We start from the raw sequence: 72,089 nt of genomic DNA on the forward strand, positions 1-72,089 counted from the left end.
AGGAGAGGAAGTGTGGATGCATTGCATCACTTGCAATCACCCCCTAAAGGCCAGTATAGTGTGATAGGGCTTGTGGGGAGAGTAACCATTCACCCATTCTCAGCCATTGTTCAGTGGTATGTTCTTATACCACATTTCCATATTATTCCAGCTTGTTAACTACTTCTGAACCATGTAGACTACACTGATCAAATTCAGGCTACCGGTATACATTAAAAACCCCTACAGAAATGTTGGGACTCACAGTGTGATTCTTCAATTATTTTTTTTTTTAAACAGAGAATGCAATTTACAAGTTTGGATGGTGGGGAGGGGTGTTATTTGTTAGGTTTTAGACTTTTACAGAAAACAGTGGATGGTTCTATCTGCAGTTCAGAAGACCATAACCCCATCCTTACACCAGCCTCTGGGACAGGGCCAAGCAGAAGCATATTTGTTATATACATCACATTCAAATAGGGTTATTGGGAAACAACCCTGATAGCCCACTGCACGTGGACAGATCACATGTTCATCATCAGTAACTAGTCATGTGCAAGCAGGCATAGAAGTTTGGTTCACTTTAGAGGCCTGTCATCTTTATCTGAAACCAATCTTTAGACTTCTCTTCCTCCTCCATCTCTGACATACCTGACCAACCCCCTGTCCACCACTGAGTCTTATTTCTAGACCTAGTATTTCATTCTCCTTCATCCCTTCTCACCAACTACTTCTTCAGCTCCTTTCTATGACACCTTTGGCAGCCTGTCAGCAACCTTCTGCTCGCTGATCTACCCAAACATGTTGAATGAAACACCCCCTTAGCTGCCCAGCTTTCCAGAAGCACCTGTGACCCAACAGACAGTTCTGTAGTTGTTGTACCCTGCAGCTTTATCAGCAAACGTACTGGAGCTTTTAAAACATATTGGGCCAAATTCTGCTTTCAGCTCATCAATGTAAATGTGGGGTGGAGTTATTCTGGGATAATTTAGTGCAGAAATTTGACCAACTTAACTTTTCTGAAACTATCTATGCTACATTTCAGCTTGATTTCACACATGAGAACATGGACTAAGCTTTGAGATTATTGATTCTTATTTTCCCCAAGCAAGTTTGTCCAGCGTTACAGTGAATTCAATGATAACTCACTAGCATTATTGTTAGCTCTTTCCCCGCATTAACAGCAAGGTACCAGGAGAACAAAAAACAGCTAATAAGAGACATCATTCCCATTGTTCCATGCATCAGAACTCCCCTTTCTCCAACATTGTGCTGATGGAAAACACGTCTCTGCACTGAAAATGCACTGAATTGACCGGTTTGCGTCACCATCATTTATCACTTCAAGTAGTTTTGGATTAAAACAGCATATTTCCCACTGCTGTTTTCAGTGTTTTTAGTTTTTAGTTTCTATTGCAAATTCACTTTTAAAAATTAACTCCAAACCAAAATGTGACCTCATCTAAAGTCTCACTCTGGGAAGGATTTTTCATTTTCCCTTTTTACTTCATTTCAAAATGTACATTTAATTATTTTTGAGATATGTTTAATTTTTTTTAAAAAAACCTAGTTTCATCATTGTCAAGTGTCCAATATTCATGAGTCAACTTCCCCAAAATCACAAGATGGGTTTAAAAATCATGAGATTTAAAAGATGATAAATGTGGGGGATATTTTTTTGCATTCTGTTTTGTGTGTGTGTGCCTTTACTGTTCATGGTTTCTTTTCTCTGTAACTAGAAACAACTTCTTCCTTTGTTGTTTTGTTTTAAATGAAAGCTGAGCGTTTCACCTAATCACATGACTCCAGGAATGCGTCTTGAAGAAAAACACCAAATATTAAAGACTCATTATAAAATCATGAGAGTTGACAATGCTGTAAGTTTTAGAATGCCTTATAATCAGTCAGCGTAATAAGGCCCACATTGTATACAACGGGGCTTCCGCCTGCTTAGAGCTTTGTGGTTAGAACTCAGAACTCATGGTCTTGGGTACATGCTCCTCCTGCTGAACAGTCTGGGTTTGTTATGCTTCCCGTTCTACAGGCAGTTTCTCCTTGCCGCAGGGCTTTAGGAACTTTGGATCAAGCACTTTTCCAAACTGAAACAAAATCTAAAAGTTACATTTCAGGGACAAATAGGCTATAAATTGACCTGATTGGTGTCCAACCTCCTGAAACTAACTTTTGGGACTGAGCTACTTGATTCTTGCCTTCCTTTTCTTCCCGAGGTCCTATATGAGCACATGTCCTGGTTGATCTGAGCGTGGTGGGCAAACAAGCAGAGGGGAAGCTTAAAGGGAACACTTGTTTCTCCTGCCAATGTTGTGACCAAGGGAAAATCCCCCATTAAACACCTTAGCTCAGTCCAAAAGTGGGTCAGCCAGGGCTTCTTCCCCAGGGACGAGTGAAAGCCAGCCTGTGCTGGAGAAGCAGGGAACCCCAGCTGTGAAATGCAATGTAGAGTCCACCTGTGGGGAGAAGGGGAAGTAATGTTCTAAGAATAGCTCCTCCACAACAAAAATCAATATTGCCTTATCAACCATTGCTGGTGACTGAGGCTCCCATAGCAGGCCTCTTCTCTGTTTCCCATAGAGGAAAAAGATCAGTGTGAAAGGGCCTTTGCGCCCAGTTGCCAAATGCCCACATTTGAAATTACAACCATAAAGCCCCTCAACATCATTTGAATGTTCCTTCAATTTTTTTTGACCAGCTCTACTTATAAGGTGTGCTTGCCCCATCAGGAAAGTTAAATGAAGACAGGTAGCCTATGTCAGAGCTAAGTAAGACAGCTGGAGCAGCAGGCTGCTAGTGAAATGCATTTAAAATACATCTGATCATTTTGAACACCAAATACATTTGGAAACTAGTATTCTGCTCTGGGGCTTTCTGCGAATTCCGTTGATAAATTCTTTGTTATCAGTTGGTCACTCTGCACTAGAAACCGGGCTGTGAATCTCATGAGAACCATCTCTCTTGTGTGATGTAGTTTCACTCAGGTCAGCGTTACTTGTAGTATTTCAGCAGGCAGCAGTGTGCAAAAATAAACTTCAAGCAGTTCAAAATGCACGGCTTGGTTCAAATCTTGTACAAAGATTTATTTCACCTTTTTTGGGAGACATCCAATGGGGCATGGCTGGAGGGATGGTGGTGCCAAAGAGGCCACAACTGGGTGTCTCCATGCCAGGCCGGAATAGGTCATCAGTTATGAAGGTATCAAGGCAGGGCTACTAGATAGGTAATTAGATAGATCCACTCTATGCAGCATGGAGTGTAAAGTGTCAATCACCTCCATTCCATGGTAATTCCAGCAGTCACTGTTGTGGCCCACCCACAAATTGTGGGGTAAATGTCTTCCCACACAATTCCTGCAGAAAGACCAATTACTCATGCATTTTGGGCTCAGGATGTCAAAGAAAGTTGAATTCCACCCATTTTATCCAAATACATTCCAGGGCTGTCAAGCTGTGATCATTTGAATGAGGAGATTGTTCATACCTCTCACTGTGATATATTTCAAAATCCTTCACCACAGAAATGAGAGGCTTTCAAAGCTGACTAGAAGTTATTCCAAAATGAGGGCTTCTTCCTCCAAGAGCCTGGAACAAAGCCCATTGGCAGGCTTTCCACTGACTTCAGTGGGCTTTGGGATCAGGCTCCAAATGATTGAGACTTGTTCATTCTCTACTTCATCCAGGCAAGCTCAAAAACCAGCTTTGATTCTCTTGCTTGCTGCATACACAAGAGCCTTTTGGAACCCACAAAAACAAATTTAAAAGATCTAGATATTGCCATTTAATAATCACCTTCTGCTGAGGAGTAGCAAACTTTGTTGTTTTTTTCCCCATTAACTCTCACGTGAATTTATTTTTTTCAGTACAGACAGCAAACATAATTACACAACAGATCAGAACAGCTTACATAATGCCCTTTATAAAAACCTGCCTTACCTCAGAGGCATATTAGCATTTCTTATGGGCTTAGAGGGTGAGGGATTAATTACAGATTTTCAAAATATGTCTAATTACATATTTACTGGAGAAATAAATAATTCATGTTTCATAACTTGCCATGAAATGACTATTTTCTTTTGAAGATTCAAAAATCTAGGCTTAAATAATGCTAAAATTCAAACCTAAAAATGTCTCTTAATCCTTTATCAACCAGCATTTTATTTCTATTAGAAATAGAGTGGAAACTTGCTCTTTCGCCCGAATGACTGGGAGACCCACTGGAATTCCTCAGCATGGCAAATTATCAAACAAAATGAGCAAACATTAAAAATGTAATTTGTCCATTTATTTTGGCACTTGGTGACTGGGTGGGGGGAGTTCAGAAGCACCTAAGTGACTTAAGACCATGAATCCCATTGACTGTTAGGTTTTGTGGAAGGAACTAAGCAGGCATAAAGTGAATGGCTGGTACTCCAATCTCAGGGCTGGAGCAGTGGCTGCTGCTATATTGTGCATGCTAGTGCCAGTCCAGCAAAATATTTAAGCATGTGAGTGTGCCAATTGTTTTTGATGCGACTACCTTGTGCTTTAAAAACATGCCTTTAAGTGCTTCACTGGACTGGGGTCAGAATGCAGAGGTTCCAGGTCATGTAAGAATGAATCCAGTTGTCCCTTTCCTGCCCTATTATTAACCCACCACCAATGCTTCCCACTGTCATACCCTATTCCATACAGAGATGGCATGGAGAATCCATAACTGGCATTTAGGGAATATAGATCTGCATTAAAATTGTTATAACGGAACAGGGAATAGCCCCCAGAATTGAAATATCTCCATTTGAGTGTTTTATTAAAGAAAAAAGAGAATCCTTTAAAAATGTTTTAATTTTCTTTATAAATAACAATTTACAAAGGAAAATGAAAATGTAAAGGTCTAATTTTGCAGTCCTTTACACCAGCTCCATTGATTTCATTTCCAAATCCAATGAATTTGCACCAATGTGAAACTGGTGTCATGGCGTGGAGAAATTCTTGTATGCAAATATCCATTAGTTAAGTCACTATCCTGCCTTCTTCCACACTGGCGCACTATGGGAGACGGGGACGGGAGGAAGGAAGAGTTGCTAGGGAAAAAAATATCAGGGCAGGATTTTTTATTGCAAGAAAATGAACTGGATATCTGGCCTGCCAGTGTTCCTCCACCACAAGACGGCTGGATAGGTGAATGTTGATCACCCTCTGCCAGCTGGCTTATACAATGCTATCGTCCACTCCTATGCTCTTCTGCTTTGTGTGGCAATTTAAGATAAAGGCAGTAAGTTGTCTGCAGTGTACAATTTTCAAATGTATATGCAAAAGAAATAGGTTGACAATATTTTCTCTAAGCACCATACATACAACAACAAAATCCCTGTACTTATTTTTATGTGATACATTTTTCAAATATATTAATAACAATACTAGAAAACAACAGAATAAAGCTAAAAAATAGACTAACAATACTTGTGTATTAACTCAAAGGATCTAATATGCCCACGTGCTTACGGCATGTTTATGAAACCTAGCACCCATTAATTCATTAATGAATGAATAATACCGTTCTTAATTATGCTATATTCATGTATGATAATGCAAACTAAAATAAATAAATGATGCTTAGACACAGACTAGTCATTTTAGGTGGTAGATATTCAACCAAGTGGGACAGTCACAGGATGTATGCTAGGATTTTCAAGGAGCCGAAGAGAGTTAGGTAGCGAAGTATTAGGCTTCTTTGAAATTCCCATCCTTAAAAGACAAAGATCAAGTATTGGGATTAGGGAAGCTGAAATGTCCCAGACAGCCCACAAGCATCTCCTTTATCTCACCTGTATCCTTATATGTGGAAAGAAACATCCTCATGTGTAATTCATAATGAAAGCTAAAAATGGTCCCATACAGCATCCTATATTATTACACTGGGACTTGTCATCTTGCATTCTGTATGTAAGATTCTTATTGGCTTCTGCCACAGGGTAAGGAATCAGAAGACCTGTCCTGGTCTTGCTGTCTGACGTTGGGACAGTGACTTAACTTTTCTGCACTGCACTTTTCCCTTCCATAAAGTGAGGCTAATGATACACCTGCCCTATTCTAAAGTGCTTGGAGTTCTATGAATGAAAGTGATTATAGAAGTGCTAATTATTGTTATTAATTGACACTGGTTGAAAAATGAAAACCTATTTTCATAAAAAAATTAGGAACACGTGTTATTTTCATGGGAAGTGTTCAAAGGGGGATCTTTTTCTCCTTTTTTTAAAATCAAAATCATTATTGAAAATGTTATCCAAAGTTTTTTATGCCAACACCCCACTTTTTAGTAAATGAAAAAAAATCTGATAATGTTTTCAATAATACTTTTGATAATTATTCACATTGCTGACAATGCTGAAATTTTTTTTTTGTCACAAAATCCCATTTTTTGACAAGAAACCCTTTTCAGTTGAAAAATGTCAACTGGTTCCATTACTAATATTATATCAGCATCTTAATTTTTTTTTAAATCTCTGTTAAGTGTTCTAGTTTAGCTCTACAGATATTTAAGCAGGTAAAAATCTACTGCGATGTTGCCATAAAATGGGAAAAGTTAATCAGGGGGTATGAGACTGTACATCAAGGTGAAGCGAAGTGCCCTTGGTTATAACTACAAGGGATGAGCATTATAGGAGAGATTTGTAAATGAAACTGCAAGTCATTTAAAAGTCCTCTCCCTCCCTCGCCCACACCATATTAATTACATAGATTGGGCCTGTGCCAATACCTTTTCCTTACATCTTAATAAATGAAGCTGGTATTCAAGATAAACAGTCTGATACAATGTAGAGGAGCTGCAGATACTTTGAAATTGTATTTTCTAAAAACACTTATAAGTTATGCTTCAAACACAGTTCCATTCACTGAGTCGTGTAAATAAATATCAGGCCAGTGAGTTCCCATCCCACAGCTTCAGTGCAGTAACTCTAATTACCCATCTATAAACAATACTGACAAGCCATAATTTAAAACTCTGTGCTGCGTCTCATGGCCATGTTGTTTGCATTCAATATAGGTAAATATTAAAATGAATATAATCTACCATATTTTAAAGAGAAAATTATCTGCTAAAACAGTGTTTCATGAGCCCTCGGTATGTATATAAAGTGCATTAAATGAAAGCACCTCCTAAGGGCCTGCTCCAGTCATGCTGCCCAAGCTCTAGACTATAGAGCAGAAAGGTCATTCAGCCACTAAAGCCCAATCCATCACTCCCACTGAAAAAAACCACGTATCAGAACTCAGCTCCAAGGCTGCAGTTTGTGAATCTGATAGGGCGATGGTGAAGATCAGCAAAGCTGAGCTTTCCAATGCACCCCAGTGCAGAGAGCCAGCAAAAGGTCTAGGCAGCACTTACATCCTATTTTGAGGTCTTAAGAAGGATGTAAGTGGTGCAGAGGACTTGTGCAGCACAGGGGCAAATTTCACCCCAGATACATTCCTTCTTTGCTGACCTGTTCTCTTAAAGTCCCCAATCAAAGCTGCAAAGCGAGGTTTCTATGCTGGATTAGATTTTCTGGATGGCCCCAGCAGGAGTTGGCGGACTGGCGGGATTGGTGGCCTGTCCCTGTAGAATCTAGTTTTAATTTATTTTATAGAACAAATAAATTAACATGGACTGCTGGGTCTGGGAGAGTGCTCACAACCCTTAGCTGCAAAATATAGCACGGGAGAGGGTCTCCTTCTTCAAGATTGCCAGGCTGAAAATCTTCAGGCCATGCATGGCCCACTTCACTGCTCTAACCCTGGCTGACAAGTCCATTCAGGAGGTCAGGCTGGGAGACATCCACTGGTCTCCCCGCCATCAATACTAGGAGAGGTAGGGGTCAATGGCTGGCAAACACAGCTGTCACTGGCTGGCTGCAGAAAGAGGCTGGTCAGCCAGGGAAGAGTATATCAGAGCGTTGCCCCTTTAAGATGTATACACAAAGCTGTAAAAGAACCCAATGTCTAGGGAAATCCTTGTGTACAATATGCTCAGTGGGTGACTTCAGTGTTATTAAGCTAGGGCAATTGGGGCAGAAGCAGTCTCTGCAGGGGGCAGCTGGGAAAGCCCAATGAGGCATTCTATGGCAAATAAGGATGAGGCATTTTCACTGAACAGAACACAGGCCGCTTGCAGGCTTCCATGGATCAGCAGCAGAAGAAGCGCATTATTTCTTGGATAGAGCCCAGTGTCATTGCGCAAGTGAGCTAGCTTCCTTCCCGAAGTGGGTGAGCATTCACAAAAGCCTGAGCGAGGAATAACCGAGTGGCCTGAGAATGTACAGCCACTATAGTCCACCTGCAAGCGGCGGATCCTTGCACAATTGTTTGCGAGAAATATTTTAAACATACATTTCTTGGGTCCCATTAACCAGCCTTGTCATTGTACAGGGGTGTTTTAAAAAGGAAAACAGAAAAATCTCCTTTTGGAACCAATCTTTTAAATTTGGATTTGAACCACCAGAAGCCTGACCAAATAAAATGTCAAATTTTTCCTTGTTCATTAACCTTTGATGCTTATTGTACAGTCAATTTCACTGCTCACTGGGGACGTGGCAGAATCAAATCACCGTATTCATTTTACTTAGGGCTTTAGGTAGAACTTGAACTGCAGTCCACAAAGCCGGGGGTGGGGTGGGGGACAGAAAGCAAAGCTATTAGACCAATCCTGCCTCTTCAGCAGTTTATATGTTTAATAAAGATTGAATTCAGAGAGAGCGAGAGAGAGACAAAACCCCAATTTAGTAATAATTCCCTTCACAAGTTCTTTTATAATTAAAAAAATTGAGTCAAGGTCATGATGAGTGCTATTGAAAATAACAGACAGACCTGTAATTATAGCAGGGCCAGCTAAACCAAGGGTTAAGGGTCTCTTAATACTCTGTCAGCATTTCCACTATAACCCCTCAGTTTCAGAGGTTTACATCTTGGACATAAATATTTGCTGCAGGCCAAAAATGGCCCTTCGAAGGGTCAGCAGGAGAGGTAAATTTAATTTACATATTTTTTTTTAAAATGGCCTAGCTCTTTAGGAGTCGCATGGCTCTTCACAAATACAAGAGGCATATTTCATTCGAAAAGCGAGAGATCACAGTCTGGAACGTAAGAAGGCATCAATGAGGAATCTGCCTGCATGGAGTATATTGCAGGGCCAGGGCTTTGCATTTAAGGCCACATTCCTACCACGTGTGCTTAACTTTACGTGGCCTCCCTGGCATTCCTCTACTCATGGTGTGTAAAATTAAGCACATGCATGACCCTTTGAAAAATCAGGGCCTAAGGCCTTATCAACATGAGAAAGTTGCTCAGTATTAATTTAAATCGATCTTTAAACAGATTTAGTTAAACCACTGCAAACCCCTGTGTGGATATCCTTATTTTGGTCTGAGAGTGTCTTATTTGGGGTTTCTAATCATCTTAAGCTAAACCAGAAAGTTACCAACACTCATGATTTTATCATTAGTCTGGTAATATCGGGTGCTTTTCTTAAAGCCCCAGCTGCTGGAATCAAGAGGCTGCGTGTCAATCTTAGCAGTCATTGTTTAAAAAGTAAGTTTTTAACTCTCATAGGTGTAGAGAAAAACTTGAAAACTAGAAGTGAGTGCACCCTGAAGGCCCAGAAAACAGAAGACAAATAAAAAATAACCCAAATTTATTATTTAAACAAAAAAAAATCTCATGATTTTTGGCACCTGCCTCACAATTTTTGAACGCTGGAAGTAGGCAGTACTGAAATCAAAATAAACATGGGTTAAAGTGAAATAACAGCTTCCCCGCAGCCTGTTGCACTGGTTTAACTAAATCAGTTTACAACCAGCTCTTTAGTTAAACTGGTGCAACTTTCTCGTGTAGATAAGCCCTACGTCAGTAATGTTCTCCTCCATCATGGCTTTAGTGCTCATTTAAAGGGTGCTGAGATGGAAAAACATGATTATCTTGATTGTACTGTACAGCTTAGTTTTCAAATCTTTCTGATGAGCAAAATGGTCCAGAAGTGAAAACCCGTCTAAAATGATTAAGCAGGTAAAAACCCTTTGGCCACTCCTTTTTGCCCATCTCTATAAAAGTTATCACAATATAATACTCAGAATGCCTACTGTATTTCTGCCTCACTTCAGCATCTCTCTCAATACGATCCTAGAGGGGTTTGGATTTTTTTAAGCCAAATTATATTGAGGATATATAACTTTTTTTTTAGTTTCTAAAAACATATTTATTGTGTAAGACCCAGAAGATAAAAAGGATGCAACTGTTATTCTTGGTTTGTTTTGTGGTTATTTACTTAGGACTAAGCACCTCATTTTTCTTGTGTACAAAAAGTAATTATGCAGTCAGAAGAATTATAGCCTGCATACTTCAAAACATATGAAAAATGTAAAACTTTATTACACACATTAATTTCTAACAAAGGACGTCTACAGCTTCGAAGTAACTGGGATAAGCCAGATAACTGATGTATGGTATATATACTGATGTTCCTCCCAAATGGGCTTTATAAAGGCAAACAAACAAATAAACAATTTCTTCCGTTATGTCTCTCCTTCTCTTATAAATTTCATCTCCCTAGTACAGGAGACTGTAGATTTAGAGTTTTTTATTAAGCTAAAATATTCTGCTCAAGCAATTTCTTTTGCTGTCCTTTGAAATTTTCCCCTCACCTTCTCATCCTAAACTATTCAAATGAAATGACTCCTGCTTGTGTCACTGACCTGACTGACTGTGGCACCCTGGGCAAGTTACTTAATTTCTCTACCTCGGTTTCCCAATTTGTAAAATGGAGACTGTCCACTTGATTCACCCCAGCTAGGCAGGACATCTCAGTTGGCATAGGCCTGTGCCTGCACTAGTGTGTGCATTTGCCCCCAGAGGACAGGCGGTGCTTGTACCTTCAGCAAAGGGTTACATCAGGGCAGGATAGCTTTTAAGTGTGGCCAGAGCATTGGTGCAGCATGTTGAATCAGTACATCCCTCAGTGACCTGGCCACACCCTTTCCCAGCCAGCATTGCTACACTGGAATGGAGATGCAGGCACTCCTGCAATTCCCCCCTGTGGCTAACTTTTGGTTACCAAAGGCTCTCTGTTAAGTGAATCAAGCCTATTAATACTTAAGCACGTTGTCTGGGAGGCACAATGAAAAGCTAAAAGCTGTAAAACTGCATTCCACAGCTCCCTCATCGCTAGATGTATTATTTTACCTTTTCAAGAACACTTTCAAATACAGTGTCCAACAGAAAGGAGAAAAATATGAAATTTCAAAATAACTGAAATCATTTTTTCAGTGCTTCTTTTTTTAAAAAAAAAATGAAGCTGAAAAATGGCTTCGGGGTAGTTTTTTTTATTTTTAAAAGTGAATCCTTAGTGTTTGCTACTATGATAGTGATGAATCAAATTGTCTGTGCCTCTCACACATGGATTTATTTGTACCTGTGATTTTCAATTTAATATGTGTAGAATTACGTAGGCTTCAGCAGTAGCACATTTAGCACACATAACATACTGTTCTGTAACGCTAACTGGTTGCTGCCTAACAAATAACATATAATAAATAAAGAACTAACATTTGAGTGTTATTTTTCAGTTCTTCTTTGTGTTCATTCCATCAAATGGGATCTACTCTACAACTCCTCTCCTCCCAAAGTGTTCTGTTCAATGCCATATTCTGTCACACCATATATCAACATGTTGTCTTTATGACATCCCACTACTACTTCTTGGGTTGGCCCCTCTGTCTTTTTCCTTCACTTTTGATCTGGTGGGCTCTTACATAGTTGTCAGGATTCTGCTATAGCCAGTCCCAAGCCAGGTTGAAAAAGGAGGAGGCTTGGCATCAGGTTGGCAGCTGACCGTAAAATTTGTCCTAAACGGAAACTTTAATTTTCAGTTATTTTTCACTAAACTCTGGCACAGATTCAGCAAAAAACTTAAGCACCTGCTTCACTTTAAGCATGTGCTTAACTCTCATTGAAGTTAAGCACATTCGTAATGGTTGCTGAATTGGGTCTAGTCCAGTTTTGCATAATTGCTGGTATTTGTTCAGCTATCTAAAGCACAATTCAAAGAAGCAGTTTTCAGTAGCTTGCAAATGAACGGAGTGTACAATCATAAATGTTCTGACCTCTGGACTGATGTGTTCAGACACCTTGGCATTGAACAGACTAGCTTGTCACTCCCCTTGATGGCATATGTGAATTCTAGATGGAGTACCGAAAACTACATAAACTCTTGTGGCCTACATCCAGAAAGGTATTTAAGTACCTAACTCCTATTCATTTCAATTTGAGGATCCAGGCATTGTGCGCAAATATTATTATTATTAATTTGTATTGTGTTAGTGCCAAGGAGCCCCAGGCCTGGGACCCTAGTGTGCAAGACACCGTATACAGCACATTTAAAAAGAGAGAAAAACCCAAACCAAAGCTCCAGCGTTGACCCTCTCAGATTTGGAGGAAGTTTGGTTGCAAACATCAGGCTTAGGCCCATCTTTAATTAAAATGTAGTTTTGAGGGTGAAAACCCAAAACCTGTATACAATTTAACTCAGCCATCACTAAAAAAAAATACTCTAGAACATAGACAGGTTTAGAGCCTTTGAATTACTCTACTATTCCCTCCTCCACTTACTCTAAAGTCTAAATACCTGACTCTCTGCTGCCTGGTGCATTGCGTAGCCATTTACCCCTGAGCAAAGTGAGTGCAGGTTGTCAGTGTTTTACACCCACTTTCCAAAAGTACAAATGGCAACTGAGCAAGTGAAGCTGTAGGTCCCCATTTTCTTTTTTTTATTTACTTTGGGCTGTAATCTATCCACATGGTTCCAGTCATTCATCCTGCAAACCACCAATTTGTGATATGCCCTGCAGTTAGAAATCAGAGGGTTTTCTGTTAAAAACAATGGAATTCATTTTATTGCATGGATATTATTCATTCTTAGAAAGGTTCAAAAGTACACACATACGCTAATGCTGTAAACTCAGGGTCACACAAAGTGGCATGCAGAATCATAGCCAGATTGCCTGTGTGGGTAGGTGTGGGGGCAGCAGCAGGACAGGGGCAGGAAGGAAAAGGGGAAATGTTTGGTGACTTTGAAATCTCTTCTATCATTTCATAATTAGAATAAAAGGCATACGCTGATATCATTGGAGGACTTTGCCTAGAGCTGTTTAATCTGAAGTCAAATTGGGCTGCTACAAGCTTTGATAAGAATGCTGTTTCTTCTTGTGAAGTGAAATGCCTGTGGATAGGATCCCCAATGACCCTGTCTTCTGAATCATCAGAAAGGTACCTCCAAAACATGCCAGCATGATCCACAAATACATACTAGCTAGCAAAATAATAGCATTACATGCAGTTTATAGACTTTTAACCTTATTGCTTTTCAATGGAAGCAATGCTATTATCCCTTAAACCTAGTCTCAGCACCATTTAAACATCTCCCTTGTCTACCCACTTTAAAAGAGCAGCTGAATAGCTGCATATATAGGGACCAAGCCCCTCCCCTCTCCAGGTGTCTGTACTTTACTTAGGGCCCCAAGCTTGATTCAGCTCATGCCCTTTCTGACAAGCTTCAGCTGGCCCTCCTCACCAGACAGGCAGATCAATTAACAGAGGGATTTTTCTTTCCTAGCTCCCTTCCTGGACCTTTAACCCTTTGTTTGCTCTGCTAACAGAGGGAGGACCGGGGCATAGCTGGAAGCACATGAAAATTTTCATTCAAAACCTAGTTCAACCAACAAATGGCTATTTTCCCCCCAAACTGAAAACTTTTTGTAAAAAGCTTTTGTTTTTGTTTTTTCAAAATTTTCTGGTTTTTTGTCAAAACTGAAACTTTTGAAATTTTGAAGGATCATTTTCCTCACTTTCTCCTTTTAGCGACTGAACCAATTTAATGAATAATGTCTAGAATTCTGTTTGGTTTTCACTTTTTCATCTTTCTTTCTTTGTAACTCTTCCAAATCCTCCTCTTTGAAAAAGTTACAGTATAGAAAAAGAAATACATGAAATTCCATAACTCTGCTATTTGTTAACTTTTCAAAAGTTGGCTTTGAACAATTATCAGATAATCAAAATGGGAAAAAAAACCCTAAAAAAATCTTAGGACGTGGTTCATTTTATTGCACTCAGTGCAAAAATAGGGGGAGGGAGAAAAGGGAAGAATGGGGGGAAACATTTTAAGTTTTTGAATATATAAAATGTCAAAACCTCAAAAATGTTAAAAAAAATGTTCTGAACAGAATTTCAAAAAAATTAAAAATGATCCATTATGAACCTTGTGAAATGTAAACAACTAAACTATTTTAATTTTTTTTTATACCAACCAGCTCTACCCGGAAATGTAACACACAACACCTCACTGACATGGAAAGCCCTAACTCTCTTGCTCCAGCAAAGACATACATACCAATAACATTGCTAATGATAATAATTAGATGCTCCTGAGAAAACAGGTTTCCCAGAGCTACTGAATAACTTTGAAAAAAATACAAAAATATCAGTGCATGATACACAAAATCTAATTCAAATGTATTCATAGTGAATATTTAATATATTTTTTAGGCAGCATCTCATCATTGTCAGCATCTTTGGCTATAAGAGGCTATTCTTAAGATGGACCCAGAAAGACCTTGCACTGCTGATTTTTTATGATCCATACTGGTAAGGGTTGTTTTTTCCCACCTTCCTGAATTAATACACAAAAGCTCTTTGGGGCAGGGACTGTCTCTTTGTTCTGTGTCTGTTTGTCCCCTAGCACAATTGGGCCCTGATCCATGACCGGGGCTCTTCAGCAATACTACAATACAAATAATAAATAAATAAAACCAATAATAAATACACTGCAGTGTATTAGAGAGACAAGGTGGGTGAGGTATTATCTTTTATTGGATCAATTTCTGTTGGTGAGAGAGACCTGAAGAAGACCTGTGTGTAAGCTCAAAAGTTTGTGTCTCTCACCAACAGAAGTTGGTCCAGTAAAAGGTATCACCTCACCCATCTTGTCTCTCTAATATCCTGGGACCGAAACAGCTACAACAATACTGCATACTGCAGTGTGCATCAGTTAAGGTTGTTGTACCACCATTATTTGTAACAAAAAGACTAGAAAGTGAGGAAATGAAAAGTTAAGGCTACCAACACTACATATCCTCTTTTCCCCCATTCAAAGAGAGAGAGACACACAGATACACACACACAGTATTAGAGATATCTTCTTCACTAGCTAAATCTGGCATCCATGAAAGTATGATTTTTGTATGATACAAATGCATAGGATAGCTGTACTTTTTTTGCTTCCTTCTTGATCAACTCAGTCATACAGTTTTTGGACTGAAAAGAATGATCCTAATATGTACAATTATTCTAAAGCAATAATGGAGTGTTAACATGAAGTTTCATTTCTATGCCTTTGGTCAGTTAATACCACAACTTTTATTTTGAATTTAAGGATAGATTTCTGCATGCAATTAATATTCTTCTTCTGTAGTGCCGCCAAAGGAAACTAAGCCATTCATTAGCATGGGGTTTTTAAAGCTCCAAAGAGTAGAAAATGAGTTTGAGATGTTGTAAGAACTTTGTAAATGTGTTACCAGACACACCAAAGTGAACTACCTAAGTACAGGATGGTATTATTGGAGCTGATAAATCCTCAGACACACCATCCAACTAGTTATATAACACATTAGAACTAACTATACGAGCAAAATTAGAACATTCCTCTAATAGGGCTAAAGTTCAGACAACATTCTGCAGGACGAATCTCTCATTTTTAATTCCTTATTTATCCACATAACACTGACCACACACAATCAAGTACTGCAAATTGTTTTTTTGTTGGATCAACATAGTTTGAAGATGGTGTCTCTTTGTAACTTAGAGGTAAGATGAACAATGCAATACACGGATCAATCTTATGATCCTGAACATTTGTCAAGTGAGATTTAATGAAAGAGGAGTGTCCTCGCTAACATGCTAAATCCTGCCTGTAATCCCCAGTATAACAAGAAAACAAAGGGGTCCTCCATCCCCTGCTATATCAGGAATAAAGATTGGATCATAGGATGATGTGAACATAAAATAATTGTACACAGAGGCTTATGCAAAAAGGCTTTGTTCATAAATACTGGAAAGCCACTCACCCTGAAACAATGGGGCAAATTAGCATGCATCCAGCCCTAGGGTGTAAGCAGCACACACACGCACTCCTAGTGACGGATGCTTAGCTCTTGCTGGGAGGTCACCACTAAGAATCTTTCTTGAGAAGGCAGCATGTCAGATTTCAGACACTTTCTCTACAAATGGGCTTTTGCAGCTCAAAAGGGGGGCTTTTCGATCCACATAATAAAGTCCATTTACATGAAAAGATGCCGCTTTCAATGACATGATTAATTTAGGAAATACCTGGCATCTGAATGAAGCAAAGACTTCAAGAGATGAGTGATGATGAGAAAAGATAATTAGGCAAATGTCAAGAGTCAGTGTTTTGATTGGTGACTGAGAGGCTGGCCTGACTAGGTTATCGTATACCCATTCCAGATGGAAATGAAAGGTCTTTGTAGAGAGTTCAGGATGATCATCTTATGGCTAAATATAAACTCTATTTAAGCCTAGATTTTTCCTGAGATTTCTTCCACTGCAACCAGAAGTGAAGCCTTCTTAGCCCATGAAAGGCCTCACTCACATCAATGGCTATTCTGATGGTACTAGAGAAAGTTTGGCCTGTTTGTGTCTTGAGATGTCTAACATATGAACATTTTTCTTGCATTTTGTTGAGGACTAGAGCACTCTCAGACTTTTCAAAGCTTCCAATGATGTCTTCTCCCAACTCTCCAAAGGTGAAAGAAAATGTAATAACTTTGCACAGAGGACCTGAGGACAACGGTAAATGACAACTCCGTTCTTAAATACAAAAAACCAAACCCCTTTTCTTCCCAAATTTCAACCAAATGCCCACTTCAGTGACATGGCACTGAATACTGGTGCCCTCCACAGGACAAAACCAAAATCAACAGGATATTGCAGATCACTGTGCAGCATGCTCTGACAGCACTTCTCTGTTTAGATTGATGAATTGTCTCCCCTAAGTAAAAGGAGAAAGCACAATGCATTCTTTCTAATCCATCATGACATTTTGGATCAAGATTACCATTGGTCCCACAATTATGTATATGAGATTTAATTTGTGGAATATGCTGGGTTTATACAGCATATTGGGTCCTGGGAAATATGGATTTGTGCAATAGAATTTTAGGCATTAGAGGCTTTATGGGGTTTATGAAGCAGTTGTTAGATAAGCTTGAGGCGTCACTGACTTTTTCACTTCTGTCTTGACCTGGTGCAGATTGAAAGCTAGGCCTGGTTACTAATTCTGTTGTATCCTCTGCTGGCCAGGAACTGCTCCAAGAAGACAGGGTAAAAAGTACAGTAGAGGAAGCATCAGCCTAATCAGTCAAGCCTAATTTGGCTAACCATCCAATGCTGCAACTGCTATTAGTTAATCTTCAAATAATTTGTTATAGTAGGCTTTATGAAGGACCAGAAATAATTGTCTTTTTTCTGAATTCGATAGCTGTGGGCAGTTATGGGTATAATAGCAGAGTGTATCGTGCAGTTAGAAATGGTGCAGGTTTTATAGCCCTGCATTAGCCAGAGGTGGATAACCTATCTTTGAAAGGCTTGATTGACTGAAAACACATTTTTAGCCTGCTTAAAACGGCTTAGAGAGTGTCACAGAGGTCCCCAAAAATAAAATGTTTAGTGTATTTAATGAAACTCTACACTCTAACTACATGTAAGGGCACTGTAAGATACTAATTAGATTGTACCATAAAACACCATAAAAAGCAAAGGCATGACATTAAAGAAAAAAAAAGTCTAAGCTCTGGCCAGCTTTTTTATGTTAGAGAAATACTTTAAAAATATATTCATAGCAAATATCGGAGGGCTTTGAATAAGTCTGTTTCTAATAGTGGCTTAAAGCTGGAAAGAATTGGAATAGCTTTTTGTGTAGTAATTTCTACTTAAATCCCAAAGAAAACAAAGAAACAAACAAAAACCTGAAACAAACAAAGCCAAGAGAAAATAAGAACAATTTTCAGTATCTGAAGACAATTTTATAAACGACCATGAGTAATGGCGAAGTCTGATTATTATCATGACATTAGCTAAAAGATGCATGGTTTGTCACTGTACTTTTCTTTTTTTCTTCTAGGAAAGATTAGGAAAATTAGGACGTTGGGGAAATTAATTGCTCTAAAGCAGGGCATGAAAAAATTCCTTCAGAGTAAAATAAAGAAATAAATAAAAGCTACTGCCCTTCATTTAAATATGGCAATGTAAACATACTTCCAGAAACCTTCTTCCTGGAATTTATAGTACAAAGCATCTTTCCTTGAAACATACTGAGAAAGGTTTTCAACAGGGAAATGTTGCGTGGTTCTGGGACTATAATATCACATGGAAGGGACTAGAGTGCTATAATCCAAACAGAATATGATAGTGTTGTCCTATTTGCTTTTAATTATCTGTAAATCCTGAGATGCTTAGCATTTTATGTTTAAATATTACTTTGTAGGAACCAAGATTTTCTCTATTTCAGCTAATCTCTTGTCTCCCAATTATAATGCATTGAACACATTAGAAATATTTTGCCTCCTTAATAGTGTAGGAATTAGTGTACGTTTTTTTGAATTAGTGTAATTTTTAAACACTCAAGAATGTAAGTATTTACATGCTCCAGAAATTTTAAACAGTAACATAAAACATATGTAACACACTGAAAAAACATAGCAGTTACAACTGTCGACAACACAATTAGTGTGATCAAGCTAGATGTAAATGATCTCCTCCCCCTAAAATATTTTTGGTGGAAAATATCTCAGTGTGTATAATACATACACCTCTGTGCTTTATAAATTAAAATGCATTTGTAACATAAAACATAACAAAATGGATAGATATGAATGTTATGTATATACCTCCAATGAAGTTACTTTTTAAAAGCCTAGACATTGTTATACACGATTGAAAGGAATTAAGTGTTAATTTAATAAATCTGTTGTTGGCTGTGTTTAAACTAAACCCAATTAACATATGTTTATTGTTGTATGTGTAGAAAGTTGTAGATTTCTAAACCCTTTACTATGAAATGTGCTTTGTTTTATAAATGAAGTTACATGTCTTGGAGATTTTATTGCTTTGCTTTCGTATGTACAGTCAGTCACTTTTCTTCCTTTGTTCAGAAAAGTACAGTTTCTAGTTCTTCCTAGACTGATTATTTTTCTGGAAGATTTTGTGATTAAAAATATCATATTTGTATTAAGTTATTTCGCACGCAAACAGCTAGCTCAAGGGGTATTCTAGATTTACAAGATTTTACTAACAAATGTGCTCCCCTCAGCATTAAAGCTGCTAATTAGTGCTTTTAAACAGCTCACCATTTAATTCTTTGAAAGCACCATATCAAGGACTAATATAAAACTGTTTATGTAGAAGGATACATAAAATAAGGTGTTAAACCCAACACAAATTGAGTGGCAGGGGGTTCCCTACAGTGCTAATTTTATGTTTGTTTTCGTCTCATTTGAAGTTAAGATGTCTGCATTATAACAGTGATGTGTAACATGCTCAACATACAGATTAACCAAAATGTGTCAATTTATGAGCCTTATTTGACTAGAAAGGTAGTCAGCTAGTACTTTCATCTGTGTGTATAGTCTGTTATAGAAAACTCGAAATATGACTTTTTTGTTTTAATGTGATTCACTATCGATACAGAAGATTATTTATAGATTAGTTTTAATGAGGGATTGTTAAATTAAAAATGTTAAACATTCCATTTCACATAGGGCATATGAAGAGATTTTAGGGTCAGTTCTTCAGCTGGTGTAAATCAGCAGCACTCCATTGATTTCACTTGCACCACCTGAGGAGCTGGCCCTCAGACAGATATTTGTAGTAGAGAAATAAATCACTTGCAGTCCTCTGAGCTTTGACATTTTTATTGTGGTACAAAATTTTTATATAAACCCAGATCAGTACGACAGAAGGTCCCCTGAAGGAGGACAAACTGTCAGAGCTGTTTGAAAGTTTGTTTTCTAAACCTCTTTTTCAATGAAAAAAAAAGACTTTTTTTGTGGATAAAACAGAAGTTTTCATGGAAAATTTTTCTTTTCGTTGATTTTTTTTTGAGTTTTCATTGGAAAAAGCCAACTCCAAACCCTAAAGATTTTCAGTTGCTGAAAATATTTTTTTCATTGAAACCCCCCCCCCCCCCCCCCGCCCCGCCAACCCTCCAAGGAACAAAAGTTTTGACAAAAAGCAAAAATTTGCATTTTATCAATTTTTTGTGTGGAAAGACAACTCATTTTCCAACCAGCTGTATTGCAACCAACCCACAGCCCCTAACCTCCTCCTTCCTTGAGAAGTGTACTGAGAAGATGATAGAGGTCAACTCTAGCAGCATCTGAAATCCTCAGATTTCTGGGTTCTCCATCAATCATGCTTCAGACCAAGGCATGGGACAGGAATGGGTGTTTTGTCACAGAGACTGCTGTTCTCAGGCCTATGAGCAAAGACTCCGTAATCCTTGCTGATACTGCTTGTTCTTTTGGTTGTTTTTGAAACATATGAACTTCAGGTGCTGTTGACACAACTGTGAATGCTAGCAGTGGTGGAGACAATCTGTGTACATGGTTCCACTCATTCCTAGAGATTGGTGCTGGGTGATGTCCTTCTCCTCACATGGAAAATCCTACAGGACTCAGTCATGTGAGAGACATTTTGAGACAATATGGATTATATTGTCATAAATATGCTGATGATTTTCAGCTGTATCTCCCTTTCTTCTGACCCAGGCATAGCAGCTCTATGCTCTCCCAAAATCTGGAAGAGATTGAGATCTGGATTAAAACCATCTGGTGTAAAATCAGCCCTGAGAAGACAAAAATAATGCAGATTGGCAGGGGAAAGCTTTCTGAGGGTCTGGAATAGCCTAGAACTGCTCTTTTAAGCAAGGGTCTTTGCCTTATTATTGTCAAAGTGGTTCATGATCTTTGGATCTTTCTAGGTCCTGATCACTGCATCGAGATTCCTAAATTAGAATAGTGGCCAGAAACATTTTTTTTCCCATCTGTGGCCTGCCACAAGATTACACCCTTTCCTCCTGGATTTGGTCTTCACCAAGCTTTTCCACACCTTTGCCTCAAGACTATTCTACTGCATTACACTGTATCTGACACTAATTTCAGCTAGTACAAAAGGTGGCTGCTTGCGTTCAAGATGGGGAAGACTGGATTGAATGTATTATACATGTGTTCTGCATTCTACACTGGTTGTCAATCCACTTCTGGGTAAAATCCAGCAGATCACATAAAAGCATTCAGCAAACTTCTGTTCTTTATATTACATTAGCATCCAGATCATGATCCTGCATCCTGGGCAATGTACAAACATATATTAAAAAACAGACTCTGCCCCAAAGAAGTTACAGTCTAAATAAATTGTCTGTTCATTGATGGTAGTTTGGGAAACACAAATGATATAAAGATAAGCAGAACCCCTAAGAAAGATGACTATAAAAAGACTTGCTTTATAATTTATTTGCAGTAATTTCCTTTCAAAGGTAGTTTGTTCAAGAAGGTTGCTGCACCAGTGTGCTATGTTCAGTTGGAAAAGCTTATGTACGCTGACTCATTTACTTTACAATTAACTAATTATCTGGAGCAAAAGGTTTTTGTTTGTTTGTTTGATATTTATTTTTTCATGTGAATTGGCTAACGCCAAGTTCTGGAATAAAATCTAGGGGTGTATGTGTGTGGTGGGTTTTTTTTAAGTCTATTTCAGGCTATGCTGAGCCTATTACCTCATCCCCAAAGTATCTGAGTGGCCGTTCCTGAATATCTGAGTAGTAATGCACCATTTGCTGTCCCAGCATTTCCAGCAGCCAGCACTGATATTTAAACTTCCTTTTCACCTCTCACTGGGGGCTAGTATATCTAGAAAAGCATTTTTTCTTAAAGTAGTTTTTAACTTCAAATTCTAGGGTGGAATTCCATCTATGCCAGCACTAGTAGGTCTCACATTTCAGCATCAGAACCTACAATATTCTCATCTCCCTTTTGCATGCTGTTCTTTGATTCTCCATCCATAAGTCAGTTTCAGAGATCCACCTGAAGGTGTAGGCGGGGTGGGGTGGGGAGGGCTCTCTGATTATCAAGCTATCCTAGCCCTGGCCCTGGTGTAAGTTAGAGCAGCCATGGGGCAGATCTAGCTAATGACCAAGGGACCAAACTCCATTTGTGAATTGAATTGGTGGAGCAAAGCTGTGCTCAGACCTGGCCTCCCCCATCCTTTCCAATATGTCCCCTCCTGCTTCCTACACACATCCGAAGCTGGAGTAGTGGCGTGGGCAGATGATGTAGGAGCTGGGTTTGCCAAGTTTGTGCTATTGGAGAGTACCACTCGACAGGCAATGCTCAGATTGGAAGCTGTGGCCAGATTCCAGCCCCTTTGTGTTGCCCAGGGAACTAAATGCAGCTGTGCATAATGCCAACCTTTTTGTTTTCATACGGTTTAGAGGTGGTAGCTCTTCCAGAATATCATTCACCTTACACTGTGGTTTTGGTGTATTATGTGGCTCAGCTGGACGTACTTCAGGCATTGAGATCTACCCAACAGAGAAGTGTACATGACATGAATATCCCACCACAATATAAATTACTCATTACACTTTAATCTGTGTAACAATGTTCTTGGAATTCCTTTCTACTTATTCATCTCTAAAAAATTGTGGATTGCAACTAATTGCAGCAGCTGTTGGTTCATAGTTGGATCAAGAGGAGAGGTATCTCTAGGATTATCTCTTTTCTAATTTAGGAAACCTGGAAATTAATCCATTTGAACATTAGTTATTTTGCCAGAAGCTTGGAATGGGCGACAGCGGATGGATCACTTGATGATTACCTGTTCTGTTCATTCCCTATGAAGCACTTGGCACTGGCCACTGTTGGAAGACAGGATACTGGGCTAGATGGACCTTTGGTCTGACCCAGTACGGCTGTTCTTATTATCTTATATACAAGCCCCTTCCTTACTGTACAGAAGGTTCAATCCATCTGCAGAATGTTGCTCCCAGCGCACATTTTTGGAAAGTGAAAATCAGACATTTCTCATCTACATGGTCTAAACCATTTACAGAATCTAGTGATTGACTGTCATGAGTTCTCCTCCACTTCTATACAGGTTTATCATATTTAATAGTTGGTTCTCCTTATTGCATGACAGTCTAATTCTTAATTAATCCCAACCCAAGTGAAATGAATTAGGTCTGGGAATATATGTTCAGACTATTAGCCAGTACCTTTGCAAGTAACTTACAGTCTGCATTTATTAAAGATATTGGTGATAATTAGTGCAGTGTCTAGATCCCCTCCTGGTTTAAGAATTATGATAATTAGTGCTGTTCTTAAACTCACCGGTAGGATGTCATTCTACATGCTCATGTGTTCCTCCAGGGACAGATACCAGTATCGCTTTACATTATTTTTAATACTGAGACAGATGACTATTTAGGGCTATTACTATTTTTCACAGATTGGATTCCCTTTAAATGTAAGGCAGAGTGGTCTAGTGGGCAAGGTACAGGGCTGGGATTCAGGAGACCTGCAGTCTATTCATGGCTCTGCCACTGACCTGCTGTGACCTTGGGCACCCCACTTCATCTATCTGTACTGCAATTCCCCGATCTGTGAAATGAGGATAATGATACTTGGGGTATGGCTACACTGAAATTAAAACCCATGGCTGGTCGGGGCTGGCTGATGTAGGCTCAAGGGGCTGTTTAATTGTGATGTCGACTTTTCAGAGGTGGGAGAGTCCCAGAGCTCAGGCTCCAGCATGAACTGGGACATCGACACTGTTATTTAGGGTTTTTTCAATTTAAAGCAGTGGTAATTTAATTGGGTTTTTTTAGGCAGTGTCAGGAATATATCACACACTTGTTTCTACGGTGCCACTCTTTGTGCTGCCTGAATCAGGGTGATAGCCCGAAGGGTGCCTGATTCTGCTTTCAGGCTATTTCCTTTTCTTTTTTTACCCTAGCCTTCTCTAAGACCTTCCCTCTTGCCTTTAGCTGATCTATCTCTGCTTACTACCATTGCTACCCTCTGCTTAGAGAACTGCAGGAATGTCCAAGGACCAGTGAAGTTCCAGGCTTCCAGGGTCCATTACGATATTCCTCTACAAAATCTCTCAAGCTGTTACCCAAAACCACTTTTATTTTTCCAGATATTTCCTTTCCTTCAGACATATCCTCTCACTTGACCAAGCTATCAGCCTGACCCCGGAGTCTCGGTAATGGAATGTATCCATAAATCAACTCGCGGACTAGAACACGCACATTTATAGGTTGCAACCCTGTTCCGCCGTCTGCCCTGTATTGCACAGCAAACTGTTTGTACCAATCATCCCCTCCTCTCCACCACTCCTCGCTACTGGCTCACCAAATCTGTTACTCAGGGTTTTTTGAACACAAAGCAGTGGTAACTTAAGTATTTGTTTTTTAGGTGGTGCTAGGAATAAATCAATGGGAACATCTAAATATTTTTAGCTTTAATAAATTGCTTATTATTTTTTATTAGCAAAGCATTTTTAGTATTTTTAGTTATAACAACAATAAAACTTATATGTTAAGGGCATTTTTAGTCTGCAGAATTGAAGAATGAGGGGGGATTTGATAGCTGCTTTCAACTACCTGAAAGGAGGTTCCAAAGAGGATGGATCTAGACTGTTCTCAGTGGTAGCAGATGACAGAACAAGGAATAATGGTCTCAAGTTGCACTGGAGGAGGTTTAGGTTGGATATTTCACTAGGAGGGTGGTGAAGCACTGAAATGGGTTACCTAAGGAGGCGGTGGAATCTCCTTCCTTAGAGGTTTTTAAGGTCAGGCTTGACAAAGCCCTGGCTGGGATGATTTAGTTGGGGATTGGTCCTGCTTTGAGCAGGGAGTTGGACTAGATGACCTCCTGAGGTCCCTTCCAACCCTGATATTCTATGATTCTATGATTCTAGGGGCTTTTAAAACCAAGGTTGCTATTTATTTACTTTGTTATGGTTTCTTTATTGTAATTAGCAAAAACTGCAAGCTGCAGCAATTTGGCCTTGCCTATAAAAGCCCTAATAATTATTCCTAGCTATGTGCTGTTCTGCTTTTAATGAATGGTAGCTAAATACACCCAAAATGGCGGTGGTTTAGTTTGGTCAAGTTCTGGCGTTACATACATCACAATTAAATAGTTCCTAAGCCTGAGCCCCGTGAGCCCAAGTCAGCTTGCACGGGCCAACCGCGGTGTCTAATTGCAGTATAGATAAACCTTTAGTGCTTTCAGAGCTATAGCTGAAAAGGGCTATATAAGAAGTAAGTATTACTCTAATTATTATTTCCCCTTCCTTTATATAGTTTTATCTGCAATGGCTCCATGGAGTTAAAGACATCTGTATATTACCTATCCTCAGGTTGGTTGCAATCAGAACATATGTTTGAATAGAATGACTTAGATCCATCATTTTGCAATAAAGTAGTGTTGTGGTTACAATGCTTGTAATATTATTGGCATTTTTTCCTCCAAAGACTGTTCCTTATATAGTTTTAAAAAAAAGTATTTTAAAGTAATTGTTCCTCCAATTATTACAACATAGAAGAATGGTTTCAGCTAGTTACAACATTTCAAAATTTCAGGGTGTTCAAGTTTTGCCGTTTCTTTCCATTTTCCTTTTGCTGCTCTGTAACTTTTCTAAAATTGGAAAAGATCTGAAAAGTTAACGTGGAAAGAAGAAAAAATGAATAGAAATACATTCCCACCCATAACCCTGGGCATCATTCATTACATTGCCCTCAGTGATTAAAACAAAACAAACAAACAAAGAAAAATGTGGGGAAATATATAAAATTTCAAAATGTCAAAATTTCAATTTTTTTCAGTTTTTGCAAACCAAAATGAAAAATATCAGTTTGAAAGGAATTTTTTTTTGTTTACCATTCAAAAATGTATGAAAAAATGACATTTTCCCATCAAAAATTAATTTTCAACAAAACTCCATTTTTCACAGAAAAAAAATCTGTTGACAAATTTCAACCAGCCCTAATAATGTTACTTTGTTGCATTGCTACAAAATATTGTAGTGTATCTTTATAAGTGATACACCATGAGCTTCCAATAGTCTTGACACAATGTATTTAGCTTTATGGATTTCCTTAATTTCGTATGTTTCTATTGTCTTTGGCAGCACAGTTGGACTTGGATCACTCATATAAAGGTGTAAAAAGCAACAGAGGGTCTTGAGGCACCTTTAAGACTAACAGAAGTATTGGCAGTATAAGCTTTCGTGGGTAAGAACCTCACTTCTTGCATCTGAAGAAGTGAGGTTCTTACCCACGAAAGCTTATGCTCCCAATACTTCTGTTAGTCTTAAAGGTGCCACAGGACCCTCTGTTGCTTTTTATAGATTCAGACTAACACGGCTACCCCTCTGATACTTGACATCATATAAAGGTGGTGTTCCTCTAGCTCTTTTAGTTTTCCTGTTAACTCAGTGAGCTTTTCCTAGTTTCGTCTATTTCAATTTTGGGGAGAAGTAAATGATGCTGGCCCTTAATGTAGGCTTTCAATGCAACTCAACAGAGAAGTACTAGATTCACCCTGTGACTTGAAGCTATAGGGTGTTAGGATTATGAAGTAGAAAAGGGCTAAATCCGTAAAGCTGATTTTATATATCCTCCAGTTCAATAATCAGGCACTCAGATGCTACAGCAAGGGGGCCACATTAGGGTGGATAGATAGGCAGGGAGCTAGATGTATCAGTTGTGTGGTGCAGCTTGTTAGGATGTGAGATAGTGATTACCCCGTACACACAAAGGGCCTGATTCTGTTCTCATGCTGCTGAGAATCAGAAGTAACTCCACTGAAGGAGCTGCACCTCTGTAAGTGAGCAATCGCAATTTCCTCCAGCTTGCTAGGTAACTTCATCACTGTGGATAGGACAAGGACCTATCCACAGGGATCTATGCATCTGTCACCTACAGGCAGGATTACTGTGAGTCTCCTATCTGAAGCTGAATGGGAAGACAATGTACAGGCTCAAATGTATGAGAATGTAGCTGCCTATAGTTTAGGCCAACATGAGCACACCAGAAATGGAGCATTGTTAACATAGGTGTGTAAACATGAAATTAAGGATGATAGAGGCTGAGCTACAGATTAGGAGATGAAATAATTTAACAATTAAATGATTTTTACGTGGGCATCCATTGCTGTGGCTGCTGGGCAGTTCATAGACACTAAAACACCTAGGAAAAAAATAAAGATAATTTGCATCCAACACCTGGATTTGCATCCAGAAGTGAAAAGGCCAAACAAGGAACACTGGGGTTAGGGCTCACAGCCGCTAACCCACTCAGGCAGTGATTGGCTGCCTTCTACACTCTATAATACATTCAAATACCCTTCCAGGGTATCATATTGATGTAATCCAGCCCAGAAGAGCATTTGCATGGATTCTGCAGGCGAGATTCAGGTGCAAGAGGAAAGGCTATTATCTCATATCCAATTTCAGATGAAAAAATGCACTCCGAGCCACTGAACCTAATAGAAAGGAGAGGCAATGCCTGGATAGACTATCTCTGTATTTATCGATCTACACTGTGCTCATTATCATGGTTCCTGAGTACTTCATCTGTGGCTCATGGACCAGGATATTGCTTAGAAAATGCCAGCTTCTAGTTCCAGGTCCTTGTGATGCTGCCAGGGGTACCCAGAGTTGTGAGGCACCTTGCTGCCATTTGTCCTTAGAGTGAGAAAGTCTTCTCTGTGCTGGCTGTGGATCAGCAACCTGACTCCATCAGCCTCTGGGAACAAAAGCGCTATCTTCCAAGTCTCCGTAGGCTTTGCTTTCTCTGTACAGGTAGCGGTAGGCATGCACCAACCCATGGGTCCTCCAAGCGTCTCTCTGGAGTGCTCAGCGCCTGTTCCAAACACTCACAAAACTCTCAGATTTGCTACTCCCACAGCAATAGTACACGCCAGCTTGCGAGGTTCAACACTCTACTTAACACACAAAACTTAGATATCTATAGAGGTAACTTGATAGATATAGCTATAGATATATAGTGAAAACAAGAATAAATCTATTATCAAAGAACAGAGATTCAAGTGATAGAAAGTAAGAATATTGGAAACAAATGGCTACACATAAAACAAAATCATAACATGCTTTCTAGAATCTAAAGTCACCTAACAAGGCATTCCCCTATCTCCTATAAGACAGATTATTCCAAGTCCTTTTCCCAGTGTTTTCAACCAATTTGGCTGAGATCCTTTCTCATAAGACCAAGGCTGCTGGCAGGTTGTCCTCACAGATGGGAATACCTGGGAGGTTCATCTGCACTCCAGATATAGTTTCAGAAGTTCATTCTCTTACTCCTAAACAGGATAACCCCTGCTGTTTTTGTTTTTTCCTGCAGCCCCCACAATCTATTGCATAGAAATTTGCTCAAACTGTAAATAGGCATTCATTGTGAACCATGCAATAGTCAAACTACACATGACTAGCCAGAGTGAGCTAAGCTTCCCTGCCTCACACAAATATGTGGACCACCTTTTGGTGACCAGTCGTAACTCACAGACCTAGAGAACATAATTTTTAGTATATATACACATCAACCCTTCACATGTTTTCCATACATACACTTCACAATGATTACGATGATCAGTGTGACACAAGAGACCTTATGTGACCCCTTTTGGGTGAACCCAGGGGATCCCTATACCCCTATGTACATCTGTGCCATCTGCCTGTTGGCATCAAGAAGTTCTTGGTTCACAGCATAAAGTCCTACCTGCAGAGAAATGTCACAACCCACACTGTACAAAGAGCCAGCGGCAAGCTAGAATAGTAGGTGGACACAGCCAGGGAATGGACTTGGCCAGTAACCCTGGAACATAACCCAAGGAGTGCTAATTTTGAGTCCTATCTGCATTATAGCTGCCCATGTGCCACCTAATCTTCCTGCTGGTTCCCTTGCCCAACCAGTACAACTTCCACTTCCACTGAGTTAAGCTCCAGTGATTCACTCTTATTCATGTTCCTACCAGCTTCAGGCATGGCAAAAACAGAGACCGTGGCATCCATGCTCAAAGAAAGGATTATGCTGAGCTGACGATTATGTATGCATTACTGATACAGTAGCCCATTATGTTTCACAATCTCCTCCAGTAGCTGTACATATGTACCAAACTGTAGAGGTGGCAGACTGCAACCTCACAGGCGTCCACATGAGAGAGCACCCAGGGATGACGAGGCAGTGGCCTGCAGCAAATGGCTTCAAATGGTGATGGTGGTGGAGTCACCATGTGGCATCTCCTAAACATTGGCAATCGGGCTACTCAGCCCCAGAACAGGGTGAGAAGAGGGCAAACCACTGGATGCAATTGAAGACCTAAGAGATAAGCAGAGAGATCCTGGAGGGCTGGGAGACACATGGGCAGGAAGAAAATAGTATAGTCCCCCGGGAGGTTTAATTTAACATTCAAACCTCAAAGAGGACCCATAAGTGTGGGTTCAAAACAAGCCACCTTGAAGGGTTCCGTTTATAAAGCCCTGAGGAACTGAACCCTGAACACACATACCTCTAGTCACTGCCTTTGTTTAGGATCCTAAAGCCTGCACTCAGTCCATGGATGAGGACCCAAGTCCAAGGAAGTTTAAATACATTTTTCATGTACGGTTTTGTAAGGCATTGTGTCAAATTGTTACCCAGAGTTACACTAATTTCTTAACATTAGCTAAAATCTGTGTACATTATATTCCCCAGTTGTTGGAACGAAATGTCTTCCTACTACTTCTCTTCCTTGAAGGGGAGGAGGAGAAAGTTGCTACATTCTTCTTTTTAGCTGCATGCCCACAAAATTTTGTGGTAATATTAAATTCAACTCTCCCTATTTTCTTTATCCATTTGTAAAACTTCTCTTTGTACTATTTAATAGCTGGTCTTTAGAAGGTGTGATAATTTCCAAAGGGCTATTTCTTTATGCATAAAAATCCAACTGACCCCTTCAAAAAAGTATTTCAATTTTACTTTCATCAAAGAGTTAAACAGCCAAGGGCTTTTAGCATCTCATTTCACTTACACACATAGCCCATTATAACCTGCATAAACAAGGATGACAAGTTGAGATTAATGAGAGTCCCAAAGTGACAGAACAATTTAATTGTCAGAAATCATAGGAGGTGAACTTTGCCAGTGTATTTATATAAGACTGCCATAGTCTAAAAACTTCCCTAATTGATTATGACCAATAAGTAATAACACTGAAAGCAGTTTTCTGGTATACAGATAACAAATGACCCATAACAGTTAATAGCGGTATTAAGATGCATAAGGGAAGAATATTAGATTGACAAGATAAATGACCTATAATGTTGTGCAAATAATTGTAGAGTTTACACTTTTAAGAAGAGTAGAAGAAAACTGCAATACCGTAGACAGTCAAAATGAGTCTAATTTAACACAATGAAATTACAACAACTCAATGGATTGCTGTACAGCGCTATCATTACACAGTAGCATAGGAGCAGATGCAGGCAATCGGACTTTCATATCTGGAATGGTTTGTTGATAACTCTTGTCTCTACCTTACATTACTTTAAAATAGTTAAAAGAATATTTTTTTACAGTTTGAAAACTTTAACGCTTTTATGTGGCAGAAGAAGGCAAAACAATTCCATGTAAACAAACAATTTCACACACACAGCCCCCAATCTCATTACCAGCTTTAGCCTCCAAGGGAAAAATCCATCCTGCCTCTTCGATATATTTTTAAATCCCACCAATTCATCCAATTACTGCCTAAATATATAAGTATCATTTGACTTTATCATCTCAGCTGGAATCCTGTTCCACCTGTTCACCAACTTCTGTCCAATAATAACTCCTTAAATTCTATTTATACATGTCCCCTCTTAATCTTTAATTTACATCTTCTAGTTCTGGCTAGTGCAATGACCACAAGCAGATCATCAAACTAATTTGAAAGATACCCCTTAGGTAGTGGAAATTTTCTTAAGTTTTTCCATAAGGTAAGGTACTCATACTGTACCAGCAATACTCCCCCTTCTAAGAATAAAGAATATCTATTCATACCTCTAACACTTTAATTAATGATATAAAAAAGCAAAAGGAAACTTTCTCAGGGCAACCACTGACTTTCATTCATATCACCTCTTAATTACCTTCTCACTTGAGAGACTAAATAACCTGAATTTCATCACTCTCTCCTCCTGCTTACAATTCCATCTATCAGCTTAGCTGTCTTAAACTTCTTTCAATAGGCCAACCAGAACAGGAGACTAGGGGCCAAATTCTGTCCTGATGTTCATCATGAGGGCAAGGGGAAATGTACATGTACCTGAGGGCAGAAATTGGCCCTGTATTCCAAATGCAGTCTGAACAGTTTTTTATAAAGTGCCACCGGAAATTTGTAGAAATATTGCGAAATTCTATAGAATTTTCCATCTTTTATTCAGTGAAAAATTTTGGAATATCAATTTACATTTTAAAGGTAATCTTTGCAAGCAGAAGGGTTAGATTTACTTTTTAATGAAAGTTTAAAATCTTCAGAAAACATCCAAAATTCCATGGAAACATCCTAAATCTGTGCCAAAGGATGGAATTGACATAAGGCATATTTTCTGTGGTCACAGTCAAAGCACAGTACATTCGGATTTATATATGGTGCTCTCTGGATAGAAGCCAGCATCCTTCTTTACTGTTGCTTTGAGCTTGGCAAACTATTAACAGTGAACAATGTTCTTCTCAATTTTAGTCCTTTGTTTGGTTGTGGATTATCTGCAAACTGATCATGATTTTTAGCAATTTGTTCATTTTTCAAAATAGTTGGACAAATGATTTACCTAAAGAGGATTTCAGCCTACGGGTAGCTTACCAGCTTCTCGCTGTGTGATATGCTTTGAGCATTCAGTATTTGCAGTTTGAAATGCAAGATGGCCTGAGTGGTCCCTTCGTGTCATTATGTTTCTTGATTGAATAAATGTAACTGTTAAAATTAGGTATTTTGTTCTGAAGAATCGTGATAGTGAATTCTAAATCTGCTTTCACAAATGGTTGAGGCTTTTCACAGAAAGGTATTGTTTCAGCAAACATCTTTGCCAGCAGCTCACTACAGTATTTGTGGAAAGTAAAGATAAAAGGAGCAAAAACACAGCTGTATTTGGTGGTTGGAAACCATTTGTTAAAAAGTGTTAACAAATGGTTTCCAATCACCCCCCCCACACACACACACACAATTGCATTTGATTTGAATTTTGGGTAAAAGTTCAGGTCACTCTTATAACCTATTTACCCCTCTACTACTTTTAATATCATTGAAATCATCACAAATAATAAAACATGTAAAGAGCGAGCTCTTTAAACTTCTTACATCGTCCCAGTTTGAATATTGCAAGTTCAGCTAATAGCAGCATTGGGAAGGATTAGCTACAGGCTACAGCCATTCCAGTGTGGCTCTGGTACTTTTACTTGATAAGCCCCAAAGAGTCCAGTTTGACAGCCCCTTTATATGCAAGCTTGAAAAATAACCTATTTAGCATTCCCCAGCTTCAGCACATGATTTCACTGGGAAACTATGCAAAAGATACTTTGGAAATAAATATGTACAAGAAATTACAACTCTGTCTGAATGACCCGCTACCTTGGAATGTCTAGAACTGTGAGAATTATAAGGTCAGGAAATATGTACAGACCTAGTGCTTTGAAAAGTTACTCTTCCTTATTTGGAATCTGCACAGACATGGAAGCTGAAGTTGTATAAACTAAAAGGAAGATTTTTCCTGTCGCTTACATGCCTAGTCCTTGACCTATCCCATTTATAGTTTCCTTTAAGATACTATGCATTGCAAGTTCATTTGTTTCCTAGCAGTCTTCCAACAATGATTTTCAGGACTAGCCAATACTTCACACAGAGCTGGGCTATGTAAGCAGAAGCCTTAGATTTATATGCCAGTAAAAGTGCAGGTTATTAATGCATGTTATGCCATTGTATTAGTTTATATCATTGTTAACAATTTGGAGCTCAGGCTCTAGTATTTCCAGGTAAAATGTATTCCTTACTCTCTGACTGAAAAATTTAAATACAGATGTACAGAAATGTTTAGTCTGCTTTACTATAAATAGAAGGTAAAATGTTATTTCAGACAAAAAGCATACCATAAATGAAACATTTATTTTTGACAGATTTGCTTTCCTCTGTAGGGTCCTATCCTCTGTCCTGATACAGATCAAACTCCCATTGACTTCAAAGGCAAGTTATGCTCGCTTAGGGATTGCATTTCTGGGTTTGTTTTTAAACTGATATCCCAGTTTTTTGTACCACGTTCTCTCATTTTCACTACATATGGATTTTGCTTTTTGCAACTAGCAATCTGATCATAGAAGATACACAAAAATCTAGTAATAGATGGAAACTGTATTCACAAGCACATTTTTTCAACATTCAGAATCCATTACTGGATACTTTAGAAATTAGTTAGAAGGGCATTTATACTACCATATGACACAAAATTCCAAAAGGAAAATACATCTACGTTTATTCTAGATATAGCTGTCTTTTGGTTGAATTGTTCCAGTTATGAGATGGATTTTTATCTAATGTACATAATTACATTTTGGCTAAAAGTTCCTTTTGTATTTCCCCAGTTCACATAATAATTTCATGATATTTTAGTTTTCAGTTGAACATGTTTACTGTATGATACAAAAATGCTAGGCATACACAGCTTTTGTACATCCACTGTGTGTATACATGCTAATGTCTAGATTAGAGAGGTGTTCAAGCCTCAGAATTATGATCTGGAGCTGGATTTCAAGCAACAAAAAGTTTGGGTGTTCACTTTGGGGTATTTTGCTTCAGTTTGCTCTGAAGACAAGGTCCATTTGTAAAAGTCAGGTTCATATGGGTGTTCACATTTCAAACATTTACTGAAAAATTCAGAGGTGTTTGAATCTGGAGTTCTTAGTTGGGCCTATCGATAGCCTAGGAACACAGTTAGTTTATTGTAACACGTGCTACAGTACTTCTGAATCAATCAAGTTATTTTGTCACTGAAAACGAATGCAATATTATGTCATGTGCCAGATCCCCAAGTGCTTTAAACCTTAGATGGAGCACCGTTGATTTATATTACTTAAGATCTGGCACAGTTTAGACTTTAGAAATTTCGAGACGCAAGATCCAAAAAGTTTGAAAGTAAATGGGCTGTGCATTCATGAACACTTGCATAATAAGGAAGGGACAAAGATACAGAATCTTCAGTCCCACCATTCTTTAGCTGATGTTCATGGGCTCTATTGCTGGGATATGGTAAGGATCAGCAGATGCGGCTTATTGTTTTCTCCTCCGTGAAGCTTTGGCCTTATTGGTCTGCACATGTAAAGATCTACTGACCAGGCCTTTGCCATACCAACAGCAACATGCCCACTCTCCTCTCTGAATTTCATTGCCTAGGGTCCCTACATCATATCTGCACCACCTACCTCCACAGCATGTTAGATATGCAGTGCCTCATTCTTTGTGCCAACCACCCTGTATAGCCATTTATACATGCAAAGTGAATGTAAAAATGCTGCTGAATCAGAATGGTGGCATTCTAGACCCATTTGCACTCACTGTGCCAGTGCTGATATGTCACAATTTTACGGTGAGTCTCATAATATTTGGTATTTCTCTTAAAGCACCAGCTTCCAGAGTCATGAAAATATGGGAGAACTTCAGCTTTAATGTTTTTAAAGTACATTTACAGGAAGCCTGAAATACAGGCAGTTGGGCTACTAAACAACCAAGGTGTTAATGGAGAACTCAAGGAAGACAAGGCCATTTCAGACAAGCTAAATGAATTCTTTGCATCAGTCTTCACTACAGAGGATGTGAGGGACATACCCACATCAGAGCTATCCTTTTTGGGAAACAAATCTGAAGTTCTGTCCTACATTGATGTGTCAATAGAAAAGGTTTTAGAACAAACTGATAAGCAGTAGTAAATCGGCAGGACCAGATGGTATTTACCCAAGAGAAGGAATTCAAATATGAAATTGCAGAACTACTAACTGTGGTATGTAATCTATTGCTGTAACAAGTCTCTCCACCAGATGCTGGAAGGTAGCTAATGTAATGCCAATTTTTAAAAAGGGCTCCAGAGGCGATCTTGGCTATTACTGGCCAGTGAGCCTAACTTCAGTACTAGGTAAATTGGTAGAAACTATAGCAAAGAACAAAATTATCAGATACATAGAAAAACATGATTTGTTGGGTAAGAGTCAACACAGCTTTTGTAAAGGGAAATCATGCCTCATCAAGCTATTAGAATTCTTTGAGGGTGTCAATCAGTATGTGGATAAGGGTGATCCAGTTGATACAGGGTACTTGGATTTTCAGAAGGCTCTTAAGGAAACTAGGTAGTCATGGGATAACAGGGAAGGTCCTCTCATGGATCAGTACCTGGCTAAAAGATAGGAATCAAAGGGTAGGAATCATGGTCAGTTTTCACACTGGAGAGAGATAATTCACACAGAGCACAGTCAACCTGTGGAACTCCTTGCTTGAGGAGGTTGTGAAGGCTAGGACTATAATAGGGTTTAAAAGAGAACTAGATAAATTCATGGAGGTTAAGTCCATTAATGGCTATTAGCCAGGATGGGTAAGGAATGGTGTCCCTAGCCTCTGTTTGTCAGAGGGTGGAGATGGATGGCAGGAGAGAGATCATTTGATCATTACCTGTTAGGTTCACTCCCTTTGGGGCACCTGGCATTGGCCACTGTCGGTAGACAGGATACTGGGCTGGATGGACCTTTGGTCTGACCCAGTATGGCCGTTCTTATAAACAGCAGGGTCCATGAAGAATCTGTACTGGGACCTGTGCTGTTCAACATATTCACTAATGATCTGAAAAACAGAATGAACAGTGAAGTGGCAAAGTCTTCAGATGATAGAAAATTATTCAAGATAGTTACGTTCTAAGTTGGCTGCAAAGAGTTATGGGGGATATCAGAAAACTGGGTGACTGGGTAACAAAATGGCAGATGAAATTCAACACTGATAAGTACAAAGAAATGCATGTTGGAAAAAGTAATCCCAACTACACATATGTAATGATGGATTCTAAGTTAGCTGTTACCACTCAAGAAAGATACCTTGGAGTCACCGTGGATAGTTCTCTGAAAATTTCAGCTCAATGCACAGGAGCGGTCAAAAAGGCTAACAGAATCTAAGGAACTATTAGGGAAGGGATAGAAAATAAGACAGAAAATATCACAATGTCACTATATAAAGCCATAGTATGCCCACACCTTGAATATTGTGTCCAGTTCTGGTTGCCCCATCTCAAAAAAGATATAGTGGAACTGGGAAACATTCCATATGAAGAGAGACTAAAAAGATAAGGGCTGTTCAGCTTAGAAAAGAGACAACTAAAGGGGGAAATAATAGAGGTCTATAAAATCATGAGTAGTGTAGAAAAGTAAATAGAGACGTGTTATTTACCTTTTTTCACAACACAAAAATGCACAACAACCAGAAAGCGAATTAAAATACAAACAACCCTTCAAATTTTTCCTCCAAAAATTTCATAACTTTTAAGCCAAGCTCATGATTTTTGAACACTTGGGCTTGGCAATACTGCTTTGCACTGGTGTAATTTACTAAACAAGGTGCAGAGCAACAGAGAATTAGGAGAATGTTTCCACTGTGTTCTGGGGTTACTGGTGAGTGCCTGATCATGCACCACTGACGTTAACAGTAGTTTCTCCACTGATTTCAGTGGCAGTAGTATTGGATCTGATTATCGAACTGGTACACCAAAGAGCCACTCAATATCCTTCTGCTTTATTTAAAACCATTGTTAGATGCTTTGACAATTCAAACCCTCATGAAAACATTCAGTTACTGCAGCTTTAGCAAAAGTGGGTCTCTCTACCAGTACAAGTCACCAAACATTTTTTCTACGCTCTCAAATAGACACTCCACATTTTCTATTTCCAACTAAAACAGGTTCAAGATATCCCCCTCCGCTATGTGGTATTGCTATAAACCATACAGCTAAATTGAATCTTTATCTCATGTTAATCTTCAGTTTAGCAAAGTTCATTTATTATAACACGTGCAATCAAGCTTAACAAATAGTTTTTGTTATAAAACAACCTCTGTCAGGAAAGCTTGATATTTAATTGACTATTATAAGCTTGGTTGCAACTTTTCCCAGTAATGAAACCTATAGTTAAGATCATATTCAGACTTCCATTATAATCATTTTGGAGCCACATTCTGCCACTCTCATACTGAGTAGTAGTTGACTGTGCAAGTGGTCCCACTGGCTTCAACAAGTTACTTGTGCAAGTAAGGTACCACTCACTGTAAGGTTGGCAGAATCTGGCCCTTTGTTTTCTTATGTTCATAACTCCCTCTTTTTAGGGCTGAAACTGTTCACGCTTGGTCTCATCCCAGAGGTGAATATCTTTAGTACAGCTGGTAGAATTTTTTTAATTCCAAATTTTGATGCAACTTTGGAATTTGGAATAAAAAATAGATCAGGAAAAATAATGATGACATCTTAAATTTTCCTCTTTTTTAATTTTGAAAAAAAAGGGAAATTTTGTAAAAAAATATATTTAAATCCCCCCCCACACACACACACCTCCTTTTTTATGCCCAGTTCTAATTTAAAGGAAAATCCATTAATCTGTATTTGAGTTTAGGATAAATGGGGGAAAAATCCATTGAAAAATAATGATAACTTCTTTGATCACTGCAAAGTCAAAAATGTCTAGCAAAGAAATCACCTGACATGTGGATAATGTGCTATGGGGGAGGGGGGGGGAGATAAGCATTAAAAATTGACAGTGAATTAAAAAATATTTCTGCACAGACTCAATGGGCTTTGTAAACTGTCATGCCCCTTTCTGGTGCTATGTAAGGACCAGATCTTGGTTCAGCCAGTGCACCAGTTCAAGGGAGGAAAGGAGCAAAAGAACCCCCTTGCTCCCTACACCCACAGGATGAGGGTAGTGGGCTTTGCAGAGCTGCTGTATATGCCCCTCATAGTGGTGGGCAGGAAACTATGACAGAGGCCCTGGAGGACCCTTGATTCTGCCACCTCCCAATGCACCGAACAGCCTAGCTATGCTGGTGTGTCAAACAGCATACCCCCTTCCTGGAATGGGATGGAGATTATGATTCCCCAAGTCACGATCTCCCTCCCAGGCTGTTCCAGGGGCAACACTATACACTGCTTCTTATTATGGGCCACATCAAAATGTTACAATCTAGTTAAGTAAGTGAATCAATAATATTAATAATATTTCATGCCATCAGCAGAGGAAAAGGAGAACTAGAGTCTCACACTGACAGGCCATTGTGCTACTGCTTTCTGGGGGTGCTAGAACGATCTGCATTTACCCGGGTATCATTGAAACACACTCAGCAATATTCTCCCAAGAAATGTGCCTTACCCTCTGGGGCAGATGAAAATAATCATAGAATCATGGATTTGTAGGACTGGAAGGGACCTCAAGAGGTCATCTAATCCAGTCCCCTGCACTTATGGCAGGACTCAGTATTATGTAGACCAGAGGTCACCAAACTGTGGGGTGCCCCCCCAGAGGGGCAAGGAGGACTGTTCAGGGGAGGGGTGTGGCTGGGGCCTGGGCCAGCCCCCACAGGGGTGGGGGAGGCAGGGAGGGAGTGCCAGCTTCACTCCTGGCCACGGCCCCCTTACCCCTGTCCATGTCCCCCCCTTGCAGACCCGTGACCTCGCTCCTGGCCTGGCTCCAGAGGGCAAGGGGGGGCATGGGCAAGGGTAAGGGGGACGCAAGGTAAAAAGTTTGGGGACCACTGATCTAGACCACCCCTGACAGGGGCTTGTCTAACCTGCTTTTAAAAATCTCCAATGACGTAGATTCCACAACCTCCCTGGGCAATTTGTTCCCGTGCTTAACCATCCTGACAGTTAGGAAGTTTTTCCTAATGTCCAACCTAAACCACCCTTGCTGCAATTTAAGCCCATTGCTTCTTGTCCTGTACCCAGAGGATAAGGAGAACACTTTTTCTCTCTCCTCTTTGTAACAACCTTTTATGTACTTGAAAACCGTTATCACGTCCCCTCTCAGTCTCCTCTTCTCCAGACTAAACAAACCCAACTTTTTCAATCTTCCCCCGTAGGTCATGTTTTCTAGACCTTTAATCATTTTTGTTGTTCTTCTCTGGACTCTCTCCAATTTGTCCACATCTTTCCTGAAATGTGGCGCCCAGAACAGGACACAATACTCCAATTGAGGCCTAATCAGCGCGGAGTAGACTGGAAAAAATACTTCTTGTGTCTTGCTTACAACACTCCTGCTAATACATCCCAGAATGGTGTTTCCTTTTTTTGCAACAGTGTTACACTGTTGACTCATATTTAGCTTGTGATCCACTATGACCCCCCAGATCCTTTTCTGCAGTACTCCTTCCTAGCCAGTCATTTCCCATTTTGTATGCGTGCAACTGATTGTTCCTTCCTAAGTGAAGTTCTTTGTATTTGTCCTTCTTGAATTTCATCCTATTTACTTCAGACCATTTCTCCAGTTTGTCCAGATCGTTTTGCATTTCAATCCTATCCTCCAAAGCACTTTCAACCCGTCCCAGCTTGGTATCATCTGCCAACGTTATAAGTGTGCTCTCTATGCCATTATTTAAATCGCTGATGAAGAGATTGAACAGAACCAGACCCAGAACTTGACCCCTGTGGGACCCCACTCGACATATATTTCCAGCATGACTGTGAACCACTGATAACTACTCTCTGGGAACGGTTTTCCAACCAGTTATGCACCCACCTTATAGTAGCTCCATCTATGCTGTATTTCCCTAGTTTGTTTATGATAAGGCCATGTGGGATAGTATCAAAAGCCTGAGTGTGCTACATTTCTGAATTTCTGCAAATACTGAATTTAACAATGAAATCCGTGTACCATCTGGAGCACACAGCTATTGCAATACAACCAAACTGATATTCTGTGCTATTAATTCAGCTTTACAGTCCACTGTCACCAGTCAAATCTGGTAGCAGCAAATGCTTGACACCACCCCTTGTCTACAACAACCCATTCTCCTGACTGATGTGTGAACTTCAAAGCCAACACGGGCCATTTAAATACTAACAGAATTAAGCACTGGTAGCTCCTTTCTTCTCTCATTTTTTTCTTTCTTTAAAAAACAAACATACACAGGAAACTGAATGCAACAAACTACAGCACTAAGATTCTGAATGGAAACACTCTCAAGTGAGTAAATGAAAATAGTAATGGTCTCATCAGAAGAATAACTCACTGACATTGTACGCACTGTGGGCCAGAGCCTCAGCTGGTGTAAGTCAGTTAACTCCTCTGACTTCCATACAACGTACACCAGTTTGAACCTTCTGAGGATCTGACCCTGTATACACAGGTATACATTTGTGTTGTGTGTTTGTACAGCACCTAACATGATGGTACCCTGGTCCATGACTAGGTTTCCTAGCTGGTTACCACAATCCAAATAAGAAATAAAACAATAAGAATATGGCTAGATTGTGACACTGCTCTTGGCCTATAGTAAGAGATGGCATGAAAACAAGGGTGTGCCATTTTAGGAATTGTCCAGGGAAAACAATGTGACTTGGAGATTCACAAGTCATTCTCTTGCTCTAAAAGTATTTCATTGTACTTGGCCTATACTAATAGCAGCTAACTTTCCCCTCTGCTCTGATTCAGCTAAGCTGGCTGGTTTGTTGGGGGCGGGGTGGTAGAATCAAGGATCAGCCTCTCTCATTCCTAGCCCATCTGTACAGCCCTGCACGCAGTCTGCTGATACAGGCAGCCCATGTGGATGTGCAGAGCTAGTTACAATCTTGCCCTTTACAGTCCAGAAACCAAAAAATATTTTACCAGTACAATGCAGGTGAATTATGTTATGGTGAAAGTCTTAACCATTTCATTTCCCAGCTTTTGTGCATTTAAATTTATAACCAAACATTTGCAACGAGAAAAGTTTTTTTGCATTTCATATACTGATAAAAATGGTTTGAGATTCTGAGCCCATCTTCCCTGCTTAAATGAAAATAATCCTGTCTGGCATTTCAATGCACAAATGACTTTTGACTAACTCAGAAAAGTGACAGCTGTAGAGGGATATTAAAGCCAATTTTTTTAAGTTACAGAATATAATTTAATGTTCTATAGCAGCCTTTGTATCTACATTTCAGAGTGCTATGGTTCAGTGCCTGTGTAGTCATATGGCATAGTCATTATATGTGCAACAAAAGAGTACTTCGTAGTCAGCATTTGACATTAGAACCTGTTACAGCAAGAGGGATGAAAGTTTGACCTGAGTACTAAACCATCCCCAATGCCTTTCAAACAATACTATGAGACCTTTAACTTCCATCTGGACAGCTATGAGAGGCTGACAAAGCGTCTTTATTCAATGTCGGACTTGAACCCATTACCTGACATAGCAACTGAATCCAACTTGCCATAACAACTGAACACATAATGATGCATGTTTTAATTTAAATAGGATTCCCCCCGTTCTAGTGTCTGGTCCTTTCAGCAGCTTTCCTATCTGGCACCAATGCCTGATTAAATATTAACACGGGGCGGGCCTGTTATTTCCTGACTTCCGAGAAACCACTGGTAAATTGAGATCTAGTTGTTAAAAATGTCTGACACAATGTAATTTGTATTGAACCCCTCTTCCATGCCAAAGTGCCAGCGTTCATAAATCAGGCTGCTCAAATTGAATAAATCTATTTAAATACTTATAAAATATTAAATATGCATTTGGGAAAAGCCTCTAAGGTTATTGTGGCACCCATACACCTCACAGTAACTAATTTATTAAAGAGTTTGCAAACCTGGGAAGAAAGGGGAAAGAAAAATGGTTTCATAAACCAAGAGCAGAAGCCAATTTTTCAGCTCAGATGATGAAAGGAAGCATGCATTTCTAATCAAAAAGACAGATAAGCCTTTTCTCTCCCACCATTCCCTCAACAGCAAAGTGCCTTTTCATCATCAACAACACTCCATTCCTAATGTCTGCTGAGGCCTTTCTTCACCTTCTCCATACACTAGTAATGTACACACAGCATCCCTTTGAAACAAGAGCCCATTAGCTGTGGCAGACTACCTTTTCACATGAAGTCCTTCTGTTGGTAGTCATCAATAGAGTGTTAAATCATTCCGACTGGGCATGCTCAGAATCATGGCAGTGGGATAAACAGATATTTAGAGCTGTAGAATGAAAATTGCTTTTCAACCTTTTTGGAAGGGCGTTTTTTTTAGAAAAGGTCATAAACTACACAAGGACCATCAAGCTGTTTTTCTTCTAATCATACATTTTTAAGAAACCCACTTTCTCTTACACCCAGGTCATCTGTAATTTTAGACCTTCAACCACCCAGCAGTTCCCTTTCAAGATTACATACTAAATACTACCATAAATTTGCCCCTCAATAAGAGACTAGTTCGGGCATGCCTTGAAACGGGGATTTATGTGATTATTTTCCATCCAGTGGGTGTGGTAAAGTGATATAGAAACTGTCATCTATACCAGCAAGCACAGTGATACTTCACAAGAGCTACCTGAGTAATGCAAGAGAGATTAAGCCTAAATTGAGGATTGCCATTTCTGAGGATATTTAATTTTCAGGCTGCCATAAAGGCCTCCTGACATTTCTTAGCAAGGATTTTGAGCCTCTGCAAACCTTTAAACAGCTTTGTTCAATAACATACAGTGGTGCTGCTGCCATCTCTTTGACTGAGAAAGCTAAGAAAACAGAATGCAGTTTCTATTGTATTTTCCTCTTTGATGCAGTGGAGAGTTCAGTTTTATATAACAGTTCTATTCCTTTATCCAATCTTCCATTTAAATAGGCTCCAGCAACCTTATGTTTTACATGTCAGTTCTAGTTTCATGCAGCCAAATTTTCAAAAGTGACAGATATGGTAAAGTTGGGCACCCAGAAACTGAGTCATCCAAAATCAGTGACCACTATTGAAAACACTGGCCTAAAAGATTGTGAGCCTGATTTTTAAAGGAGTCTTAACCTTGTCTCTCTTTTAGCCCCTGAAAATAATTGCAAGCACAATTATCTGCAGATGGAAATAAGGAGATGTTGACATCTAACTGCCTAATATGCTGGTGCAATCTGTTAGTCAGGTATATTTCACTTGAGCCTGCCAGTAATTGTACCACTAATATTTATGGGTGCAAATTCCAGTGGGAATTTCTGTGGGGCCAAGATTACACCTGGAATTTTCAAACTCAGGCCCTATAGTTACAGCAAACTGGCACCTAGTTAGAATTTTGAACATACATGCAGTACAGTATGGGGAATATTTTCAAACTTTGGTGCCTAAAGTTGGGCACCTAATTACATAGTATCATGTTCAGTTGAGCTGAGCCCACTGATGTTAATTGAAACTATGGTACTGGGAACTTCTGAAAATCAGGTCACCTATTTCAGATGCTTGATTAGGAACTTAAGTGCCTAACTTTCACATTTGAAAAAATTGCCCTATATGTACTGTATCCAAAGATTGAATTTGTAACCAATGACAAAGTGTTTATAAGGGGCAATTTTTTTTATTTTATTTTTTTTTTTTTGCTAATGTGCACATACACAGACATATATGCACAGAGGCTGATGGTCGAAAGGGTTAATTATTCAACAAACTCAAGCAGAGGAAAAAGTTTCAAGCTCAGGGAGGTTATCACTCCCTTTTGTGCAGGCTGGTTTTAATCACTTTCTTGTACCTCTCCCTGACTTCATTTATCAAGCCTTCACATAAAAGTTGCAAAGTGAGGTTATTCAGCGGATACCTCCATTCATCTCAGATTATTGACCAGGGCGGTTTGCAGTACAAGCCAACCTGGGTGATGGCATTCTTCTTGTTTTCATTGTGCAGTCTGCTTTCGTTTTATGCTGTAATTGTGTTTGCACAAAACCATAACCACACAGAGTGCAAATCCCAGGTTCCAGAGTTATTTACAAACACCTCCCTCTCGTGCTATCTGTTTTATGCTTGTTTGGGTCTAACAGCCGGGAGCCTGCGGTGGATTAACATGAGAGAAGCTTGATCCAATCTAACCAAAGGGCCCCCAACCAACCAAACCTCCCCACCTCCCACAAAAACAAAATCAAAGCCCTCCCTTCCCCCACAAATTGTTCAAATGAATTTCCATTGCTCCAATACGTATATTTTCTGACTTTGGTGAATGCTAAGCGTCAGATTCTAGTCCTTTTAACCACAATGAGCAACACTTTGCTCCACAAACAGTCCCAATGAAGTCAACGAGGCTACTCCAGAGTGAGATGCTATTCAATGTGAGTGAAGGAAACAGAATCCGGACCCACCCAACTGATTAGTAAACAGCTGTTTCATAGATAATTTAATTTGGTTATTTTTAAGCATTGTGAGCCAGATCCTCAGCTGGTGTAAATCAGGGAAATCAATGGAGTGATGCCAATTTCCACTAGCTGAGGATACGACCTGTTTTTCGTTTTTGTACAGAACTCATAAAATATTGCTCACAGTAAATTCTGCAAAGATTGGGAGATTGTATCCAAGTTAAATCCATGACCTTTCAGTATTGTCCATTTGTAGTTTTCACTTTCCATTGAAAAAACCCTTCACATAAATTCTGTTTCCAGCTGAACATCTCGGGCCAGGTGATGGGGAGGGGAATGACGTAACAATCTTTGTTATTATTACAAGCTAGTTAATTAAACATTCACCCGCCAAATAAAACTGTCAAGCTGATCACAGGGGTACATGTTATTAAAATGGCTTTCTGCATATTATGGCGGTAAAATCATTGGTGACTCACTGTAATCAGTCTTTGGTGATATAGGGGCCATGCAACAGGAATATTTTTTTACTTCAGGATACTTTGAGTAAGTAATCTTGCTGATTGGCCCAATCCAGGGGGTTTTGGCTCTTTCAGCCAAAGTGGGAACCATGAGATACAGCTCATACTGTCCTTTATACCTACTGTGAAGCTTGAACACTTGAGGCCCATGTCTGCCATCAGTAATTTCAGCGTGGTTGCATGAGTGTAACAAAGGGAGTTTACTGCCAAGGATACTGATTTAGGCTGAGGCACGTTCCTCCATTGTTTTTTATTTCTGGTCCTGCTTTTCCTTGCTTGGAGTTTAAGGATCCAAAGCAGTAGATTGCAAGGAGTTTACTTTGAGCTGAAACAGCAAACAGTATCTTCAGGCTAGATCTAACTCTGGGAGCATAGCCTTCAAGCAGGTTACTCCTGGGGGAATTCTGCACCACTGTGCATGCACAGAATTCATGTCCCCCACAGATTTCTTTCCTTCCCTGCAAAAAAAAAAAAAAAAAATGATTTTCTGACAGGAAAGCCAAGGGATGCCACAAGAATCGTCATGAGACCCTCCCCAGCAGTATGTTTTGGGTGCCCAGGGCAGCCGGCAGAGAGGTATATCACTGTGGGGCAGGGGATGGGACTGGGGAAGACCTGGCTTGTGGCTCCTACCCTGAGCCAGGCTAAGCTGCTAGTCCCAGCTGGGCTGAGGAGGACGGGACTTCCTCTTCCCCTGCACAGCATCCAGGGCTGGGTCAGACCCATCCCCAGATTTTTCCCCAGGCTCTGCAACCCCCCCTCCCCCAAACAGGACAGGAATATCTCCAACTTTTTTGGCCTATCAAGGACCAAAGGCAGGTCAGTGTCCCTGCAGGCCCTTTGTTGTTGATTTCTGGTTGTGATGTTGTTTAAAGTCCTCCATGAGAGCCCATGGTATCTTAGGGTCTCTGTGGAGTTTTGAATGAAAAACCATTCCTAACAACTCTGCACTGCCAGTCCAGCTGTTTCTTTCAGAGGCCCATTTCTTTGTTAGCAGAATATTCACTTTATCAGATGGTTCTATTTTAGGGTTGGTTTCTTATTTCACCTTAACCCTGTACTGTTGGCATAAGATGATAGAAGGAATTTTCTAAGATCACTTTCAGGGGTCATAAGTGGCGTTTGGGAGCATATCAACAAAACAGTTTTCCTCCTGTGTCCACATGCTCATTCACATGGGGATTTCCTTACTTTGTTCTATGTGAACAGGTATCTGGAAATACCACATGTGGTGAACAATGATGCTTTGGCTCCTATTGACACTCATGTTTTAAATATGTTTAAATATGCTCAATGAGACGGAAAGTGGGAGGGTCCCGGATCTGAGGAGCTTCGTTGCTGCCCTAAACGCCAGAGGCGTAATGGGAACATGATGATGATGACAGATGTGCTTACAAAGCAGGAGTTTTGTTCTATTCTGGCAATATTTACAGTTTAGATGTCATATTTTTCATCAAATGAATGAAAAATATACCTTTTTATTGTAGAGCCATGTAATATCAATGAGGTAGTAAATGAACATGTTATCTATGTGACAAGAGGGGAAAATTTGTGAAAGGTAGAGCTGGTCAGAGAAACTTTAACAGAACCATATTCTGTTGGACTATGCAGTTTCTTCAAAATCAAAAGCCTTCACAAATTCAGGTAAATTTCATTAGACTTTCACTTAGGAAAAAAAACAGAAAAAATGTTCTAATAAAACATTTTGATTTTTCATTTTCAAATGACTTTTCAGTTTCAAATTTTTAAATTGTGCATTATATTCTACATTATTATAATAACAAAAAATAACAAAGTCAAAATTGAAATAAAATTTTGTTGAAATAAATTGTTTTGATTAACCGGAAGTAATTTTTTTTTCAGAATTTTCCTTCATATAGAATTTAAACATTTTCAGGTTCTGCTCCTATTTGGAGCAAAGCCAGATTTTGAAATCTCTAAATCCTTCATAAAATGGAATGTCTGTCTTCTAGTATTTGGGACAATAAGTGTTAGAACATAATGGTAATGGAGAAATGAATGCATCAAATTAAAACTCAACAAGGGAGGAAAAAACTCCTTTGTTTCCTTTTATTGAATTTTCAGAGAAGATATGTTCACCACATATAAAGAAGTAAACTGTGACGAGAGAGACCTGGCATTTTTCCCTCTGTTGGGACTGAAAGATGAAACCAGGGTTCAGAAAGTGCTGACAATGAGACTTTGGTGTACATTTCTTGGGGAATATCAAGGATTCAGAAGAGCAATCACTCAGGTCATAAAATGCTAGTAATTTTTAAGAAGAAAATTTGAAAAACGATTGTGTTTTTTTTTTCAAAATTGTACATGATATTTTTTGTTTTTACAACAAAAATCTGAAATTGAAACATTTTCTCTTTGTAAAAAATGTTGAGTTTTGTTGACAAACAGGGCTTCCACCATTTTCTTTGGGGGATTTCCCCCACAAACTAGTAGGTCTCACCACCAGAAGAGTCTCCTGATATTCAGGGAAAATGTTTCCATTGCCAATTTCCAGCAGAAGGGACACTTACCACCTTATTTCATGATGAGCTATTTCTTTGTTTGCAACCCACAATTGTATACGTGCTTTTTTGCTATGTCTCATTGCAAACTCATGCCTAATTTGCTGATCATTGCTATCCTTTCAACATTTCTGCTTTCCAGGACTCTCCTTCCTATTCAATATCTGTTTCAAATGATTTTTTCCCCCAAAGGTATTTGTTTGCATTTTTTTCAACCCAATTCTCATTTTGTAGTTTTCTGCCCATTTTTCTCATCTCTTCATGTCCCTTTTAATATAGCTCTGTCCTCACTGATATTTGCATGTATCATTTTGATGCCTGCAAAAACTCAGGAGTTTGGCATTTATGGATGGTGCAAACAGGTCCAGGGATGGGAGTCCCATCTGAATATCATTCACTGTGATGAGGTAAAAACAAATATTTTGCTGTGGTATATGGTACATTCTAAACACAGGAATTGTTGTGGCAATGTCAATACTGTGGTACAGCCCTTGTGTAGGTGCCCTTTTCATGGCACCTACAAATTTCATTAATATGCTCATGTAGATCTAGGATGGCTTCTTCTTGGGAGTCTCTACATTCTGGATCATAAGGTTTTCTTCTATGTAATTTAGGAATCTATGTGGTGATGCATATCCAGCTATATTTGTTACCCCACAGATGTCTGGGTAGTTAAATTTCTCCATGAGTTTTTGCCAGTACTTCTCTTCTGGGATTCCCAACCAGTCCAGGATTGCAGCTTTGACAGCCTCATAGTCAGCAACAGGATCCTTGCTCAGGGACTAACATGCAGCTTGGACCTCATTTTAAAAAAAGGGACCCACACTTCCTTCTGAGCAGCAGCAACTACCTGATCAAAGTTGAGCAGGTAGCCCTTGGAGTCATCTTCTGGTCCCATCTTGGGCTGTGTCCATGGATTAACACATCTGCTCCTGGGACTGTCCATGCTCCTTCTGTGGGGTTACAGCCTGGGCTTGCTGCTCCCCACAAATTCCAATTCAACCTGCAGTTGTTGCTACTATTGCTCTTCCATCATTTATCCCATCCACAACAGAAAGGGGTAGTTAAAAAAATCCTTTGCTAACAACACACATGAGCAGGAGCCTTTTCCAACACAGTATGTAGATTCCAAACTCACCCCTTCCAAAGGTTTGGTGTCATTAACAAAAATTAACAACAACAAAGGTTTGTTTCCTCTAGGGTTCCTCATTCTAGACTGCTCCTAGCACATGCTAGATCATCTCTCTCTAGAGAGACACTCCCACCTCCCTTATGTCTGTCCATCTGTCTCAAGATGTCAGCAGAGTCCACTTAAACTTTTCCCAACAGGATCAATCGCTGGTAACAGGGTGGAGTCTTTCAGGCAAACACTGACAGCCTGTTACATTGCCTTACGATACTTCTTTGCATTCTATAATAAAGAGCTCTCCCTAGAGCTGGTCAAAGACTAAAATAATAACCCAGTTTGCAAATAAAAGTGCTGATTTTGGATCGCCATGATTCACAGGGTCCTAATATTAGTTATTAGTGAATATTTAGACCACTGATGGGTATTTGTGAAAATGCTCACAAATCCTGAGAGTTTAATGAATGTTAGCATGAATGATTACTCATCCAAAAGTTCATAATTAATCATTCTCCTGTTTAAAATTGTTTGTCATTGAATCAGAGAGCAGAAAAAAATACCATGTCCCTTATTTGAGCAATAACATAACATAAATAAAACCAGTACTGTCAACGTGAACAGTTTATAAATAGGTTGTAAATTAATTGTCCTAACTATTCATTGGATAGCTACAAATAATGAATAGATTCACAGTTATCACGATTGGTGTGCAGATATCTGTTAATCAGAAAGAGGACTATATTAATCACTACTACTTCTCCTAAGGAATAGATTGGCTTCAGCTCTCACACCTGAGAGGGATACTGTGGTTTCAAGCATTCCTGCTCTGTGTTGAATCTCCAGAAGTCCTTAGAAAGGTGTTTCTCCAGAATTTAGGCAATTTCCTCTTCCTTATATGGAACACACCGTTGCTCTGAAAACACATCCACTGCTTGCTGCTTCCACTGAAAACATGCAAATATGTAATTTGAATATAATCCTTTTTTGAGAACATTTTATAGTGCTTTTCCCCTCTGCATACTTTTTCAATGCCCTGATCTGTTATAAAGGAGGATTGGTGCAAGATATACTTCTCTCTCTCAAAAAAATGGAGCCAATAATAATTGTCTCTTCCTTTTCAAAAACTTCAGTGACATCCTTCTCCTATATTCTACAAAAATAATTTGCTTCTGCTGGCTAGTTGGCAAATACAAAATCAAACACCTGTTTACCAGATACATAGAGCTATATGGCTGCAGTTGCTGATCCATCTGTAGTGCATAAACATAACTTTCACCAGCTGCTTTTCTTAGCATGGGGTGGTCGGGGAATCCTCAACATGTTTTAATAATAAGAAAGGCCAGATCCTCAGATGGTGTAAATTGATATAACATCACTGAAGTCAATGATGCTACACTGAATTACTTGAGGTGAGGATCCTGCCCAGTATGTTTTTTATTCTCACTCTTCTCCTTTCACCTCCATTTTTTCCCAGTTACTATTTTGGTTTTTTTTCTTTACATTGTATTAATGAGGCAACACACCGCAGAGACAATTCCTGGTCCAAACCCAAGCAGTAAGGATAATTACTTGGGGGACCAGACAGTCTCAATACTAATGATACGTAAAAAAACATCAGAAGAGTCAGAAGTATGACACTGAAAAGGCTCCAAGTGGTTTATGGCCAAATGCACCACTGGGGTAAGCAGACAGAACTACGCCTTCCTATGCAAGCTGCGAATGTGCCCCCTGGACATTTAGCAAAAACTTACACAAATTTACCCATGCTTCTTGCATATAATGTTCTGTCTTGAAATCACAACAAGTTGTTTGAGCAAAGTATATTTTATTATTAATACAATCGTGTCACCAATGGTTCTGCTGGCTCCTCCCTTGCTCCAAAGGGCAAAAATGCATTACTGGCTCTGGACCAGCACTAGCTTACTTCTCCGCCTGTGCCAGCTCAGCTGTGTGGGCCAACAGCCAGGCTCCATCCGCTCCATGCTGTTTTCTGCCCAGCCACATAGGGGAGGAAGCCAGCTTTCCTTCCAGTACAAAGAGTAGCAATGTAGGTTGAGCCATAAGCCCCTTCACTTTCTTGAGCAGGCATGCAAGGGCAAGTTGTAATATTGCCCAGTGTAAGTAAGCTCAAAGTCAGGCTCCATAAATAGATTTTCACTAGTCGTTGAGACTGAGGGCTTGTCTTCACTACTGGAGTAAATCGGACCTAAGTTACGCTACTCCAGCTACGTGAATAATGTAGCTGGAGTCGATGTAGCTTAGGTTGACTTACCCTGGTGTCTTCACTGTGCTGTGTCAACGGGAGATGCTCTCCGGTCAACTTCCCTTACTCTTCTCAGACAGCTGGAATACTGGGATCAACCGGAGAGCGCTCCGCCATCGATTTAGCGGGTCTTCACTAGACCCGCTAAATTGACCCCTGCTGCATCGATTGCAGCAGTGTCGATCTCCCTGTAGTGAAGACAAGCCCTAAAGATGCCATCTATTTACAAACCCTTGAGTTCAAATTCAGTGAAGTCCATTCTTTTCAGTTCATACTAGAAATGTTGGCAGCCTGTGAGACTTACAAATGAGAATTTGTTTTTCTTTTACTAATTTTGTAACACATGCCGTATGCTGAATGGGGCTTTCCAGGATTCCTACAATTGCTAACATCAATACTCACCTCTAATATATTCCGACTTAAAGTGTGCAACCTTGTTTAAAATGCACTGTTAAAGCATATATTTTCATGTATCGCTATGTCTGAATGCATGCTAACCAGGTTGAAAATCAAATTATCTGTGTTAGTGTGAATATTACAGTGTGAATACTGCCTGCTGTGCTGTGAATGAATCCTGTAAACACAATCAAAATCTCTCTCACACACACACATGCACCCTTGCACAAGAAAAGCAATTCTTCACCTTCTGCCATCCTATTGTCACGGCAGCTCATGTTTATTGCGGATGACATCTTCAGATACAACTCAGCATGAGCCCCAGTATGTTGGAACTGAACATTGTACCAGAAGAAGCAGTAGGCATATTAAAGTTGTTTCATGAATAATGAAAAGTAAATATCACACTACTGTAGGTACACAAAATACCTTGTTTAACTAAAAGCATTTACAGAGAAATTCCAGGTCTCTTATTGTTTTATTAAGTGTGGCTAGAGGAGATATTTAGACGGAGCTATTTTCATTACATTGGTAATTTTCTAAGTTATACAAATGAGAGAACATGTGATCTGCGCTATTTGTAGAACACGGACTGCTCTTTAAAACATGACAATCCATCAGAAAAATCATGAAACAACTGCCACCCCCTCTTTCAGCCATCAAGCCATTTTATAAGTTAAGTTCATATGTATGGATGGCTTAGATATGTCTCCCAAGTCCAAATTTGCATACCAACAGTTTTAAGCATTTATGGGAAAAAAGGCTTGAGACAGTAATGAGATTATATGAGTGTATAATATGAAGGAGAATTCAATTGTCTTGATGCCATACAAGGCAAGGTTATTGCAAGACCTCAGTGAAGGAAGCGCTAAGCATGACTGTATTGGACCTAAATTTTTCCTGGCAGCATCAGTATATGTTACTGCCAACCGTCAGACATTCACAATCACAAATTTCAGAGACGAAACAAACCTACTTTGAATTACAGGGTTACAGTGACCAGGGATTGACGTCAGAGCTATTTGTAACAGAAACACTATATTTTGCATTATTAAGGATCTAGTGAACAAACTTTTTCCATGGTATTAATATGTGAAACAAAAGCAAAGCCTTTGAATAATTTCAGGCATTGGGCTATGCTGAAGTTTGCAAACCTAAAAGGCATACATTTCCACCTAATCTGAATATATCCAGCTCCAGAAGTGGAATAAGTAACTGCTATCATCCCTTAAAACAAATAAAAAGAGCTGTTATTCTCAGTTCTTTGGAATGCTTCATCCATATTCATAGCAAGAACTCTGAGAAATTTTCAAAAGTGGCAAGAAGGTATGAAAATTAATACTAAACACATTGTCAATATTATCTTAACTATTGCTTTATATACAGTATCTCTCTGTATCAGCATGGAAATTGTATTCTCAATAGAACGAACTGAATGACAATTGGGTATGGAACTTCACAAATACTACAGCTATTAAGTACAGACATAATATTAGCAATTCAAAAGACCATCTTATGTCTCAAGGAATATGAGCAGATTTCTTCCTCCAGATCTCATGGGGGCAGGTTAGGTGACCTGATAGCAAGTGTGAAAAATCAGGATACTTTTTTGGGGTGTGTGTGTTATAGTTACCTGTATAAGACAATACACCTAATATCAGGATGGACCTGATAATATACAGATATCTGGTCACCCTAGGCTGGTAAAATAATGGTGTCTTTACAATATACTTAACATTTTCGTACATATAGTGGTGCGTTTTCTTAAAAGTGACCTCACATTCTATGAATTCAAATTGTCTGCAATTTCTGTCTAAAAAAGTGTGCATTTATTTAACAACATTCTTAACATAAAAATGCCTTGTAAACATTATAGTATAATACTATTAATAGTGGTAATAGACAGAACCCTATTCCCTCTTTGTCTCTCTCACCTTTAAAACAGGCCATTGAAAATTAAAAACCTTGCTTCATAATGGACTGATACCCGAAGAAGAAAATAATAAAGACACATATATAAGGAATGTGCTCTAAGCCTCTATTACTTTGTCCAAAGAGTCTCAGGCCAATTATTTTCATATATATATACACAATTTTCAGTTTGAACTGTTAAAGTTTGACAAAGCTATAAAAGCAAGTGAAAATGAAGTCTTACAATGGAAAGTGTAAGGCAACCTTAACAATATGAGGTTCTACTAGATCTACCTATAATAAAATAAAGGTAAAGTACTGGATTATGTCAGTTCCTTACACCAATCAAATGGAATCCAAAAGGTTCTAAAATTTAAGAATCAGTTTATTTCTGTTTCCTCCAAAGTTGCATTCCATCTGTGTTGAGACATTTACTGACTCTTCTTGCATTAGGAACACAATATCTTCAAGGCACATTGAAATATATTTCTCCTAGGTAGTTCACAGGAAGCCAGGCAGGGAAAAAACCATTTTTAGGTGCTATCCTTCTCTTTAAACCATAGTACAGCCTAGCCTTTTCTTAAACAGAGGGACCATAAAATCCAGTGTATTTATACTGGAAAATAAATAGGAACTTTTAATCTTAAAAATCAGTACATACCCTAATCTTTGAAATTCCTTGAAATTCCAGTGTCCTCGCCAGTCTGTTTCTCATTTTGAGGGTTTGTATTCTATCAGAATGATTCAGATGAATGCAGGTTGGCTGCAATCTCCAGGCTGAAGACCAAGTTACAAAACTGCCCAAGCAGTTAGGGGCTATAATATTTATCAATCATTATTTCAATTAATGTTCTGTTTTATCTGACTACATTTTCTCCATAGCTCCAACCAGTCTAAGGTTCCTTTCTATTTCTATCCTTGTTCTCAACATCATCAATTTTATTAGTCGGATTTCTATTATGTTGCATCCAGGCCATACTGAATTTTCTAAGTTCATCATAGCAACCTCCTAACTTCATACTCTTCCCAGGATTCTCTCTACCTTGTGATCAGAAGTTGACAAAGGATACTGGGGACAATGCACCATCATTGGGATATCCCTTTAAAGTGCTGAGTATCTTCTTGAAGCTAAAAACAGTCATAGGTATTCACCACCTAACCGGATCACAGCATTGCTAAGCCTAAGCATTCAAAAATCATGAGTCAGGGCTTCAAAAATCATGAAATTGTCTTTAAAAGAATGAAATTATTAAAAAAAAAACATTACATGTGTGGCACTCTTTTATTTGCCTTCTGGATTTTGAGTCTTTAAGGTCCACTTGGGTCATGTTTTTAAGATTTTCTCTGCAACAGGAGTTCTAGAAACTAGCTTTTTAAAAGGAGCACCAAGATTCTCACTTAATCACAAGTGTCTAAGTGTTGGGGCTTCGAGAAAAACACCGAATATTGCAAGACTCATGGTAAAAGTTGTCTACATTGAGTACTAGACTTCTCATCACTACAAACTTGAAATCCACAAGGTCTGTTTTCTAGGTTGAGGTAGATGTACCAATGAAAGATATTCAGTCAGCAGCAGAACCAGAAGCTGTTGATTTCCCCTCTCTTTGAATGCAAGAGTCTCTCTCAGCAATTAGAAGACTAACGAAGAATTAGAAAACCAAAGAGGCAAAATGGTTAAAACAGAAATGAAAAAGAACACAGTAATGGCTGTTGAGGAGCTCACTCAGTATTCATTCACCCAGCTATGACCTGCATATACCCCCAATGTAAACTTCATTCCACACAATAAAACTTTGTTCTAGTTGGACCTAAAACTAATTAAAGGTTTCTTTAAAAATATACAAATGAATTAAGAATTTGGACCTGCACCTCCTTGTAGATAGAAATGCATACTGGCGTCTCTTTATTCCCCCCCCTTACCCTTCTAATTCTAGAAGAAAAGACAACAGCTGAGGCTTTTGACAGAACCAGGTTTGCAGCTGCAAAACTGAGACACCAAGTTTCAGTATGTAATTTTCTTTCAGCACTGTCTCTCCCTAACTGCCCTCCTTAGGAGGCACTTAAAATCCATGTGTCTGGCTCAATTATTGTTATTGCAGCTATGGAACAGAATGTGATGCTGATGAGGGTCTACCTGTCTAGTTAGTTTGCCTTTCTGGTGCTTTCTTTCTTTCATTCATCATTGCTTGTGACATATGTGTTGTCTAAACTATGTTCAAGAACAAGTTCTTAATATATTCAATGTACAAAAGTAAAAATAGGGAAATGGCATATCAGTTGTATGCATATATCTATTCAGTGGGCGTAAACATACATTGCTTGGGAAACATCTCATATACAAATCATGCGTTCATTTTAAAACGAGAATAAAGTTTATATTTCTTCTACCTTTTTTTGTCAAAAAGCACCTATATTGCATAAATCCCTGTCTTTGTGAAACAATGTTCAAAACAGCAGACAAAGGGGGTGCCATCATAGTCCTCAACTGTTATAGTCCTCAACTGTGATGACTTTGTTAACGAAGCCAACTGACAACTCTTCAACACCACCTACTATAAAAAACTCAAAGAAGCCCCCATACCACAATTCACACAGGAATTTTAGGATACCATCAAATCCTTCTCCAAACAACTCCAGGAAAAACTCTACAACCTCATCCCCCACAAACCCATACCAGGGACCTTCTACATGTTTCCCAACATACAAAATCAAAGGATCCCACACTGACCCATCATATCTAAGCACAGCACTTTGACTGAAGGAATATCAGGACTCATAAAAAACATCCTCAGATCACTCACCACACAAAGGGCAAGTTTCCTCCAGGACAAAACCGACTTCCTCCAGAAACTCCACAACATCAACAACCCACCTCAGAACACCATACTTGCCACCATAGATGTCACTTCCCTATACATCAACATCCCTTACCATGACAGCATTACTGCTTGCCTCAAATATCTACAAGACAATGGACAACACTCAGCTATCCACCCCAAATACATTACCAAACTCATCCATTTCTAGGTTCTCCATTCCTCTGATCATCCTAGTAGCCCTTCTCTACACCTGTTCTTCACCGTCACCTTGAGGAAGAATTTCTGGAAAAATGCAACATGAAACCAATGATATACCTGAGATACATCAATGATATTTTCATCCTCTGGACAGACAACCTAAACTCTCTCACAGATTTCCATCCCAACTTCAACAACCACCACCCATCTGTCAAATTCTCTATAAAATATTCCCACACCAGCATCAACTTCCTGGACACCACTATTGGTTTCAACAATGGAACCATACAGATAACTATATACACGAAACCCAAAGGTCACCACACTTAGTTCCACAGATCCAGCACCCACCCCAGACATACCAAGAAATATGTTATCAACAACCTGGCACTCAAATACCACAGAATATGCTCTGAGAAGCAAGTCTGAGATGCACACCTGAACCTGCTTAAAATTGCCTTCACCAGACAAGGACACTCCAGCAGAGAAGTGGATTGCATCATGGAATGAGCCATGCTAATTCCCCTGAAAGAAACTGTTTCAATACAGAAAAAAAGACCTGCACTCACCACATACCCCTAGTTGTCACCTACCACGCACACTGGAACCCATACAGGGTATCATCCTAAGAATTATAACTCATACTTAACGGAACCACATCCTGAAAGAAATCTTTCCCAAACCTCCTCTTCTGGTCTTCAAACAACCCCCAACTTCATCAAGTTCATCATCAGAAGCAAGCTCGCTACAGATCAGGCCATACCCACAAAAAAGCAGCACCAGACCCAGCCAGAACAACAGGTGCAAAACCTGCAGACAGATCTCCTCTGCTACATGATCAAAACCCTTCACAACACACCTTTCAAGATCCATGGTTCCTACACATGCATATAACAACATGTGGTGTACCTCATCCAGTGCATCAAATACCCCTACAATACTATGTGGGTGAAACTAGACAATCACTACACTCTCCAATAAACTCGCACAGAAAAATGATAAAAGACAAAAATACCCTGTTAGTTGTGGGGAAACACTTTTGTCAAAATGTCCTCAAAGGAAACCTGCACAGTACCTTCAAAAGATGAACCTGGGAACTTAAATTCATAACTCTGCTTGAGCCAAAAATCATGGGCACAACAGAAACACTGGTTGTATATCTCATTACAACATTCTGTAACTCACTAACTCTCTTTTGTCCCATGACTGCAAAGATGTTAATTGCCCACTTAATTTTAAATGGTGTCTTGCAACTTGTGTTAACTCCTTATGCTTAACAATCAGTCCCACTTCATATTTAGCTGTTACACTCTGATTACCTTTCCTAGACCTGAAGAAGAGCTTGAAAGCTTGTCTCTTTCACCAACAGCAGTTGGTCCAATAAAAGATATTATTACCTCACCAGCTTGTCTATCTTTGTGAACACAATAAGGAATTCTATGTTCCCTCAACTCTTAAGAGTACACTACAAAGTCATATTTAAAGTATTATGAATTCATGTCCCAGGGAACATCAATCCAAATTTAAAGTCATCACTATTCTGTATATACTCCACTAGATTTAAGGTTTTATGATATGCGTAGAGTCATTTCTCAGGGCAATCCTAAAAATAAGCTAGTGCAATGGGGGCTGAATTTATTGTACATGTGTACTCACCTTCAGTTGGTGTTTCTTTTAGTTTTCTGTCATGTGACTAGCAAGGAATTGTGACAGCTTGTCTCCTCCTATGGGAAACATATAGACACTGGTAATTAGAGCCGTCACTCAGTCTTCCTGACAACTGCTAGTGCAGTGGCACTGGGCTTCTGAACTAGCTGCTATAGTTGGAAAATCCTGCCTCTAAGTGCCTTAGCCTCAAATGGGATTGGGGACACCTCTAATTGTATATGAACTTTCTGCAAATTATTGCATGAAACAAACAAAAAAAACCCCTGGAGATATCTTTGAGTGCTGACAAACATATGAGTACCAGGACTCCAAAGAATATGGCACCCACGATTTCTCCCGAAGAACAGTTTCACTCTTCCCTTTTATTGAGAGAGATTTTTAGGTATTGCTATACAATCCTAGATAAAATTTTCAAGTTAGAAAGCCTCAGCTTCATTGAAAGTTATTGGAAGTTAGGCTCCTAAGTCATGTAGGTGCTTTTTAAAAATTTACCCCATTTCATTTTAAAACTTTCAGTGTATTGAATTTTAAGAATAATATCTTCCTTAATGGAACATGGGTAAAAAAAAAGGTCATTTAGCTATTGCAGTACTTCTATAAGGATTCATTTTCAAGTGAGGTAAACATAAATAAAAAATAATAAAAAACAGAAAAGTAAAACAGCTGGAAAACCAACAGGAAACGTTTCTAATTTTACTACTATGTCAGCATGAGGCTCCAGGTGAAACAAGCTATTTGGAAAGAATATGACAACTGCAAATGGTTCTGAACTCTTTCCTCATACTGTAATATCCATGTTCAAAGCACGGAAGACTGCATACCTACTAACTGAACTGGAGTCTTGGGCTCTACTCCTGAGTTTGCCACAGAATTGCTGTGTGATCTTGGGCACTGGTGCAGTTTCCTTATCTGTTCAATGGGGTTAATAAGAGTTACATACTATACGTGGCATACTATAAGTGGATGATTCCAAGTTATTTAGAACCCCATTCTGTCACCCTTAGTTAATTTAAATACCATCTTACTCCATGAATGCGAGAGTAAAGAGGCAGATTCAGGCCCTTCATGTTTGTAAAGCATTTTGAGATTCTACGATGAAAGAGTCAGTCGAGTTTGATGCCCAGTCCATTCAAGTGTAACCCCCTTTTCCTCCCTGGGTTACTCGGGAGCAGGCAACACTCACCTGTGTGCCCAGGCGCCTGATGTTGTTGACAGTAAAGGGGATCCTGTGTATCCCAGTGGTGATATTGAATAGGTGGGAATCCTCTATCCACCCCGCAGCTGCAGTCCTTTTACTTGTAAAGGAAATGACAATTGGCAGTGCCTCCACCTGGCTGGGCCCTGTACACACTCAATGGCGAGCCTTGGGAGCTTCCAGGAATAAACCTGAGCTGATCTGTGCAATGGGTTTAACTCAAAATACCAATTATAAACAACATACACCCAATATACACTTAGATTGGAGTTAACACACCTTTACTTAACAACTTAAGAAAACATGATACAAAAGACTGAGATTAAATGTCACCACTCATTTAACTCAGCAGGGGGCAGTTCAATAAATCAATTAACAAATACAGTTTACAGTAGTAAATGAAACTTATCTAACTTGCATTTACACTGACACCATTTACCCCACCCCAGAGTGTACACTCCTTGGGATTTCAGAGTTCTATACGCTTGCTTGTGTGGGTGCACTTGAAGATCTTGCCACTGGAGACAGCACTTTGTTGGTCCAGTGAATCAGTCCAGCCAAGGCAACAAGCTGCACACCCTCTCTGAAGATCGGAGTTGTTTTAACCGAATGTCCACAACCCTGGGTTCTGGTTCGATGAGAAGACCACTCCGCCTCTTCTCAGGCTCAGACAATCCTTAGAGTCTCTTTGTTGTCCTTCTTCTCTTGCAAGCACTTTCCCAAACAAGAGTGATGGTTACTCACACTGCCTTCACCGCAAGCCCACCTCAGTCAGCTCTAGGCACAGCAACAGTCTCTGCCCTGGCTCCAGTGAAGCCACCAGCAGTCTGTGAGGCTCCCTGCTCAATCAAAGTCCCAGCCGGCTCTCAGCAGCAGCTTCTGGCTTCGTAGTAGCAACTCCTGGTTTGGACAGAGCTCCACAAAAGCCATCTCAGCTCCTCTCAAGCCATCTCAGCTCCTCTCCAAAATGGAGCCCACTGGTGCTCTCCCTGGGAGAAGAAGTCGCTCTCTCTTCCCCAAGGCATCATGGGAGTTGTAGTCTCCAAGGCTGGATTGCAGCACTCAAGATCTTCCCAACTAACACACTTCCAGTTAAGTTCAAAGGCCCCTCTAGCAAAGGGTGCCTACAGAAGTCACTGGGAAAACTTCCCTTGACGTCAATGAGTTTTGGACGAAGCCTTAGAACCATAAACTGTTGTTGATTACTATTACACCAGTATACATGAAGACAAGTTTATTTTTCCAATGCCGTGCTTGGCTTTCACTTTCCAAAAGGGGTATTAGTACCGGGCTAGATTATTGCATCACTAGGGTAGGACATATTATTCGGGGTGGCATAGAGCAGCTCTGCCACAGGGCATCTCAGGGAAGGAAATGTAGCTGTCTTCCCCAGCTTGCACTAACTCAGTTGTGCTGGCCAGAAAAGGAGGTGTTTGGCAGAGCTGGGCATCTCCCATTCCCTACTTTTTTGTAAAAGGAGAGCTCAGTGCCCAAGAAACACACTCTACTTACTGTACTGCAGGCTGCGAACATGCTGCTTTATTCAACTACATAACAAACAGAGTGGGGGGAAACGCCCAGTAACTAAACAGAAATAAGAGAGGGGTGGAGCATGGCTCCAACCCATAATTCTCTAAGTAACCCAGTTAACCCCTCGATTACTATTTTACTACACTGCCCCTCTCCCAACTCCCCAACTTCCTGCCCACCTGCTCCAAGAGGGTGTAAACAGGTATCCCGAAGTGAACCCATTTACTCAGAACGTAGGACAGGGCGTGCCACGGAACCTCATGGAGAATTGATTCTTACCCCTCTGTCGGGCGTGTAGTCCAAGTTACAAATCTAGCCCACTGTAACCATGGTGCAGTGTTTCTCATAATTATGATGTAATCATTCTTCATCACCATACACAGAAATGTCAGGGTTTTATTTTTAGATGGATAATTGTGTATACCCATATATGTGGTCCAGAATACAGAAAATAATGCAGTCATGTAAAAGGCAGAAATTATTGTGTAAAAATACCATTTCGTTTTTAGAAATTTACTATAGCAGGATGACACTGTAATTGTGCCATATACGGATAACATTTTAGTACAGTGCAAAGGGATTAATTAATTGTGAACCTCTTGCCACTGTTCATGGAAATTCCCTGGTTAAGTCCCCATACACTGCTCACAAGGTACCCCTTAATAGGTATACGATTCAGCCTGCATTCTTTATGCTCTCAAAACTCCCACTGAATTCAGGATCAAGCCTATAGATTGCTACTATCATCCCGTAACTAATACATAATCTTCACCTGCACTCAATTTTCAGGTGAAACAGAAGTCAAATAAGTAGTGTCACCAAGTCAAACAACTCATGCATTTTTGCCTATGCAATTTCTTTGATAATTTCTCAGACATTATGCTAAAATGGAGATATAACTGATAATACATATCAGTAATTAAGGTAAAATACATTACAGAGATGTTGCAATTATTCCAAAACCAAGTACAGTAAACCCAAGAAACACAGAATTAAGGTATCCAGTATCAGAGGGGTAGCCGTGTTAGTCTGGATCTGTAAAAAGCGACGAAGAGTCCTGTGGCACCTTATAGACTAACAGACGTATTGGCACATAAGCTTTCGTTGGATGCATGTAGTGGAAATTTCCAGAGGCAGGTATAAATAATATGTCTGCATATTTATACCTGCCTCTGGAAATTTCCACTACATGCATCCGACGAAGTGGGTATTCACCCACGAAAGCTTATGTGCCAATACGTCTGTTAGTCTATAGGGTGCCACAGGATTCTTTGTCGCTTTTCGCAGAATTAAGGTAGTTATTTTTCATGCACAAAGTGGCTGAATCCCTGCTTTGTGTGCAAAATTGAACTCAGTCCTAACTATGGAATTGAGAGCAGCGCTTGCCTAGTAATAGAGATACAAGTTAGTACAAGTGTCATGTTTATTGTAAACAACTGCACTCACTGGGCATAGCAAGCCTGCAAACACATGAATAATCCCATTGATTTAATAACTTCTCCGAAGCACCCTCTCCTCCCTGTTTCCTCCTTAGTCCAGAGGTGGGTAGTAAAACATTCCTTGCACCACCTCAGCCCTGCCAATTTCCCACCCCTTGTCTCCCCATTCCAACCTGGAGTAAACACAATCGAGCTCATTATGATTCTGCCTAATTCTTCCAGCCTTACTGAAGTTGCAAAGTTTCTCACACCTGGACAGATCCCATTGACATCGGTGTGACTACATGTGGAGTAAAGACCCTTAGAGGGTCTAAGGTGGCAGAACCAGAGGGTGGCACAGTCAAGCCCTTAGAAATGCACATATTTTGAATATAACAGAGCGGCAGCTGGAAAATGACCTCTCCTTGTGGCTGACTACAGAGTATACTTGCAGCATCGTTGTTTCTTGCCATTAAAAGGCAAAGGGTGAAATCCTGGCCCCACTGAAGTCAATGGGAATTTTGCTATTGACTTCAGTGGGGCCAGGGCTTCGCCCAAATAAATCTTGGCAAGGATTGGCTCAAAGTGTCTACATTTACCTGTCAAGCAGTATAAGTAATTTCTAAATCCATTATATTCAGATTAATGCTCCCCTTGGACTATACGTATACACAAATACACGGCGTCTTATTTTCCACAATTACCTAAAGGCTTTGTGTGGCTAGGAGTAAATTACAGTAGCAGTATTTTAACAACTGTGGGAAAGACTATAAAACTTTCTGCCTCTTATTAACTACTATGTGACTATTGGGTTTATGGGCGATGTTAACATTGCAGAATAGGAACAATAACATTGTAAAAGGCCTCCAAAACATTAGTTAGAAATTTTCCCCATGAGAGGCAAGGGGGAGTTTGCCAACCGCTATAAGATCTGAAAAGGTCACGTGCCAATCATGTAAAACAAGAGTAAACTCTCTGTTGCTAAGTAATTAAACCTAATTGTAAATTTGTGGCATAGTGTGATGTTTAAACTAAGCATGCTGCTCAGAACTCTGAAATTGCTATTGAAAGTTCACGGAAAATGAAAACTACCTCTTTAAAACTCAGCTTGCAGCTTGTAGATCCCTAGAACAGAGCCCCCGGGCAAGTAGTTAAAATATGATTTTGATAAACAAAGCTGACATTGCAAACTTACTGCAAAATCCTATGCATATAACATCACTTATGTGTGCAACTTGTTTAAATTATAGCTGTAGAGAGAAGGAAATAAAATTGGCATATTAACCTTTTGTATAACAGTGTTCACATACGGATAGTATTCAGCAGCAGATGATATCGTACTGATTCCTGCTAGCATTGCTGTAGTTAAGGGTCTGTAAGGATTTTTGTTCTAAACCTCTCTATCAGAGTTTATTAGCTCAGCCATAAGTATCCCTTCCAGACCGACCTTGGCATACACAGTCCTGAGAGCAAAGCTTTGTTTAGTACAAATTCCCTTCCCCCATCACCAAAATCCATCACTTTGTATTTAAAGTCACAGGAATGTAAAGAAGCAAAATTGAAGTTAATTAAGGACACCATTATTTTTTTTCTTCCTTTTTGTATTTGCGTTCGTCAAAAGTAGTTTACTCTTTTGGACTGAAATTTAGTTGGCTAATGATCCATCAGGTGAAATAATCTGTTCACATTTTTTTAAAGAAAAACTACCCCTAACAACAGTTATTAACATTTAAAAGAACAAGCTATTGCACAAGCACAGCAATGTATTCCAATCTGGTTTTAACAGCAGAAGTCCCTTTACATAGGCCCAGATTTTTAAAGATATTGAGGCATTGCTTTGTTCTGATTTAGATGGGTACATCCCATTTCCAAAAGTGACCTAAGTGTTTAGGAGCCTAAGGCTATGTCTACACTACCGCAGGATCGACGCTCTGGCGATCGATGCACCGGTGGTTGATTTAGCAGGTCTAGTGAAGACCCACTAAATCGACGGCAGAGTGCTCTCCAGTTGACCATGGTACTCCACTGGGAACGAGAGGAGTAAGGTAAGTTGACAGGAGAGTGTCTTCCATTGACCCAGCACGGTGTAGATACCCCAGTAAGCTGACCTGAGCTACGTTGACTCCAGCTACATTATTCACGTAGGTGGAGTTGCATAACTTAGGTCGACTTACTGCAGTAGTGTAGACATAGCCTAAGTCTCACTGACTTTCAGTGAGACTTGAACTCCTGAAGCCCAAATCCTCAATGGGAGTTAAGTGCCTAAATACCTTTGGGGATCTGGTCCCTAAGTACGTAAATCACTTTTGAAAATGGAATTTGACTATATAGATCACTTAGGCCTCACAACCTGAGTGGAGCAATGCCTAAATACCTTTAAAAATCTGGGCCTGAGACAATATATCATAATGCACCTGAGTATTATTAACTTGAAATAAAAATTCACTTACAGCTGAAATTTGACATGCAAAATTCTTACCTCCAGAACAGGCTATTTTTTGGTAACTGTTCAACAGTATTAAAAACTCATCACTTTAAATATATTTTAATGTAACCAACAGACATATAATGAACACTAGCAAAAATCGACACTGCAGTATGTTTTTGGTTTACACAGTTCTTACATATATTTGGCAGTGTCACCTATGGCCTTCACATATGTTTTGGGACTGTCCATATGTTTTCAAAATTAGACGATTGAGACCCATTTCTCTTTATCATGGGACACACACAGTGTCTTGGATCTTTCAGATATGCAAGAGAATGGTTTCTGCATGTATCCTTAAAGCAGTGGTGGGCAATCTGTGGCCCATCAGGGTAATCTGATTGCGGGCCGCAAGACATTTTGCTGATGTTGATTGTCCACAGGCACGGCTCCCGGCAGCTCCCAGTAGCCACGGTTTGCTGTTCCCAGCCAATGGGAGCTGCAGGAAGCAGCGGCCAGCATATCCCTGCGGCCCGCGCCGCTTCGCGCAGCTCCCATTGGCTGGGAACGGTGAACCGCGGCCACTGGGAGCTGCGGAGGGCTGTGACTGCAGACAGTCAACGTCAGTAAAATGTCTCGTGGTCCGCAATCAGATTATCCTGATGGGCTGCATGCCCATCACTGCCTTAGAGTGTGGTTCTATGCTGAAAAGTGACTCATTAAAAATGAGTATTGTGAGATTCCATGTTTACACATTCCAAGGGTTCACCTGGGGATCCCTGTCAGCCTTCAATGAGGTTGTACAGGTGTCACTAAGGGTACAATCTGAAGACAATAGAGCTCCACAAATCTAAGTGACAGCTTAATCTGGCCTACACAATCTTGATTACAGCTGGTGATCCATGAAAAGAAAAGCACCAAGCCTGACTTTCTGAGCTATGGTGCATCTGCAAGGTTGACATGTAGCAAAATTATCTTTTTACTTGAAAACAGATTCACAAGGGGGATTTAAGACCTAACTGCCACTTTAGCCTCCTATGTCCAAATTGAAGAACTTCAAAACACCTGCTCAGCTGCTGCCTAACTCTGTAGGTGCCTAAATTGCCTAGGCACCTACATTTCCATTGGAAAAATCCCCTAGGTGACTAAATTTCTGTCATTGGTCAGGTGACACCACTGAGCGGCTCAGCCCTTAGCTCACACCTAAGCCCCAGTGAGATTTATAAACTAAGCCTTCCCCTGCCTATCTCATCTGCAGGGTTCCATTCACTATACATGCTCAGGGTCTACCTTGAAGCGTATCTATTGGATTGGGCCCCAGGGAAAACAGAAAAGGAGGAGGGGCCACTACTGCACCCTTGTACCAAATAGCCCAGTGGTTAGAGCACTCACCCAGGATGTAGGGGGGCTGGTTTCAGATTCCCACTCTGCCTGATGTGGGGCAGTGACTTGAACCCAGGTCTGCTACCTTCCAGGTGAGTGCCCTGACCACTAGGCATGGAGTATTCTGGGCTGGGTCTCTTTCAATCTCTCCTCTGGAAGTTCAGGTGGGAGAATTGGGTTCAAGTCCCTGCTCCACATCAGGCATCGTAGGAATTGGAACCTGGGTCTCCCATGTCCTGGGTGAGTGTTGTAACTACTAGTCTCTTGGGCATAAAGAGAGCAGCACCACTGCCTCTTCCTCAATTTTTCTTGAGAAAGGGCTGACCTGGCTTAGGCTCCCCACTTCAGAAGATGGTTCACAGTTATGAATCCCAGGGGGAGAAAGGCACCTCCCTCAGGCCCAGAATTGGGAACCTAATTTCCTTTGAGGCCTCACCCCTCTCGTCAGCATTTCCTACTGGCAAGCTTAGATAGCTGCCCACTCAGCTGGCTGGCTTCTGTGAATCTCTTTTTTAGGTGTCTAACTCTCTCCATGCATTGCGTCAGGAGCCTGGGGTTGTAAATTCCACTCGATGGCAGGGCACGTAAAAGCTAGGTGTTGCCTCTCTCAGCCTAACTCCCCTTCGTGAAGGATAATATGAAGCCCAGTGAGGTTAATATGAAGTTATGAGTGGTCATACTTTGAAGGCACAAAACACACTAGGCCAGATTCTGATCTCCTGGGTTACACTGAAGTCAGTGGGGCTGCACATTAGAATAAAGTGCTATTCAAGAGAAACAAGCAGACCAGAATTTGGCCCATTTTAACTATCCTTTATATATAGACTCTCAGGGTGGGCTCTTTAGTTTTGCTCTAATGCTGTGATGGGCCAGTGGTTAGGGCACTAGGCTGAAACTTAGAAGACCTGGATACAATTCCCTTTTTGACATAGGCTTCTTATGTGACCTTGGGACCCTTGACATTTTACAAACAAACAAATACATAAATGAAGACATAAAAATGTCAGGGTTCAACAATCATGTGAATCACCCACTTAGGGTGGGATTCACAAAGGTACTTAGGTGCTGAAGTCCTAGTTTTAGGCACCACTGTGATTCACAAAACACCAGCACTGCTGCTGCCTAACCCTGTAGGCATCTAAACTCGCTCAGCGCCTATGTTTTTGCAGAGGGCATGCCCACTGTTACCTCATTCACCTATCTCTTGCCTAAGCCCAAGAGTAATTCTTGAATCAGGGGAAGGTAGGCACTCCGCAGCCTAACTCACATGTGGGGCCTGACCTGGCAGGCATGCTTGGAGGTCATCTAGATCTACAAAACAGCCTGGGGCGGGCAGGGCAGGTGGGAGGTTGAGGGAGAGTTAAGGCCTGAGGTGGCAGATCCCTATTCAAATCCCCTCTACTCATCAGGCAGAGGGGGGAACTGAACCGGTAGTCTCCCGTATCCTGGGTGAGAGCCCTGTTTGTTAATTTAAAAAATCAATAAAGATATTTCAGAAGCAAACACTTTCCCCCCTCACATCTTCCCCAATTAGCTACACATATTCCGACACAGGGTTACTATATTCATACAAGTGCTGATGATGACCAGTACAAGGTCTATTCACTACTTCAGTCATACTTAAACCCTCAAAATTAGGTACACATAGGAATTAAGTGGTGGACAGGCCTTGTGCTAGGACTCCCTGCATAAGGGCAAATTTCACCTACCATGAATTTTACCCTTTTCTGAGATCTTCTTTCCAGAACTCTCTACATTTCCCATAATTCATAGCACACCTGATCATGTTTTCATGAAGGATAGAAACCAAAGCACAAGTTCCATTATCTGATGTACACGGCATAAATTATACAGGATAGTAACTCTCCTGCATTACTTAGGAAACCTATTTGAAAACTATCTTTGATTAGGAAGGGAAGTGAAAGCAGCAATAATTTTTTAAAAATATGCAAAAGCTTATATGGGATTAAATCAATAAATTGTTAAAGCATAATTAATGCTAATCAACATGGCTGTATTGAAAATAGATCTTGTTAAACAAACTTGATATAAATTTTTCATGAGATTACAAGCCTTGTTGATAAAGATAAAGGTGTTAATGTGTTAATATAATATACTTAGACTTATTTAAGTTTTTTGACTAAGTACTGCACGGCATTCTGATTTAAAAATTAGCACTATACAAAATCAATGCACCACATATTAAATGATAGATGATAGGCATATTAAATGGGTAGATAACAGATCTCAACAAGTAACTGTAAATTTCCTTTCAATGGGGGTGTTTCTAGTAGTGCGCCACAAGGGTCTATTCTTGGCCAGCTAGTATTTAATATCTTTATCAATGATATGGAAAAAATATAGAAACATCGATGGTAAAGTTTGCAGGTGAATGTGGAGGAATGATTCAGAATAGAGTTATCTGAAAATTGTAAAATGTTCGTGAAATTTCAAAATTCAAGAAACAAACCTGGAAAAATGCTAATGACGTTGTTGTTGTTCCCCACTTTTTTTCAAACCAGCTGTAATTCAGAACCGCATAACATTATTTTGTATCTTCTCACCACTTTGCTAATATGCAAGCAATTTCTAATGCGGGCTGCTACTTCCAGGAGCCAAAATACAATAGATCTAATGAAGCTATCTAAACTTATTGGGTGAAATCCTGTTCCCTTTGGAGTCAATGGCAAAACTCATGTTATCTTCAGTGGGACTAAGATTTCATCCATATTTCATCGCTGAACCACAGTTAAATATATTCACATGTAAATATTCATGTCACACTATCTCAGAAAAGGATGAATAGTGAAACAGAAATAACGTCTCTCTCACTCTTACACAGAATATACAAAAGCATATACTATCTATAATTAGCATTTATCATTGGTATTCCAGTAGGATGTACACATAGTCATGGTTCCTGCCCTGAAGAGTTTACAGTCTATCTAAAGATATATAGATAAAATTGCACCAGAAACTCATTCTTGATTAAAATCAAAGATATTCAAAGCTTTAGTGAATACTGTTCTTTGGCTAGATGGATATTATCATAGGCCATTTTAAAAAATGTTTCTGATCTGATCCTTCTAGATAAGGGTGAGCAGTGGAATAAGAGGTGTGTGTGAGAGAGAGATTTACTCCCCTTTTCTCCCAACACAGCCAAGCAAAGGCTGTGACAAGCTTGCCTATGATTAGTCCCATTGAATTGAATGGAACGACTTGGTTGAATAAAGGCTGTAGGATCAGTAATAAAGCCTTGAAATAGCACTTGGCCAAAGATCAATGTACATGAAGTAAGTTGAAAGAAACAGAGCAATATGCACTGCACCAACAGTGAGCTGGCAAGAAATTTAATCCCAAAAGGTCAGACACACATCTAAGGCCCTGGGCATGTCTTTGTATCAGAATGTTATAAAATGAGGAAATACAAGCCCTAATGGCTTAATGGTTTTGCCCTTGACTGTGTTAACAGGGACCTATCTTCTTACATGGTAAATTAGTTGCTTCCAGCCTACACTTGATTCCTAAGTGGTAGGGAAACAGATGCATTGCTAGCAGAATCAGAAACTAATCCAAACATCTAAACTAAACAATGCTGCCTAGAGGTATTCAGATTTTAATCCAAATTGTGGAGAGAGAGGGGAAAAAAGCTGCCACGTTTGTCATTCAGGAGCTGGAATTACAATAACGGCTTCTCCTTTGTGTGCTGTCTTGCAGTGTCATCAAAGGTCATTGTATATTGCAGATATCAGGGGATAATGAGTTAGGGTCCTGCATAATGATGCTAGGCTCCAGGTAACAGAGGAAGCATTCTTATGCTCCTTCCCTTAGGATGGATGAGTTTGGATCATTTACAAACTTTACTCACATCCCTACAGATACAGTTTCCAAGTCTGGAGCAGCACTAGTCCATTGGTGATAAAGGTGTTGTACATTGCATTAGCCTCTTGTTACCCCGAGCCTTTCTCTGTGTAAAAAGTAGGCTAGTAGGAAATTACTAAGGAGTTACCGTATCCAAACAAATCTCATTCTATTTAAAATCAGGAAACTCCCTATTTTCCTGGTTACACTGAAATGCTTTGTTTTATATCTGCCCTGAAACACTGTCTCCGATCAACCAGACAAAGGGTCAGTTTTTACAATAAATACACATGGAGTGAAAGACACACTCATATACTTGTATAAGTCTTCTTTGAAGGGTTTCACAGACTGGTAAATTGCAGATCCAGACACTAGACTCTTAAATCATTTGACGTTGACATAAACTGATCCTACGCACAGTTTATAATCATGTTTTTACATTTAGCCTCGACAATTATAAATTATTTATATTAGATTTGTGAGTGTTTCTATTCAATAGTATTGTCAGAGTCCATTCATCCCCATCTTATAATAGTATTCAAATTCGTTGCTACCCCCAACTCCCATAACCTTTATCCAACTGTCACCAACCAGGAAAAAATGTACTCTATAAAAAAGCCTCGTTTGCAGTATGTCGGAGCTGAACTGTTCCATGTTTAGATGTGGTTTTCAGGCCATCTCAGCAAAACAGAAAGAAGCCTGACACCATCTAAATGCATTGCACTTGAACCTTTAAAGATGTTCAAAAGAAAAAGAAAACGGGCCTTAGCCATTTCACATGAAGTTATATGAAAAAGCTAGGGCCCTAACTTGACTGGAACTGGTTTAAGTACTTCTCCACTACAGCAGCAGTGCATCATATGAAAAGGCTTTGCTTGGCATTTGTCCACAGTTATAAATAAAAAACATATTTATCTTTGGTCATGCATATAATTTAAAAGACGGACAGCAAGAAACCTCCCTCCCCAACACATGCTTTTTAATCTGTAGCAAACCCAAGATAAATTCTTATAAATTATGGAAGAAAAAATAAAAAGAGAAAGAAAGAAAGAAAAAACAATAACAAAATAGTCTGACTTTTTGGAAATCTGGAAAACAGATTATTTCTTTGGATGGAACAAAGTGTGTGTGCATGTGTCATCTTGACTGTACATAGTACTGTGGTTTCCCATGAAAATACATAATTGGGATTAATAGGACATGGAGCATTATCAGTGCTTTATCAAGACAGACTTCAGAAAAGCCTTTCAAGACATTTAATTTCCTCTAAAAGTTACTGAACTAAAGCTGTGTTACTTAATGAAAGATGATTGCAAGACTGGACTGAACCTTATTCAGAGGGTATCAGTGTTATGGTTTTTCGAGGAAAGTCTGTATACCTCCAAATGAGAGATAATGTAAACAGCCAAGTTTAGGAACTCAGTGGAACGTCGACTGATTTGTAACATATGTGACAGTCGACCAAAGAAAGACATAAACTCAAAACCAACTTACTTGTCGGCATCAAAAATATAACTCGAGGCTGTGAATGAGTAAAATAGGAAACTGAAAGTTGAGCAGCCGTTTTGTCCACAGTGGTACTGTTTCAATAGTTAGCTATGTGCAATTGCACATCAACATTTATGTGCTCCTATTTTATGGGTGCAAATATTCAAAGTTCATACACAACTAAGATACTGCTATTAAAAAGAGAACATTTGCCAGTGCTACCACCTCGTGAGCAGGTGATATTTTCACTCTGTACCAAACAAAGCCTGTGGACAGTGTATGGGATCAAACTCATTCCCTCCTTAGGTTTTGCTTTATTAACAAAGAAGCTAAGGACAATAGGATATATTCCAGCCCAAGCCTTTCCCTCAAAGCTGGCGTTTCTCAAGTTGCTCCTGTTGGGCTTGTTTGTTCCAGACCCTAGTTTCCTCTGCCTCAGAAGGCCACACAAGAGGCTCACTGGTACAAGTGGTAGTGAGTTTCAGCCTGGCCTGACCAGTTCAGTGTACCCTAATTCATTAATGTCATAAACTGTGTCGGTTATGTCACATAAGGTATCATTGGAAAAGTCATAACATATTGATCATTAATATTCTTGCATGATGTATGTACGGTAAACATCCAAGGCACAATACAAATATGAAGGAAACGTGGAACTAAAATGTGTTTGCCAGACAAGTCTGGGAAGTGGGTAAACTGGTCTCTTTCAGACAATGGACAAGCCAACACCTCTAGCCAGGTGGCAGCAGAGTCGAATAGCAATCACCTGGCAATTAGAGAGGGCAGAAAAAGCTCAATTTGCATTTTAGCAAACACCAGTAGGGGAAGAAATAAGCATGGAACTTCCTTCACTACCAGACTCCAGGTCTCCTTTCTCACAGCTTGAATTAATTTTATTTG

The sequence above is a fragment of the Terrapene carolina genome, unplaced genomic scaffold (genome assembly GCF_002925995.2).
Source record: "Terrapene carolina triunguis isolate 2854851 unplaced genomic scaffold, T_m_triunguis-2.0 Scaffold132, whole genome shotgun sequence".
In the NCBI taxonomy this organism is placed as follows: Eukaryota; Metazoa; Chordata; order Testudines; family Emydidae; genus Terrapene; species Terrapene triunguis.